At 57.7% G+C, this 69,854-nt stretch overlaps 2 protein-coding genes and 1 non-coding gene across 3 annotated transcripts; 2 read left to right on the forward strand and 1 right to left on the reverse strand.

The window, feature by feature from the left end:
• Nucleotides 1-2,672: 2,672 nt before the first annotated feature.
• Nucleotides 2,673-27,329, forward strand: ZBED3 (zinc finger BED-type containing 3). The gene is made up of 4 exons (XM_062211968.1): nucleotides 2,673-2,734; nucleotides 20,650-20,837; nucleotides 22,439-22,559; nucleotides 26,699-27,329. The coding sequence occupies exons 1-4, from the start codon at nucleotides 2,673-2,675 to the stop codon at nucleotides 27,327-27,329; spliced, it is 1,002 nt and encodes a 333-aa protein (XP_062067952.1).
• Nucleotides 24,812-24,941, forward strand: LOC133774748 (small nucleolar RNA SNORA47). Its single transcript, XR_009868143.1, has one exon. It is a non-coding gene; the product is annotated as a small nucleolar RNA SNORA47 (small nucleolar RNA).
• Nucleotides 27,330-35,313: 7,984 nt separating the features above from the next.
• Nucleotides 35,314-60,569, reverse strand: AGGF1 (angiogenic factor with G-patch and FHA domains 1). The gene is made up of 14 exons (XM_062212544.1): nucleotides 60,369-60,569; nucleotides 59,180-59,282; nucleotides 56,985-57,172; nucleotides 54,673-54,837; nucleotides 51,172-51,360; nucleotides 46,566-46,863; nucleotides 45,447-45,555; nucleotides 45,120-45,171; nucleotides 43,624-43,725; nucleotides 41,946-42,111; nucleotides 40,643-40,725; nucleotides 38,854-38,981; nucleotides 37,209-37,308; nucleotides 35,314-36,241 (listed from the first exon to the last, which is right to left on the reverse strand). Exons 1-14 carry the CDS (start codon nucleotides 60,567-60,569, stop codon nucleotides 36,041-36,043), a joined length of 2,085 nt encoding a protein of 694 aa, XP_062068528.1. The 3' UTR covers nucleotides 35,314-36,040.
• Nucleotides 60,570-69,854: the final 9,285 nt, after the last annotated feature.

The following is a 69,854-nucleotide window of genomic DNA, read 5'->3' on the forward strand; positions in this document are numbered from 1 at the left end:
CCCATCAGGAGGGGTTTTGGAAAACTCCCGACAACCACAGCTCCTCACACCACGAGATGCCGTGGCGGCCGTCCGACCGCTCCCCGTGTGTGTCTCCCTGCACAGGAGCGCGCTGGCCTTTTCCACGACTCACTGGATCACGTAGCAGGTTACAGGCCTAGTGACCGAGCAGGCCGACGGACTGCGCCCCGACCTGGAGACCTGCCCAGAGCTGCGAGCCGAGTGCAGTCACTGTGAGGTCCAGGGCGAGGATGTGGACAAATCGGGAATCCTCAGCTCCTTCAGCCCCTGAGAAGCGACCTGGAGACCACGGTCCTCCGGCTGAGCCAAGCCCAGCACTGAAGCCACACGGATCACGGAGGAGCCAGGTATCACACCGGCAGACTCCGACCTGGTTCTGGTCCATGTGTCTGGGAACCGACCTCCAGTTTCCCTGGGATCAGCTGAGCACCAGGAGGGAGCTGACCGTGCATGTCTCTAACCCCGGCTATAGGCAGAGCCGCCAGGGTACCAGACCCCAGCCACGCTTGCAGGCAACGCATTCCGCGCGGGCATGGGCTGGCTCCCCAGAGGCGAAATCTGACACAGCCTGGATCTCACGCGTTGGCTCCGGGGCCGACAGCCGCGTCTGTGATCCCGTGGAGAGCTGCCGGCGGTGACCCCTGCACAACCCCCAGGTGCCAGGGCGTTACTGGGATGGGACGCTGCAGGTGGACAGAGCGTGTTCCCATGTGACACGTTGAGAGCTGTGCGTACTGGTGAGGTACCGTGTGATGCTTGGGCTTACATACACGTAGTGTTCAAACCAGGGTACTCATCTGTCTCCTGAAATGTTTATTATCTCCTCGTGGTGAGGACATCCCAAACCCTCTCTTCTATCTCTGCTAGGAGAAGTGCAATGATTACTGCCTGTATCTACCCTCTGTGTAAATACACAGACCAGCAGAACGGCCCAACTCAACCAACCTCCCTCCCTCGCTGCCTCTGCCTCCACTTCCCCAGCCTCGGCACCCACCACCCCACTCAGCTTCTATGAGATCATCGTTTGTTTAATGATTTATTTGAAAGACAGAGTTATAGAGGCAAAGGGAGAGAGAGAGACAGACAGAGACAGAGAGAGGTCTTCCATCTGCTGGTTCACTCCCTAAATGGCCACAACGGCCAGAACTAAGCCAATCCAAAGCCAGGAGCCAGGAGCTTCCTCTGGGTCTCCCACATGGGTGCAGGGGCCCAAGGGTACAGGGTCCACACCCAGGGAGGTCCTTGGGACTCCCTCAGCCCCTACATGCACGCCGGGGACCTGTGCATCTCTCGTGCCCACGGTGCCTCCCGAGGGTAGCTCACATCTTGAACGGCTGCGGTGACCTCCTGCTGCCCTTGAACCTCTGACTTTGCCTGTTTGTCTGCAGCCCGTGCTTCGTTCCGCAGCCAGAGGGACTGCTCGTCACCAGGCGACGCGTTTCCCTAGAGTGGTGACATGCAGCGGTGCCGGTGGTGTTTTGTGGGTGCCTCTGTCAGGTAGAGGGGACTCCCCTCCACACCAAGATTGCCGAGAACTTTTCTCACGACTGTCAGACGCCTTCCACATGCTGAGCTACAGGATCGGTGCCTGCCATCTGACGCCCCAGGGGAGCTGGCTGAGCGGGAGGCGGAGCTGCAAGGTCAAGGGTGATGGCACCGTCTGACAGACCCAATGCCTCCCGCTCCGGGGCAGGGGCCCTGGGGCAGCGATCCCGCCTGTGCCTGTGGCTGGCGAGGGGACAGGTCCTGCAGCCTCGGCGCACAGCCGCCCTGGGGTTCCCTGCAAAGCCGAGCTGTGCCGGCTCCTGCAGCCTCGCCCTCCCGTGACAAACAGCGATGCTGTCGCATGTGAACCTGCCCCCACTGCAGCCCCTGTGGTGAGCTGTGAAGCCGCAGGCCCAAACCCCCATGCAAATCTACTCAGGGGACGATTAATTAAACCTGACTTGCTCATGAGGCATCTGCGGCTCCCCTGACCCGTCTCTCAGGCCACGGGGTCCAGGTGATGGATGTCACCTCGTTGTCTGTCACGCCAGTCACACCACTTCCTCGTGCAGCCCCGAGACTACGGATGATGTGTCTCCTGACTCCGCAGGGCGGCAGTGCGGAGGACACAGCCGCGGTCACCAAGCAGCACAGGCCGTCGCACGTGCATGCCAGCGCGTCGGCTCTGAGCTCCGGCCAGAGCCCTGGCCACCCTGCCCCGGGAAGGCTGCCCTGAACCTACGGCAAGCGTGGTCTACCTTGGAACAAAACCTCACCAGTCCCCAGGAGACAGATCACCGCGGACAGACACACCACACTGCGGCGCCTGGCGGGCCCAGGGCTGCCCTGCGTGGCTGGAGCTCCCCGTGCTGGGAGTGGCACCCTCCACCCCTGCCCCTGCCCAGGCTGTCGCCCTGAGCAGCCCCTGCCAGAGGTGCACGGACCACGGGAGCCGTGCCCTGAGCGTGGCGCGTGTGCCTGCCAGTGAGGCAGGAGATGTGAAAGGTGCCACAGTCGTCAGGGATCAGCACAACCCACCGATGCATCACGTACTGGTCTGTCCCAGAAACGGGTCCAGACCACAGGAGCAGCCACGGAAACGAACCAGCTTCAGGCCTGAGGACGTCATCCACGCTGGTAGCATTTCACGGGGGAACAGGAGCACGATGGTGCCGCCCACCGTCTCACTGCTGCACGTCTTCAACACGAGGGCCCCCGACCCTCAGAGGTGAGCTCTGCTTCCACACCTCCGCCCTCTGCCCTGGACTCCGAGGAGCAGGTGCAGGACGAGGCTGCCCGGGGCTGGAGGCACGGCGGAGGCTCTGCCACCTGTCCCGACCCCTCCCGCAGGGAGCGCACAGCCGAGCTGTGGCCGTGGGACAGGACAGCCGTGCAGCGGGAATTCTCCGCTGAACCCCACGTGCGAACTCACCGGAGGGCGACGCCAGCAGAGCGCACACCACCACAGACAGGTGCTTTCAAGTTATCTGAGAGGCAGAGGGAGGGCAGGGGGCAGAGCGAGAACAAGAGCACGAGAACGGGAGAGTTCTGTCACCAGTTCACCCTCAAACGCCAGCAATGGCTGAGCCCCAGTGTGGGGGATTCTCTCAGGAAAGAGGCACCTTCGGCCATGCGGGCACACGGCAGCCGCCCACCCCTGCGGAGGGCGCAGCAACATGGCGCCCGCTGGACACGGAGACCGCAGCCCAGATGCAGGCTCTGGGGGCCTCCTGGTGCCCCAACCTCCTCCAAGTGGAGAGGCTTCCCCAGGGGGAGACAAGATGGGGGGTGCCAGGCGTAGAAGGTGCCGCCGTGCCGCACACTGGGTCAGCGACTTCGTGGCAGCTCACTCGATGCCGGGGGTGACTGCTGTGTGCTGCTCTACCGTGCAGCTGTCCCCGGCTTCCCCGCTGGGACACAGCAGAAGCAAACCCACACAGCACAGGGGCACAGCGCACACCGCAGCACCAGCAGGCCTGCCCTGCTGTCCCCCCGTCCAGGCACGCGGCCCCTGCCCCCTGTGCACATATCAGCCTCGGCTAGGGTTCAGAAGGACGGAGTCCTCCTGGCTCTGCCCCAGCCCCAGCGTCTGACTCCTGCGAAGTCGCGTGCCTGGTGACTGGTGCAGCAGCGCTTCTGGGCGCCACGCGTGCCGCTGCCCGTCCCGTGCTGTACACGCGTGCTTGATCGCACGGCGGGGTCTGCGCCACGCTCAAACTGAGAACAATCCGGAGAAAGAGGAGAAGCACCGTACTGGGTCACCAGGGAAATCCACCACGGTCGATCGGACCAGCAGCGGCGGACGCAGGAGCTGGGTGGATGCGGCCTTGAACTAGCTCACGTGTTTCTCATTCAGCGCTTCCCTCTCCCGTCTTCACGCCTGACACGTGTGTGGTGCTCAACCAAGGCCGAGTAACTGCAGATTCCAACTTGAGGGACCGTGGGCAGGCCCAGCGCGGCCCTTTAGGGAGGAGGCCGGGAGGCGCCTGTTCCCTGCACACAGACACCGTGGTGCACAGGCCACTGCCTGCACAGGACAAGGGCCCCGGGGGTGGGGGGTGCCCGGGACTGCCCTACAGCTCGTGGCCCATAGGGGGCGCCTCCGTGTCCCAGTGCTGACTCCCGGGAGGCGCAGTCCCTTCCCAGGACGCCCGCTGGAGGGCGCACAGGCTGTCGTCAGGCAAGGCTGGTGTCCGGCCTCTCGGGGCGAGAGCCCGCCACACTCCAGGTCCTTCCCCTTCAAGCTGGAACCGAGGGTGGGAGCACAGCTGGGGACAGACGGACCAGGAGCTGCCCTGCTTCTGTGGGGGGAGGCGGGGCCTGGGGCCAGAGCCTGAGCTGGGGGGCTGCACCGGCAGCCACAGGGGGCACCTTCCAGGCAGTCGGTCCTAGGTGGTCCCCGAGGGGGGAGCTGTGGTGTTTCAGGGCCCCCGCTGGGCCACTCGCTGCTGCTCCGCCGCCCCGCTGCCCTGCTGGGCCTCCCACGCAGCGCGTTCTGTTTAATGCTCACAGCAACACCATGGACAGAGGCGTGAGTGCTACGGTCTGTGTCTTACAGGTGAAAAAATTAAACCAAACCAAAGATCTGAGCTGCCAGGCCCGAACAGTGGCTTCTGGGCCCTGCCTAGGTGTTCTCATGCAGACGTGAGCTATAAGCCAAACCCAAACCAAATGCCTGGTGCACGTGTGCTCTCTGCGAAAAAGGGAGCTGGCCGGTGGGAAGCCGATCCCGTCCAGGCTGCAAATCCTCGTGGCGGCGACCACTGCTGCCGTCCATCTCCTGAGCCGTTCCACCTTCCCAAATGGAAACTCAGGGCCCGGAACACTCAGCTCCCCCAGCCTCCGGCAGCAGCACCCGCATGGTCTGAGTCTGCTCACCCAGGGAGCTTGTCCACGTGGGACAGGACACGCTCCGGTAGACGTTCCGTCTTCCCAGGCAGTCGCGGCTGGCTTTGCAGCGAGAACACACCCGACAGAGGCCGAGTCCCACGCCCAGCGGCTTCAGCTGCGCTCCGAAGGCAACGCCAGATGGTAACAAACCACACACTAGGTGCACGACGCCAACATGGCGGCTGACACAGAGTCAGACTGGGGGGGATCCTGTGGCACCAGGCAGTGGAGGAGAAGAAAGGTGGTGACCGGAAGAATGGCCGGGAGGTCTGGCTGGGCAGAGAGGGAGACACAGACCCAGGCAGGCGGCTGGGCGTCCCCTGCAGAGCCACACCACAGGCACAGCACCGTGTGGTTTCTCTGAGCACAGAACCAATGCTCCGAGTGTGAACAGGGCCTCTGCCTACCCCCAGGCCACGCACACACGTGATTCTGAGAAGGAGGGAACCTGAGTTGGGCGAGAGGTGAGGCCCTGCCCCCGGCCACGTTTCACGTCGGTGCTAAGTGAGCCGGGAGAGCCTGCGCTCAGACAACCCCGGCAACGTCCAGAAACGCAGGCAGCCCCAGCAGCTGGTCAGGGAAGACAGAGCAGGGACTGCCAGGCAGACAGTTTCTGACGACCACATATCCATGCCCGGTCCCGGGGGCGTGGGGAGGGGCAATAGCGCTCCGGACAAGCCCAAGACAAGGTCCAGTCTTTCTTCCGTGGAAGACCTGTGGCACACAGGTGAACCTGTGGTGTGGAATCAGAACGCTGAAGACGCGACCTGAGCACCTCCATGCTCCACGTTACCCCGGCCCGCGGCTCCCGGCTCCCGGCTCCTGGATCCCTCAGCCCCGCTTCCTGGGAGCCTCTCTAGGGCCTGCCCCAGTCCCTGGTGCGGGCGCTGCCTACAGAGAAACCCAAACCAGGAGCTCGGGAGGGGCCCTGGACTCACAGGTCCTCCCAGCCCTGCAGCCGGCTCCCCGCGCTCCGCGCCCAGCGCTCCCTCCTGCACGCTCTCCCCTTCTCCCTTCCCTCCCTCTCCTTCCTGACTTCCTTCTTTCAGACCCAAAGCTGCTAACAGCTAAGAAAAAAGCAGCTAATCCTACCTTCCGGGGAACGCGGGCTACAGGGAAACATGGGCAGGAAGGATGTCAGCAAGAGGTGGCTACAAGACGGGCTTGAGGAGGCCGGCCCCCGGCAGCCCCCAGCCCTACTTCTTCCCTGTGCAGCCAAACACCACATGTGGCACACCGGTGCTGGCCCAACACAGCCTGCTGCGGCCCTGTGATGGCCTTCGCTCGTCACAAAGTCATTACAGTGAAAGCGCCGACTCGCTCTCCTACTCCCATCATGCACCTCACACCACGATACCTCGAGATTTCAACAGGAGGGTGAGGATACGGGGAGATCAAACCCACCCAGGCCACAGCCCTGACAGTCAGCTAACACTACCGCTAGGCACACCACGCCCCTGAGAACAGTCAGCTAACACTGCCCCTCCACACACCACGCCCCTGGGAACAGTCAGCTAACACAGCCCCTCCACACACCACGCCCCTGGGAACAGTCAGCTAACACTGCACCTCCACACACACAACACCTCCTGTGAACAGTCAGCTAACACTGCCCCTCCACACACCACGCCCCTGGGAACAGTCAGCTAACACTGCCCCTCCACACACCACACCCATGTGAACAGTCAGCTAACACTGCCCCTTCACACACCACGCCCCTGGGAACAGTCAGCTAACACTGCACCTCCACACACACCACACCTCCTGTGAACAGTCAGCTAACACTGCCCCTCCACACACCACTCCCCTGTGACCAGTCAGCTAACACTGCCCCTCCACACACACCACGCCCTATCCTGTCAACAGTCAGCTAACACTGCCCCTCCACACACAATACCCCCTGTGAACAGTCAGCTAACACTACCCCTCCACACACAACACCCTGTGAACAGTCAGCTAACACTGCCCCTCCACGCACACCACGCCCCTGTGAACAGTCAGCTAACACTGCCCCTCCACACACACCACCCCTGTGACCAGTCAGCTAACACTGCCCCTCCACACACCACGCCCCCTGTGAACAGTCAGCTAACACTGCCCCTCCACACACCACGCCCCTGTGAACAGTCAGCTAACACTACCTCTCCACATACAACGCCTCCTGTGAATAGTCAGCTAACACTGCCCCTCCACACACCACACCTCCTGTGAACAGTCAGCTAACACTGCCCCTCCACACACCACGCCTCCTGTGAACAGTCAGCTAACACTGCACCTCCACACACCACGCCCCTGTGAACAGTCAGCTAACACTGCCCCTCCACACACCACGCCCCTGTGATCAGTCAGCTAACACTGCCCCTCCACACACACCACTCCCCCTGTGAACAGTCAGCTAACACAGCCCCTCCACACACCACGCCTCCTGTGAACAGTCAGCTAACACTGCCCCTCCACACACCACGCCCTATCCTGTGAAAAGTCTGCTAACACTGTCCCTCCACACACCACGCCCCCTGTGAACAGTCAGCTAACACTGCCCCTCCACACACACCACGCCCTATCCTGTGAACAGTCAGCTAACACTACCACTCCAAACACCACGCCCCCTGTGAACAGTCAGCTAACACTGCCCCTCCACACACACCACGCCCCTGGGAACAGTCAGCTAACACTGCACCTCCACACACACCACACCTCCTGTGAACAGTCAGCTAACACTGCCCCTCCACACACCACTCCCACTGTGAACAGTCAGCTAACACTGCCCCTCCACACACCACACCCCTGTGAACAGTCAGCTAACACTGCCCCTCCACACACCACTCCCCTGTGAACAGTCAGCTAACACTGCCCCTCCACACACACCACGCCCTATCCTGTGAACAGTCAGCTAACACTGCCCCTCCACACACCACACCTCCTGTGAAAAGTCAGCTAACACTGCCCCTCCACACACCACACCCCTGTGAACAGTCAGCTAACACTGCCCCTCCACACACACCATGCCCTATCCTGTGAACAGTCAGCTAACACTACCCCTCCACACACCACGCCCCCTGGAAAAGTCAGCTAACACTGCCCCTCCACACACACCACGCCCCTGGGAACAGTCAGCTAACACTACCCCTCCACACACCACGCCCCCTGGAAAAGTCAGCTAACACTGCCCCTCCACACACACCACGCCCCTGGGAACAGTCAGCTAACACTGCCCCTCCACACACCACGCCCCCTGGAAAAGTCAGCTAACACTGCCCCTCCACACACACCACGCCCCTGGGAATAGTCAGCTAACACTACCCCTCCACACACCACGCCCCCTGGAAAAGTCAGCTAACACTGCCCCTCCACACACCACGCCTCCTGTGAACAGTCAGCTAACACTGCCCCTCCACACACACCACACCTCCTGTGAACAGTCAGCTAACACTGCCCCTCCACACACACCACGCCCTATCCTGTGAACAGTCAGCTAACACTGCCCCTCCACACACCACGCCCCTGTTACCAGTCAGCTAACACTGACCCTCCACACACCACTCCCCTGTGAACAGTCAGCTAACACTGCCCCTCCACACACACCACTCCCCCTGTGAACAGTCAGCTAACACAGCCCCTCCACACACCACGCCCCCTGTGAACAGTCAGCTAACACTGCCCCTCCACGCACCACTCCCCTGTGAACAGTCAGCTAACACTGCCCCTCCACAAACCACGCCCCTGTGAACAGTCAGCTAACACTGCCCCTCCACACACCACGCCCCCTGTGAACAGCTAACACTACCCCTCCACACACACCACTCCCCCTGTGAACAGTCAGCTAACACTGCCCCTCCACACACCACGCCTCCTGTGAACAGTCAGCTAACACTGCCCCTCCACACACACCACGCCCCTGTGAACAGTCAGCTAACACTGCCCCTCCACACACCACTCCCACTGTGAACAGTCAGCTAACACTGCCCCTCCACACACACCACTCCCCCTGTGAACAGTCAGCTAACACTGCCCCTCCACACACACCACGCCCCTGTGAACAGTCAGCTAACACTGCCCCTCCACAAACCACGCCCCTGTGAACAGTCAGCTAACACTGCCCCTCCACACACCACGCCCCCTGTGAACAGCTAACACTGCCCCTCCACACACACCACTCCCCCTGTGAACAGTCAGCTAACACTGCCCCTCCACACACCACGCCTCCTGTGAACAGTCAGCTAACACTGCCCCTCCACACACACCACGCCCCTGTGAACAGTCAGCTAACACTGCCCCTCCACACACCACTCCCACTGTGAACAGTCAGCTAACACTGCCCCTCCACACACACCACTCCCCCTGTGAACAGTCAGCTAACACAGACCCTCCACACACCACTCCCCTGTGAACAGTCAGCTAACACTGCCCCTCCACACACACCACGCCCCTGTGAACAGTCAGCTAACACTGCCCCTCCACACCACTCCCCTGTGAACAGTCAGCTAACACTGCCCCTCCACACACCACGCCCCCTGTGAACAGTCAGCTAACACTGCCCCTCCACACACCACGCCTCCTGTGAACAGTCAGCTAACACTGTCCCTCCACACACCACGCCCCTGTGAACAGTCAGCTAACACTGCCCCTCCACACACCACGCCTCCTGTGAACAGTCAGCTAACACTGCCCCTCCACACACCACGCCCCCTCTGAACAGTCAGCTAACACTGCCCCTCCACACACCACGCCCTATCCTGTGAACAGTCAGCTAACACTGCCCCTCCACACACCACACCCCCTCTGAACAGTCAGCTAACACTGCCCCTCCACACACCACGCCCCCTGTGAACAGTCAGCTAACACTACCCCTCCACACACCACGCCCCCTGGGAACAGTCAGCTAACACTGCCCCTCGACACACCACACCCCTGTGAACAGTCAGCTAACACTGCCCCTCCACACACCACACCCCCTGTGAACAGTCAGCTAACACTGCTCCTCCACACACCACACCCCTGTGAACAGTCAGCTAACACTGCCCTCCACACACACCACTCCTCCTGTGAACAGTCAGCTAACACTGCCCCTCCGCACACACCACACCCCTGTGAACAGTCAGCTAACACTGCCCCTCCACACACCACACCCCCTGTGAACAGTCAGCTAACACTGCTCCTCCACACACCACTCCCCCTGTGAACAGTCAGCTAACACTGCCCTCCACACACACCACACCTCCTGTGAACAGTCAGCTAACACTGCCCCTCCGCACACACCACACCCCTGTGAACAGTCAGCTAACACTGTCCCTCCACACACTACGCCCCTGTGAACAGTCAGCTAACACTGCCCCTCCACACACCACGCCCTATCCTGTGAACAGTCAGCTAACACTGCCCCTCCACGCACCACACCCCTGTGAAGTCAGCTAACACTACCCCTCCACACACCACGCCCTATCCTGTGAACAGTCAGCTAACACTGCCCTCCACACACACCACACCTCCTGTGAACAGTCAGCTAACACTGCCCCTCCGCACACACCACACCCCTGTGAACAGTCAGCTAACACTGCCCCTCCACACACCACTCCCCTGTGAACAGTCAGCTAACACTGCCCCTCCACGCACCACGCCCCTGGGAACAGTCAGCTAACACTGCCCCTCCACGCACCACGCCCCTGTGAACAGTCAGCTAACACTGCCCCTCCATGCACACCCTGCCCTCTATGAACAGTCAGCTAACACTACCCCTCCATGCACACCCTGCCCTCTATGAACAGTCAGCTAACACTGCCCTCCCCACACCACGCCCTATGGCTCCCGACTGTAGCACGGATGCACCAGGATCACGCTCAGTCAGCTGTCTCGCGCAAGCACTTTCACTCGGCCCGAGAGTAAGCCCTGTTGTCCTGCTCACGTTCACCTACGGCTCAGCCTCGCACCAGGGACACGACCTGGGCCCAGCAATCTGATGGCTTCCTGACTAGCCACCGTGACAGGAAGACAACAGCTGAGGTGAGCGGGGTCAGATCAGCACCCAGGAAGGCTGGCCACGTGCCACATGCAGGAGACGGTTTGAATTGTGTCTGTAGTCCTAACCCTGGGCATCGTCTTGCTATGTGTAATCGTGCTACAATGAGGTCACTGCAGCTGGCGCTGTGGTGTTAACGGTTCGAGTCCCGGCTGCTCCACTTCCCATTCAGCTCCCTGTTCATGCGCCTGGGAAAGCAGCCAGAGGTGGCCCAAGTGCTTGGTCCACTGCACCGATGTGGGAGACCCAGAAGAAGCCCCTGGCTCCTGGCTTTGGCCTGACCCAGCCCTGGCCATTGTGGCCATCTGGGGAGTGAACCAATGGATGGAAGATCTGTCTCTCTGTCTGCCGGCCCAGGGACACACAGGGCCCAGGGCTGTGGCCCAATGCTGGGCCCTAGAGACTCCTGCTGTGAGCCAGTCCCAGGGCAGCCGTGCTGGGCTGGGGCACGATGGGAGGTGCTCAGGCCTTGAGGGCCATCTCTTCGGGCACAGATCAGTGCCGCTCCTCCCCTGCTCACCTCCTGCAGAGGCCAGGCCCCAACCCTGGGCAGCCTTCAGAACTGCGGCCACCCCTGGCTGCTCAGCTGAGCCTCTTTGTCTCGGGTGCTCTGTTCCAGCAGCACCCGGGTCCAGGGTGCCGGCCGCCACCGTAAGCTAGGATGAGACGGGCAAACCGTCTTGGTTTTGACTTCTCGCGCACCACCCTGGAGCCGGGGGACCTGCTGGTGGCTGCCCCGGGGGCTGGGGACTAAGACAGCAGGTCTGCATACTGACAGCCCTCACAGCAGCCCAGGACGGAGCGAGGGCTACACGACCCGCAGTGGGACTGAGAGACCACACATGCAGGGCTGCCGCGCTTGTCACGACACCAGGACACCAAAGTCTGCTCTGGTCCTACAGAGCCGACGCGGCGGGTGACGCCATCACGCTGCAGGTGACAACGGATTTTGTGCGCATTTCCCACCAGGTGCCACGCTGAAGGCAGACGGCACAACCCAAGAGACAGTTCAGTACAAGCCCAGGTAGGAACCAGAAACGACACAGGGCACATTGTTATCAACCTCATAGGAATAAGAGGATCCTAAGGGACTACTACGGACAACACCGTAGACCGACATATCAGACAGCGCAGAGCAAACAAATTTCTAGAGTGACACAAACCACCAAAGCCGGCTCAAGAAGAAACAGAGCGGCGGATCCAAGATGGCTGAGCAGGAGGGAGACGCGCTGATTCTGGGCGCGGGAAGACAGCAGAGCAAGGGGGAGGAACAGCATTCCCAGGGCAGGGGCGCCTGGCGCGGCCTCTGCAGTGCACCAGGCAGCAGTGGGATGAGCCCGTGGCTGGAGGGGACGTCGTCCCCTGGGAGCCAGGCCGGGCAGCCGGCGGGAGAGAGCGCCGTCTCGGTAAGGCGAGGAGAGGGGCTGTGGCCTGCGCCTCACTGCAGGATTTCACCGGAGAGACAGACCTGCAGCCCCCACTGACGGAGCCTGGCCTGGGGCAGGGCGCCCACCCGGGCCCGTGAAGCCATCCCCTCCCTCCCACTCTGTCAAGGCACTCGGACTCGGCAAGGCAGAGCAGCGAGCATCCTCCGTCCGTTAGGCAGCCGACTCTGGGAATGCCACAGCTCTGTGTGTGTGCTGGGGGGGGGGGGGTACTGAGAGTGGATCCCCTGCGCCCTGCGCTGGGTGGTAGGGCGTGCGGCAGGATGTGGCCGGGTCCCTGGGCATTCATTGTGTCCGGTTTCAGAGGCTCAAGGCTCCACAATCAGACCCCTTGTGGGCGAGGTCCCTGGGTGGCTGGGCCCACCTTGGCAGAGGGGAGCTGACCCTCTGGTCATGCCAGCCCCAGCTGACCAGAGAGGAGACCTACCATACCCAACTGGGGTGCCACACCCTTGCCCCACCCTAAACGCTGGCTGAGCTCGCTGGCCCCGCCCAGCACACACCCCTGGGTATCCACTGAAGGAGCAGACACTGCACTAAGCCACAGAGGCCTGGGTCAAAGGTAAAACCCATCAGAGAAGAAAACCAACGAACGCTTCTCCAAATGCCTAAAACCAAACACAGAAACACAAGAACAGGAACAAGGAGGACAGTATGTCTCCCCAAAGGAACACAACCTTTCAGTATTAGAATGTGAAGGTGAACAGACTTACGAAATACGCGAAAAAGAACTCCAAGGAATGATCTTAGGATTACTCAAAAACACAAAGCAGCAAATACCTGAGCTAAAGAAATCCATACACGACATGGACGAGAAATTCTGCTGGAAGACAGACACTGAAGAGAAATCAAACCGAAATATTAGAAATGAGGAATTCAATCTGTCAAATAACAAAATACAGCGGAAAGCCTCGACAACAGACGTGGTGAGGCAAAGAAAGAATATCCAAGATGGAAGACAGAGCCTTAGAAATAGCTCAGCCAAAAAAATGTAGAAGAAACAATAAGAAAAAACTGCAATAGCATTCAAGATTTACGGGATACCGGCTAACGACCAAACCCACCGGTCTTAGGAGTTCCTGAAAGTGTGGAAGAGAGAATGGACCAGAAGGCCTGTTCAGTGAAATGGCAGCAGAAAAACCCCCTAATGTGGAGAAAGTTACGGACGTCCAAGTACAGGAAGCACACAGAATTCCTTACAGACGTGACCAGAAAAGATCTTCACCACGACACACTGGTCAAACGTTCAAAAGTAAAACATAAAGAAAAGATCCCTAAATGTGTGCAGCAGAAATGCCAGATTACTCTCAGAGGATCTCCAGTTAGACTGACAGCTGACTTCTCATCAGAAACCCTGCAGGCTAGGAGAGAATGGGGACACAGTCCAAGTCCTGAAACAAAAAGCCGCCAACCCAGAATACGGCACCCAGCCAAGCTCCCATTTATAAATGAAGGTGAAATAAAGACCTTGGAAAACAGCCAGAAATTGGAAGAATCTGTCACCACTCATGCAAATGATACATAAGGATGTGCTACACGTGAAACAGAGACACACAGTCCACTTCGTAAAAGGATGCGAAGGCAGAAGATCTCCTAGTAAAAGTACAGAGGAGTGCCATGGGGCTGGCACTGTGGCGTAGCAGGGAAAGCCGCCACCTGCAGTGCCCGCATCCCATATGGGACGTTGGTTCAAGTCCCAGCTGCTCTACTTCCGATCAAGCTCTCTGCTACGGCCTGGGAAAGCAGTGGAAGATGGCCCAAGTCCTTGGGCCCCTGCACCCGTGTGAGAGACCCTGAAGAAGCTCCTGGCTCCTGGCTTCAGATCAGCACAGCTCCAGCCATTTCAGCCAACTAGGGAGTGAACCAGCAGATGGAAGGCCTCTCTCTCTCTCTCTCTCTCTCTCTGCCTCTCTTCTCTCTGTGTAACTCTGACTTTCAAATAAATAAATAAATAATTTTTTTAAAAAGTACAGAGGAATTCCAAAGCAAACGGTAGGAATGTTTATGGAAAAATGACATAACCAAGCCGTTACTTATCAATAATAACCTTGACTGTAAATGGCCTAAAATCTCCAACTAAAAGGTACAGACTGGTTGAGTGGATTAAAAATAAGACCCATCTATTTTCTGCCTACAAGAAAAACTTCACATAAGAATCACATACATGCAGACTGCAAGTGAAAGGATGGAAAAAGGTGATCCATGCTAATGGAAGGCAAAAATGACCAGGCAGAGCCATACTAGTATCAGAGAAAATCATCTTTAGCACAAAAAACTGTTATAAAGAGATAAGGGTCCTAAGGGAGCGACTAAGCAGGGATGTGACTACAGTAAACGTATACGCACCCAATGCCAGGATGCCTCCCCATTTAAAACAAATGTTAACAGACCTAAGGAAGACATGGGCTCTGATACAATAATGATGGGGACTTCAATACCCCACTTTCGTCAATAGATCAACTAGACAAAAAATCAACAAAGAAACAACTCAGTAATCCACACTATGGGCAAATGGACCCAATCGGTATCTACAGAACATTTCTTCCCACAGCTGCAGAACACACACGCTTCTCATCAGTGCGTGGAGCCTTCTCTAGGACAGACCACCTGCTAGGCCATAAAGCAAGTATTAGCAAGTTAAAAAACTGAAATCACGCCATGTATCTTTTCTGACCACAGTGGAATGAAGCTGGATTTTATTTATTTATTTATTTATTGACAGGCAGAGTTAGACAGTGAGACAGACAGAGAGAAAGACCTTCCTTCTGTTGGTTCACCCTCTAAGTAGCTGCCACAGCCGGGGCTGCACTGATCCGAAGCCAGGAGCCAGGCGCTTCTCCTGGTCTCCCATGCGGGTGCAGGGCCCAAGCACTTGGGCCATCCTCCACTGCACTCCCGGGCCACAGCAGAGAGCTGGCCTGGAAGAGGAGCAACCGGGACAGAATCCGGTGCCCCAACCGGGACTAGAACCCGGGATGCCGGCACTGCAGGTGGAGGATTAGCCTATTAGCCTAGTGAGCCGCGGCACCAGCTGAAGCTGGATATTAACAATTTAAGAAATTCAGTAAATAAATAAATCATAAAAAATGAAACTTTGGAAAATATACAAAGAGACTGAACAACACCCTCCTGAATGAACAGTGGGTCACAGAGTAAATCAAAAAGGAAATAACAACTCCTACAAATGAACAAAGATGACAACACAACATATCACACTTACAGGATACACCAAAACTTATAGGTTAGGAAGAAAGTTTGTAGCAATTAGTGCCTAAACAAGAAATTGGAAAGGCATCAAATAAATGATCTAACAATGTATCGCAAGGACCTGGGAAACAAGAACAAGCCAAATCCAAAATTCACAGCAGGAAAGAAATAATTAAAATTAGCAAATAAACAAAATTGCAATTAAAAATGATACAAAAGACCAGTGAAATGAAGAACTGTTTTCTTTTAAATAAACAAATTTGGTCCAACTAACTAAAAAGAGGGAGAACCAAATTAACAAAATCAGAGGAGAAAAAGCTGATGTTAAAGCAGAGACCACAGAAATCAAAGGAATCTTCAGAAAACACTACAGAGAGCTGCATGCCGACAAACTGGAAAACCTAGAAGAAAGAGATTTCTGGACACAAACAATCTAACAAAATTGAGTTGTGAAGACACAGAAAACCTAAACAACAAATAACCAAGTCAGACACTGAATCAGTAACGGAAACTCCCAGCCAAGAGAAGCCCAGGACTGAATGGCCTCACCAAATTCTACCAAACTTTTAAAGAAGAAATAATTCCAATAGTTCACAACTACTCCAAACTCCTTCAAGGAGGCTATCATGACCTTAATCCCAAAACCAGAAAATAAACAACCAAGAAAGAGAGCTATGGACCAATATCACCAGTGAACACACATGCAAAAATCCCCAGCACAATACAAGCTAACTGAATCCAACAGCAAATCAGAAAGCTCATTTTGGCCGGTGCCGTGGCTTAACAGGCTAATCCACGGCCTTGCGGCGCCGGCACACTGGGTTCTAGTCCCGGTCGGGGCACCGGTTCTGTCCCGGTTGCCCCTCTTCCAGTCCAGCTCTCTGCTGTGGCCCGGAAGCCAGTGGAGGATGGGCCAAGTGCTTGGGCCCTGCACCCCATGGGAGACCAGGAGAAGCACCTGGCTCCTGGCTTCGGATCAGCACGGTGCGCAGGCCGCAGCAGCCATTGGAGGGTGAACCAACGGCAAAAAGGAAGACCTTTCTCTCTGTCTCTCTCTCACGGTCCACTCTGCCTGTCAAAAAAAAAAATCAGAAAGCTCACTTACCCAGAACAAGTAGGCTTTAGCCCTGCTATGCAAGGAAGTTTCAACTTACACAAATCTCTAAATGGGATACATCACACTAACAAATTGAAGAATAAAAACCATATGATTATCTGACTATCTCAATAGATGCAGAAAAGGCATTTGATAACATACAACCTCCTTTCATGATAAAAACCTTAAGCAAAGTAGGTATAGAAGGAACATTGTTCAACACGATCGAGGCAGTATGTGACACACCCACAGCCAGCATCATACTGAATGGGGAAAGCTGGATGCATTCCCACTGAGATCCGGAGCCAGACAAGAATGCCCACTTTCACCACTGCTGTTCCTTACATTCCTGGAAGTTCTAGCCAGAGCCATTAGGCAAGAAAAAGAAACCAACGGGATACAAATAGAAAAGGACGAGGTCATATTATAGCTTGTAGAGGACATAGTCCTACACATACAGGAAACCAAAAGACCTCACCAAGAGACCACTGGAACTCACAAGAGTCTGGTAGAGTTGCAGGAAATAAAACCAACACAAAAATCCATAGCCTCTGTATGCACAGACAGTGCTATGGCTGAGAAAGAACTTCTAAGATCAACTGCATTCACAACAGCTACTGAAAAAATTAAATACCTTGGAACACGTTTAACCAAGGATGCAAAGACCTCTACAATGAAAATCACAAAACATTTAACACAGAAAAAAAAATACAAAAAAATGGAAAGATCTTCCACATTCATGGAATGGAAGAATCAAGATTATCATCATGTCCTTACTCCCAAAAGTGATCTAAGATTCCATACAACCTCTATCAAAATACCGCGGACATTCTTCTCAGATCTGAGAAAAAAAATGCCGGGGCTGCTGTCTTGGCCTAGCAGGTTAAGCCTCCGCCTGCAGTGCTGACATCCCACATGGGCGCCAGTTCAGGTCCCAGCTGCTCCTCTTCCCATTCAGCCCCCTGCTAAGGTACCTGGGAAAGCAGTGGAAGGTGGTCCAAGTAGTTGGGCCCCTTCACCCACATGGGAGACCCAGAAGAAGCTCCTGGCTCCTGGCTTCAGGTCAGCGCAGCTCCGGCCGTTGCAGCCAATTGTGGAGTGAACCAGCAGATGGAAGACCTCTCTCTGACTCTCCCTCTCCCTCTCCCTGTAACTCTGCCTTTCAAATAAATAATTAAATCTTCAAAGAAAGAAAGAAAGATGCTGAAATTCATATACAAACACAAGAGATGCTGAACAGCTAAAACAACCCTAAACAAAACAAAGCCAGAGGTATCACAATACCAGATTTCAAGACACACTACAGAGCAGTTATAATCAAAACAGCCCAGTACTGGCACAAATATAGACATGTTGACCAATAAAACAGAATAGAAAGCCCAGAAATTATTCCACACAACCACAACCAACCAATCTGAAAAGCAAGCTAAAATCAATCCCTGGAGAAAGGGCAATCCCTTCAACAAGTGGTGCTGGGAAAACTGGATCTATGTGCATACGTGTGAAGTAAGACCCCTACCTCACACCTTATACAGAAATCAACTCAAAATAGACCAAGGATCTCAGTCTATGACCTGATACCATCAAATTACTAGAGGAGAACATTCAGGAAACTCTGCAAGACATTGGCATAGGCATCAACTTCTTGGCAAATACCCCAGAAGCACAAGTAATCATAGCAAAAATAGACAAAAGGGATCACATCAAACTAGAACTTTCTGTACTGCAAAGAGAACTCCCAACAAAGTGAAGAGGCAACTCACAGAATGGGAGAAAATATTTGCAAACCATGCAAATGATAAAGGATTGCATCCAGGCTCTATGAAGAGCTAAAGAAACTCAACAGCAACAGAACAATCCAGTTAAAATGGGAAAAGGAAATGAAAAGGCATTTTTCAAAGAATGAAATCCAAACGGCCATCAAACACATGAAAAAAAGCGCTCAGGATCGCTAACCGTCAGGGAAACGCAAATATAAACTGCAGTGAGGTTCACCTCACCCTGGTTAGAACGGTTATCATCCAAGAATCAAAAAACAGTAGCTGCAGGCGAGGATGTAGGGAAAAGGGAACCCTAATCCGCTGCTGGTGGAAATGTAAACTCGTACAGCCGTTACGGAAGACGGTAGCAGATTCCTCAGAGACTTGAAAGTAGACCTACCACATGACCAAGCAACACACTCCCAGAAATGTATGCAAATGAATGAAATCAGCGTGACGGAGTTCTCTGTGCCCCCATGTGTACTGCAGCTCAATTCACAACAGCTAAGGTATGGAATCAACCCAGATGTCCATCAACTGGTGACTGGATAAGGAAAATGTGGTAAAAACGCTCTCTGGAGCACTGCTCAGCCATGAAAGATGAAATCTTGCCTTCTGCAACCAAATGGATGCAACTGGAAACCATTATGCTGAATGGAATCAGCCAGTCCCAAGAAAGATAAATTTCTTTATATGTGGTAGTTAGTATATAATACAAAAAAAAAAAATATGGAAATGAAACTGCCATCTTGTCGTTTGATTGTTGTTTTAGCCCTCGTGGAGCTGTGGCCTTTCCTTACACTTGCTGAGTATCATGGTTAGTGCTGCCACCAGCCTATGATTACGGAGCGGACTGAACTATGTTTTTGTAAAAATTAATGAAAAAGGAAGGGAGGGGGTTGATAGAGGGAGAGGGAGAAGCCTGCTGATCTCCTAGGAGCTGAAGCTATGCAATGCTTGGAACAGGCTCTCTTTATATTACTAAAATTTTAAGCAGCAGCAGACCATCTGCATAGACCTACAACAAATGAAACGAGGCGATTAGTAACCAAAACCCTACCCATCAGGAAAGCCCCATTTCTTCAGAAAGTCTCCAAAACAGAGGAGGAACGGCCAACCTCATTGCATGAGGCTGGGATTGTCGTGGTACCAAAACCAGACACCAACAGCCAAAGGGGAGAACCCCAGACAGGGCACACCTGGGACGTGCCCAGGGGGCGGCAGGTGCCCAGCTCCGTCCCCCAGGGCCAGGAGCGCCCCCCACACCGGGTTTTGGGAGGAGTGGACAGCGGATCTGAACGCCCTCATTTCTGCCGAATCTGGAGGAGATACCCTCATGACACGCAGGTCCCCGCGCCCGGCCAGCTCTGAGCCCCGGGACGCGAGGCGTCGTCTGGGCAAAGTCAGGCTCACGGCAGCCTGGGGTTCGGTCCCAGCGGGCGGCTCTCCCGCCGAACCCCCAAGGGTGTGGGCAACAAGAGGAGCTACGGGGGTCTAGGGCTCCTTTAGATTTAACCTTGACGTGAAACCCGCAAGAGGCCTAAGACAGGCGTGCAAAACACGGCCTAAGACAGGCGTGCAAAACACGGCCTAAGACAGGCGTGCAAAACACGTGCAGGACACAGCTTGTTCGGACCACAAGGGCGAACTTGCAGCAGCACTGTCCAGGCCTGGGCGCGCCCTGACCCCGGCCCTGCCCCCGGGCCCCCGCCCCCGGCCCCCCCCCCCCGCCCCCGGCCCCCGGCCCCCGTCCCGACCCCCCCCCCCGCCCCCGCCCCAGGTCCCCGACCCCGGCCCCGCCCCCGGCCCCCCGGCCTGGCCCCCAGTCCCGACCACCCCCCCCCCCCCGCCCCAGGTCCCCGGCCCCGCCCTCCCCGCCCCCGACCCCCGCCCCCTCACCGGCCCAGCCCCGCCCCCAGCCCCGGCCCCCGGCCCCGGGCCCCCCCCCGCCCCCGCCCCCGCCCCAGGTCCCCGCCCCCGGCCCCGCCCCCGGCCCCCCGGCCTGGCCCCCGGTCCCGACCCCCCCCCCCGCCCCAGGTCCCCAGCCCCGCCCTCCCCGCCCCCGACCCCCGCCCCCAGCCCCGGCCCCCGGCCCCCCCCCCGCCCCCGACCCGGCCCCAGGTCCCCGCCCCCGGCCCCGCCCCTCCACCGGCCCGGCCCCCCGCCCCCAGCCCCGGCCCCCCGCCCCAGGTCCCCGGCCCGGACCCCCCCCCCCCGCCCCGTCCCCAGGCCCCCCCGCCCCGGCCCCGCCTGCCAGGCACCACCGAGCAGCAGGGCGCGCGTCCCGCCGACGGGGGTCGCTGTCCCTGGAGCCCCCGCCGCCGCGCGCACCGCCCAGCCCGCCGGCCTCAAGGCCCCAGAGCGCACTCGGCCGGGCGGCGGCCATCGACCGCGGACCCGCGAGGCCTGCGGGGACGGTGAGTGCGGGCGCGGGCGCGGGGAGACGGGGGCGCGGGGAGACGGGGGCGCGCGCCCGGGCGGCGGAGCGGGGAGGCGGCGAGGAAGGCCCCGGGACTCAGCCGCGTCCGCGCGGCCGGCCTGGGTCCCTGCCGGACTCAGCCGCGTCCGCGCGGCCGGCCCGGCTCCCTCTCGGACCCACGAAGTCCCCGCTTTGCGGGGCGCCCCTCCCCCAGACCTCCGGCCTCGGCGCGGCTCGGGGCTCCGTGGGCCGCACCGCACGCCCCCGCGCCGGCCAGGCCCGCGGCCCCGGTGTCGCCACCACAGGGCGAGGTGTTCAGGAGAAACTTGGTAGAGACAGGGCTGAGTGAGCCGCCTGCTCCGGCATTGTTTTCTCCCGTTTATTAACTTGGGGCTACAGTGGCTCCCCCGGAGCGGCCGGAGAAAGCAAACACAATGGAAAAGGGCAAAGGGCCTGGAGCCGGCCTGAAGCCTGGAGCCCGGAGCCCAGGGCCCAGAGCCCGCCTGGAGCCTGGAGCCCGGAGCTTGGAGCCCGGAGCCCGGAGCGCAGAGCCCGGGGCCCAGAGCCCAGAGCCCAGAGCCCGCCTGGAGCCCGGAGCCCAGAACCCGGAGCCCGGAGCGCAGAGCCCGGGGCCCCAGAGCCCAGAGCCCGCCTGGAGCCCGGAGCCCAGAACCCGGAGCCCGGAGCGCAGAGCCCGCCTGGAGCCTGGAGCCTGGAGCCCGGAGCCCGGAGCGCAGAGCCCAGAGCCCGGAGCCCGGAGCCTGGAGCCCGGGGCCCAGAGCCCAGAGCCCAGAGCCCGCCTGGAGCCCAGAGCCCAGAGCCCGGAGCCTGCCTGGAGCCTGGAGCCCAGAGTCCAGAACCCGGAGCCCACCTGGAGCCCGCCTGGAGCCGGGAGCCAGGAGCCCGGAGCCCGGAGCCGGCGGCGCTCAGCCCTCTGATGCACATGAGTCGCGCATTTTTAGAAAGCCGTGGCCCCCTCTCCTCAGAGCTCTGGGAACTAGATGAGGCCACGCAGGCCTGACACGAGGGTCCTGTTCGAGAGTGCGTTACAGCCTTTAAGTGCGGGAAAGCAGCGCCTCCCGCCTCCCGGCTCGCGCTAGCGGCAGGCCATCTAAGAACCTGGCAGCTGGGCAGCGGCACGATTCACCAGTCAGCGGTCGGCCCAGCGCAGCACTGAGGGTCCCAGCACCTTGTTCCAGGCCTTCGCAGCCTGCCTCACCCCCAGGCGCCCAGCTGAGCCCGGCGGCACCCTGCCTTGCCTTCCCCTAAGCCTCCAGCCGGGTAATTCCAGCCGATTTTTTCTAACTGCCGTATATGCTTATAAAAAAGGTAAGTACACGGCACAAACTACGGCTCAGGCGGAGACGGACGGACAGACAGCCGATGCCGGACGGGCTCCTTGACCCCTCAGCTGTCCGTGCTCATCGCGTGTTCCCTTTGCGTGAAGTCTCCGAAGTGAATGTTTTCAGTGTTTCCACCCCACCTCTCGGAATTCCCCCGAAAAGATCCAGGCTGGCCCAACACAAACATGTTTCTGTCTCTGCCTCCCTAACCCGCCTGGCGCTGCCTTCCGTTTGTGAGTCCCTTCTGAGAACACAGGTGTGCGTGTGTGCGGCTCTGCCTGTCTCTCCCCCAGTGCAAGGGTCGCACACGATAAAGTTACCTTTTATGGGAGGTTGCTGGGCCAGTCACAGCCCGGGTACGGACCAGCACCTATGCCATCTCTTCTCCCAGGAGATGGCCCTGGGCAGTGTGGCCTTGATCTGGTGGTCATTAGAGGGGCGGGCTTCCTCAGGCACAGACTCCAAGGCGGAGAGAGCGAGTGTGCATCACGCCGGGGCTTCCTGTCACGCCTCCCAGCTGCCAGACGCCGAAACCAAAGCCGACCATCGGAGGGTCTGGGGGCACGGTGCCGACCGTTAGCCCCCTCCCCTGCCATCAGGGACCTGAACTCTGCATATTTTTCCTTTCCCCATGACAGTTGAACCCAAAACTTCCCGACGCAAAGTTCATTTCATGCTAGCGGTGCCTTTAGCTTTCAGACTTTTTAAGACAGGCGTCCGAAGACGGTCACGCAGGAAACAACCAGAGTTCCCTGAGGGCCCAGCACTGCTGCTGGTGGTGGTGGTGGGTCCCACGGTCCCCTGGGCACCAGGAAGAGGGAGATCAGAGCAGCAGGAAGGCTGTGCGGGCCCCCAAGCCTCAGCGCCAAGAAGCTGCCCCTGGCTGGGCATCGTGTGACGGGGTGAACTCTGATGAGTGAGCACCGGACTGCACTTTGCCGGGGCCTCGAATTACTGTCTGGCACCTCGCTCCCCCACCCTACTTGGTAGGGGGGATTGGCTTCCTGAGGGCAGGAGCTTGTGTTCTCCTCCGGGAGTGCTGGGCCTGGCCCAGAGGGCAGGGACACAGAGAGCACCCAAGTGAAGAGCTGGTGGGGAGTGCTCGCAGGAAGCCCATGGCAGCCGGCCCTCTGCGCTGCCGTGAGAATGATTGAGGGAAATGAAAGGGGGACTTCTCGTCTTTTCTGCTTAGCTCCACACATAATTAATGCAAATGCATCCTGTGGGATACTGTACAGGAGACGTCCGCATCGCAAGGCTACCTGGTCAGGCCACCCCTCCATCTTTCACCTGAGTCCTGAGCAACCTGTTTTGCATGAAGGCTAATTTAGGAAGTAAGAATAAACCGGGGTGCGGATCTTGGATCTGTTATTTAAGAAAGTCTATTTGAAAAGCACAATGACAGGGAGGGAGGGAGGGGGTTACAGGGGAGTAGGCAGATCTTTCGTGCGCTGGCTGATTCCCAAGTGCCCTTAACGAGCAGGGCTGGGGCGCACCAGACCCAGGAGCCAGGAGCTGCATCAGGGCCCCATGTGGGTGGCAGGAAACCACGTCCTTGGGCCAACAGCGCTGCCTCCTGGGTGCAGTAGCGGAAGCTGGGTCAGAAGCAGTGTAGCCTGGACCCAAGGCAGGCGCTCCAACGTGGGATGAGAGGGCCCTGGTGGTTCAAGCTGCTCTGCCAGTGTCCACACTGTGCCCTGGCCCGTTCTCCAAGGGGCCAACTCAGACCACCATTGTACTGAACAAGCTGACGTTAGAGGCAGGAATGCTGACGTGTAGCCACGAAGGTCTCAACGTGGGCGGGCGAGGAAGCAGTACACACCGGTGCCCTCAGTAGGGTGTGGGTTACAGGCTGGGGGAGACACTGCATCTCCACTCGGCTTACTTCCACCCCATGAGGGGTTCAGCGGGAAGTAACCCGCTGTGCAGAGCCCGTATCTGGATCCCCTGCACGGATCCGTGTGTGAGCCAGCCACTGTGGGATCCCACTGGACACTCGTGCCTCTCCCCCGCAGCCCCTCGAGATGCCCAGGACGGCGGCCGCGGGAGCCCCCTAGTGTGAGCCGCGTGAAGCGCTCAGCCGTCCTCCCGCTTGTTCGGGATTTTCCATCCTAAATCAGCCTGTCGCGTGCTCCCCCTGGCACAGGACTTGGTGTGCTGTGCTTCCGGCTCTACAGGACAGGGCCCGGGAGTGGGGTCTGTGACGACGTGCGTTTCTAATGGGCATGGACACGGCTTTCTTAACCCCATCCCACGCGTGGCCGTGCGGTCTCTCCGCCCCCTCTGGCTGTCACAGCTCAGCTTCGTCGCGGCGCCTTGTTGCTGCTTGAACGCGAGCGCTGCTCGTCTCCCAGACTCCCTCGCCGCCGCCGTTGCTCTCAGGACGTCTACCTACCCTGTGTCCCGTCTACCTACCCTGTGTCCCGTCTACCTACCCTGGGTCCCGTCTACCTACCCTGGGTCCCGTCTACCTACCCTGGGTCCCGTCTACCTACCCTGGGTCCCGTTCTTCCAGGCGTCGTCTCAGTTCCTGCGCGCGCCCTGTTGGCTGTGGACTCGCAGGCTTCGCTGCCGCGCAGGTGGGTGGCTCGGGTCCCTCTCCCCCGGGGGGCTCGGGAACCGTGTGACGTGGAGGACTGAGAAGGTGAGCAGCCCTGCCGTGCTGCTCCCGCCGGTGAGGACCTCCAACAGCGAAGGGCTGCCTGGCCGAGGCCGCCCCCCGCCACCCCCGGGGGCAGCGCTGCGCCAGCCCACAGTGCGCCCCGGGCGGCATCCCCAGGCCCGGGGCTCCTCTGGGCACCGTGGCGCCCCCAGACAGCAGTCACACCTGTGGCGCTCCTCCGGGGACCCAGAGACCTCTTGCAGGGTCAGCCCGGGACCGGGAGCTGGCCGTGCAGGCTCTGCGCAGCTGTGAGCCCCTGGCTCAGAGCCCACGGGGACGCAGCGCGGCCACAGGAAGTCTTGGTCTCATGGCTGAGGCGTGCGGGACAGGGATCCATCCCTGCTCTCCCCATTGCGCGTGTCCAGTCATCAAAGGAGCCAGGGCGCCTACACGCAGAGGAGACGGAATTCTAAGAGAAAGGCGGAGGAGCATTCGAGGCGAAGCCGGATACTGAGCAACGCTGCCCAGCAGGCCCGTCACCCAGGGCTCAGGACGCCGGTCCCCCTCGGGGAGCCCCGCTCCTAGCTCCAGCTCCCCCCAAATGCAGCCTGCCAGGCGACAGTGACGGCTCAAGTGCCTGGGCTCGGGCAGCCTTGTGGGGGATCCACGTCAGTTCCCAGCACCAGCCGGTACAGGCGTTGAGAACGAACCAGCAGACAGGTCCGGCTTTCCGGCCCCTTTTCTCTCAAGTTAGAACAACTTACAAAGAAACGGTGCACCTGCTGTCCACGGGCCATGGAAACCCTTTCAGGCGCTCTAACTCCTCCTCCCACTTGTGGGACATCAGCTACTTGGTCTCTGGGGACGCAGCCCTTAGATGCCAGCAGAGCCGTGCGGGGCCGCACGCGGGTGTATAAGCAGCCGCTCTGTGAGAGTCGCTCGGGCTGCCACCTTTCAGAAAACGTCAGTCACACTGACGCGGGCGTGGTGCCCAGCAGGCGGGCTGCTGGGAAGAGGAAGTGGGTTTGGAGAATTACAACACAGCGACCACAAGCGCTGACGACCACGAGCGCTGACGGTGACTCCTGTGCCCTCCCCACGCCCAGCTGTGCAGGACCAAGGGGGCCTGGACTTTCTCTCCCCTCCGCCAGGGCCGGAGCCTGACAGCCCAGGCAGCCCCGGCCGCTCACTGCGCTGGGGCCTCCCCGGTGCGCAGGGCTGCACCGCGTGCTCTGTGCGGAGTCTCCCGCCCGACCTCGGGGAAGCTCCTGAGAACCCTGGTCGGCCCCGCGGGTGCGGGTGCGGGAGCGGCTGGGCTGGGTGCTCCCCCCCCTGACCCGCCGCCTCGCACGGGCCGCTGGAGCACCGATTACACTGGTGGCTGTTTCCTCCAGGTACCAAGCACACAGAGCAGCCCCGAGTCTGAGGTCCCCCGAGCTGGCGTTGGTGCTGGCGCCCGCTCTGGGCCGCACTGTGTTCCCGGCCCTGGCGACCACAGACACCCGAGCCCTGCAGCAGCGCCCACCACCCAGCGTCAGGGCAGGCGCCCCGCGGGCCGCGTGGGTGCTGCTCTCTGCTCGGTGTGAACGGTGTCCGGTACTGCCAACGCCTAACCTGGTTGCTTTAACAGGCGCAGCGCGGGACGCTCCGCGAGGCTGCCCGGCCCCGCACCCCGCCTGTCCGCGCCGAGAGCCCCTTCCACGCCCGGAGCGCCGCTTCTGCTGCTTTCCGACGCCGGCTCTGCCACCCCCGGACAAGAAGCCCCCGGATCTGCCAGCAAAGGCGGCGTAGCCACCAGCGACCGTCAGGCGGCCGGGGACCGGCGCCACACCCGCACCGCAGCCACGCACACGCCTCTCCGCAGGCGATGAGGAGCGAGGAGCTGCCGGCCGTCCCCGAGCAGGGCGGGCCGGGCCCCGGCCGCCTGGGCGCGCCCTACTCCGAAGCCTGGGGCTACTTCCACCTGGCACCCGCGCGCCCAGGGTGCCCGTCGGGCCACGGTGCCACCTGTCGCCTGTGCGGGGAGCAGGTGGGCGGTGGGACCGCGGCACTGTGGCAGCACCTGGAGCGCGCGCACCGGCCCGAGCTGGAGAAGAGCGGAGCCCGCCGGCCTGCACCGGGGCCCGCGGCAGAGCGCGCCGAGGGCGACTGGGCGCGCCTGCTGGAGCAGATGGGCGCGCTTGCCGTGCGCGGCAGCCGGCGCGAGCGCGAGCTGGAGCGGCGCGAGGCGGCCGTGGCCCGGGCGAGCCGGGAGCTGCAGGCAGAGCGCGAGGCGCTGCGGGAGGCGGAGCGAGCTGTGGCCCGGGCGAGCCGGGAGCTGCAGGCCGAGCACGAGGCGCTGCGGGAGGCGGAGCGAGCCGTGGCCCGGGCGAGCCGGGAGCTGCAGGCCGAGCGCGAGGCGCTGCGGGCGCGGCTGCAGGAGCTGAGCGCGGCCGAGCGCGGGACCGCGGCGCCGCCTGGGGAGCCCCAAGCGGGCGACACAGCCCCTGTAGGACGGGGCGCAGCCGTCGGCCCGGCAAAGGGAGTTGCTGGGCAGCGCGAGTGAGGACGGCGCTGTGGACCCACTTCCCAGCGCCGAGCTCGGGGAGGGGCGCCTCATCCCCTCGCCAGGCTGCCGACCGACGCCAGGTGCGCCCTGGCCCGCGCAGGTGCGGCGCATTCCCCTCCCGCCTCGCGCCGGACGTGGCCACCCCGGGCCGGGCTCCCTTCTCGGCGGAGCTCAGGCCCCTCCACGGGACAGGACTTGGGCGCGGGGGCCCGAGGCGGCCGCCAGCCCCGGGCTCCCACAGGCCGAGGACGCTGGCCGCCTCCCCTTCCTCGGGCGGGACGCGCTCCGTCGCGTGCCCAGTGCGCGCTGGCTCCCAGGCAGCTTTCTCCCCAATCCTGGAAACTGGGGAGCTCGGGGTGACCGCGTAGACTGAGCCGCCGCCAGGACGGCCACCCCGCCGACTCCCCGGGGGTCTCCACGCCGACTCCCCGAGACACTTACTCTGCGAAGCGCGCGGGCGAGGCGTCCTGGGTCTGCGGGGCGAGGCCCCCCTGCGCCATCTCCACTGGCTCCGACTTCACGCCCACTCCCCGCCGCCCCGACGTGGGCTGTACCTCGCCTGCGGGCTGAGCGGGACAGCCGGGCCCCGCGTCTGTGGCCGGAATCGAGTGGAGTGAGACACACACGCCCCCAGCGCCCACCTGCACAGCAGCGCCCCCTGCAGGGCAGGCGCTCCGTGCCCTGGTGTAGGGCAGGAGACGGAGCAGGGTGAGCGCTTCCCAGCCCACCCGCTGCGGCACCCGGCATCTGGGGCCCCCTGCCCATGTCCCACGCCAGGGATGCAGGACACCGAGGTCACTCGGCTGACCCGTCCCCGCCTCCCCTCCGGGACGTAAGGTTGGTCCAGGCGGAAGACCTGCCCTCCCCCCCCCCCAAGCTGATCGCCGCATGTTTACCACGGATGGCCAGCACGCGGGCCTGACCAGCTCCCCGCACCCCCTCGGCCTCCCTCCACCGGCTGGGGTCCTCCCACCTCCAAGGCACACTCGCCTCTCCTCCCACAGCCCCTGCACCCGCCAGCTCCTCAGCCAGCACCAGGCGCGGACCCGAACCCGCGGAGCCTCCCGCAGCCTGCTTCTCCGCCATTGTTGACAAATTCATGTGTCAATGATTGAAGAAGCAGCCAGCCCAGAGGGAAATGGCGTCAGGACTCTCCGTGGGGAAAGCGGGCTGTGCGGGCAGCACCGACTACCGGAGCCCAGCCCAGCGTCAACGGCAGGAGCCTGTGCTGCCCCCACCCCAAGGGAGAGGCGCGAGACCCCTACCCACCCCGGGGCAGAGGTGGGTTCTGAGGCCCCACCCCGGGACTGCTCACCTGGTCTGTCCCCTGCCGCCCTCCCGGCCAGCAGGGCAGACACCGGGCAAGGCTGAGGTGGGGCGCCCACGCTGGGTGCGCTGGGAAGGTCGGGCGTGAGTGCAGCTGACCAAGCCTGCGATGGCTTCCAGCCGCCCGCGGCAGGTGTCACAACTGTCCTGTAACGTGGGCCTAACGCAGACCTGAGGGGGTGGTGAGCACAGCCCGCTTAGGCGACTCCAACAGTGAACGGAGCACCTGTGACGTCAGCCTCACACCGCTCTGGGGAAGCCGAGAGCCACGCATGGGGACCTCCGAGGTGGCAGGTGCCCAGCGGGCTCCGGGAGGCATCGTGGGAACTGCCACAGCTGTGCCAAGACCTTGCCGCCGGGGCACGGCTGTCTCCCCAAACTCTGCCCATGGGACCTAGTGAGGGCACCTGCGTGAGCGGGACTGGCTCTCTGAGACCGGGCTACTGCCCACAGCCCGTCTACACCCCGAGCAACAGTGGATTTTCTACTTACCACTTGTGTGGTAAGTAAGGTGAAAGTATGTGACTGTCAAAAATAGGAAGGGAGGGAGGAGGAGGGAGGAGGAGGGAGAGGGCAGGATGGGAAGTATCACCACGCTCCTACATCTGTGTGTTAAACACATGCAATTTGTTCTACATAGAAATAGAAAAACAACACAACGTACACTTCATCCTCGGCTTGTTCAACGAGCCTGCAGGGAAACCGGGATGGCGACAGCGGAGCCCGTGTCGCCGGCCCGCGCCCCAGCAGCTCGGCTTGCTCAATGAGCCTGTAGGGAAACCGGGATGGCGACAGCGGAGCCCGTGTCGCCAGCCCGCGCCCCAGCAGCTCGGCTTGCTCAATGAGCCTGCAGGGAAACCGGGATGGCGACAGCGGAGCCCGTGTCGCCGGCCTGCGCCCCAGCAGGTCTCTCTCCCGGTAGAGCAGCCCCCGGGAGCCCATTCCGAGAACGTCCGACTTCAAACCCCCCCATCCGCTGCAGCCCGCGGCCTCGCTGGGTTTTGTGTTTGCGTTCCTTGGTGCTGCACCAGTCTCCTGCTCCGACCGACAGCTGGACGGCCCAGGCTCTGAGCGGGCAGCTGCGTTCCCGTGCGTGAGGGCCGCAGCCTCCCACGTATAACAGACCCTCAAACGTGGCTGGGAAACTGAGGGCAGACTTCGTGTCTGGCTAAGAGACAGAGCTGAAAATGTGAAACAGCAGCCAGCTCCCACCCCCACCCCAGGAACTCCGACTCTGAGGGACAGAAGCCCCGGGGCCACCCGCGCCTCACAGGCCACAGGCCAGACACAGGCCACACGACCCCTGTGCTCTCACGGCTGCGGACCAGCGCCCACATCAGTGCAGACGGCTGCAACAGAGGTTCTGGTCTCCACACGAGAAAAACGCAGGGGACAGAGAGCAGCAGCGAGCAGGGGCGCGAGGTTTCATGGGCAGGGTGAATCTCAAGTGAGCAGTTACCTGGTTTGATGGGGAAAATGCCCGACAGGCCAGTGGGCGTCTCAGAGCTGAGCGTGCCGTGCCGTGTGCTGCCTACGTTCAGACCGCGGTGTATAAGGGAACGGGGTCCCCCTCTTTCTGCCATTTCTCCTGCCCCCGCCCTCTTCCTGGGGGCAAAGGGTTTGCTGGGTGTCAAGTCAGTAAATTCCCCCACGGTGTTACTGCCCAGTGTCACCAGCCTGGGTAGCCCACTCGGCACTGGGCAGGGGGACTCTCCCGGGGCGCGTTCCCTGGGGGAGGCTGTGGAGGAGTCACTGCCCGGTGTCAGCAGCCTGGGTAGCCCACTGGGCGCTGGGCAGGGGGACTCTCCCGGGGAGCGTTCCCTGGGGGAGGCTGTGGAGGAGTCACTGCCCGGTGTCAGCAGCCTGGGTAACCCACTGGGCGCTGGGCAGGGGGACTCTCCCGGGGAGCGTTCCCTGGGGGAGGCTGTGGAGGAGTCACTGCCCGGTGTCACCAGCCTGGGTAGCCCACTGGGCGCTGGGCAGGGGGACTCTCCCGGGGAGCGTTCCCTGGGGGAGGCAATGGAGGAGTCACTGCCCGGTGTCAGCAGCCTGGGTAACCCACTGGGCGCTGGGCAGGGGGACTCTTCCGGGGAGCGTTCCCTGGGGGAGGCTGTGGAGGAGTCACTGCCCGTTGTCACCAGCCTGGGTAGCCCACTGGGCGCTGGGCAGGGGGACTCTCCCGGGGAGCGTTCCCTGGGGGAGGCTGTGGAGGAGTCACTGCCCAGTGTCACCAGCCTGGGTAGCCCACTTGGCGCTGGGCAGGGGGAGACTCTCCAGGGGAGCGTTCCCTGGGGGAAGGCAGGGCCCACCTGTCAGGTTGCTGGGGTAGGGGTAGGGGCAGGACTCGGGTGTAAAATGCTGGGCTGCTTCCATGGCTGCCCGAGGCTGCTCTGCTGTGCTCTGGCCCCCCACACGCCTGGGCTAACTTCTCTCTTCCTACCCCGACCCAACAAGTTCAAGTGCAACTCTTGTCCACCTCACTGACTCCAACCACCAAACTGATCTTCGAACCCATGAAAGGGCTGGGCTCTACAATTAAATTTCCAACTGCTTCACGAGAGAGAGAGGGAGACAGAGAGAGGGACCCCTATGTTGTATGTGCACACACAAGCAGCATCCTGGGCTGTGACTGAAACTGTATCTCTAACTGTGGATCGCGGCAAACAGTCTGCCAGCTACTGCTTCACATCCTTGCTAGCGCCGGCTCTCACAACTGCACCGAGCCCCGCCCTGCCTTCTCTTCTCTGTCTGGAGAATAGGTAAGCCAGGCACCTACGAGGAAGCGAAGTCCCGCCCCTGGCGGTAGCATCCAGAGAGACGGATCTCAGCACTCAGGGCACTGATTATAATACAATACATATAACTAACGCAGACCTACAAATCACGCTTACATATAACTAACGCAGACCTACAATTATAATACAATACATGTAACTAACGCAGACCTACAATTATAATACAATACATGTAACTAACGCAGACCTACAAATCACGCTCAGTGAAAGAAACATGGTTTTTCAGGAATGTCGCTGAGAGGCAGCTGAGCAGCCTGAGGGACGAGAGGCCCCAGAACTAAGAGCAGACGCCGCGTCGGCACCAAGTATGGAGGACACACGGGGAGAACACAGCGACAGGCCCTGTGGTGAGGGCCAGGCACGGCGGACCAGGGCAGAGGCCAGCAGGCCGCGGCCCAGAGAGCGAGCGGGAGCCGCACAGCCACGGCCCAGAGAGCGAGCGGAAGCCGCACAGCCACGGCCCAGAGAGCGAGCGGGAGCCCGCACGGCCACGGCCCAGAGAGCGAGCGGGAGCCCGCACGGCCACGGCCCAGAGAGCGAGCAGAAGCCGCACAGCCACGGCCCAGACAGTGAGCGGGAGCCGCACAGCCACGGCCCAGAGAGCGAGCGGAAGCCGCACAGCCACGGCCCAGAGAGCGAGCGGGAGCCCACACGGCCACGGCCCAGAGAGCGAGCGGAAGCCGCACAGCCACGGCCCAGAGAGCGAGCGGGAGCCCACACGGCCACGGCCCAGAGAGTGAGCAGGAGCCCACACGGCCACAGCCCAGAGAGTGAGCGGGAGCCCGCACGGCCATGGCCCAGAGAGCAAGCGGGAGCCCACACGGCCACGGCCCAGAGAGCAAGCGGGAGCCCGCACGGCCACGGCCCAGACAACGAGCAGAGAGTGAGCGGGAGCCCACACGGCCACGGCCCAGAGAGCGAGCAGAGAGTGAGCGGGAGCCCGCACGGCCACGGCCCAGAGGGTGAGTGGGAGCCCACATGGCCACGGCCCAGACAACGAGCAGAGAGTGAGCGGGAGCCCGCACGGCCACGGCCCAGAGGGTGAGCGGGAGCCCACACGGCCACGGCCCAGACAACGAGCAGAGAGCGAGCGGGAGCCCACATGGCCATGGCCCAGAGGGTGAGTGGGAGCCCACATGGCCACGGCCCAGAGGGTGAGTGGGAGCCCGGAGTTCTGTGTCTCAGATAAATGGGAGCCGTGAGGACCCCCAGCCGACAGCCAGAGGCTGCAAGGAGACCCCTAGGGGCTACCAGACCCGCAGGTGAGCGGCGGCAGTGAGAGAGCTGACCAGACGCTGCAGCCTGGTGGGGGGCTGCTCCTAGGCTCCTGGCTCGCACAGATGGTATCGCCAGGCTGAGCAGGGAACAGGAGCAGAGCAGGCCTGGAGAAGAACAGCATGGGCTAACCTTGGATAAGCAGCTTTAATTTAAAATGATTGTGAACAGGGCTGGCACTGTGGCTTAGCGGGTAAAGCAGCCGCCTACAGTGCCTGCATCCCATCTGGGTGTCAGTTCAAGTCCCAGCTGCTCCACTTCCGATCCAGCTCCCTGCTAATGGCCTGGGAAAAGCAGTGGATGATGGCCCAAGTGTCTGGGCCCCTGCACCCACGTGGGAGACCCAGATGGAGCTCCTGGCTCCTGGCTTTTGGCTCGGCTCAGCCCTGGCCATTGCAGCCATCTGCTGAGTGAGCCAGTGGATGGAAGTTCTGTCTCTCCCTCTCTAATAAACCTAAAACAAGGCCGGCGCCGCAGCTCAATAGGCTAATCCTCTGCCTTGCGGCGCTGGCATCCCGGGTTCTAGTCCCGGTCGGGACGCTGGTTCTGTCCTGGTCGCCCCTCTTCCAGGCCAGCTCTCTGCTGTGGCCAGGGAGTGCAGTGGAGGATGGCCCAAGTGCTTGGGCCCTGCACCCCATGGGAGACCAGGAGAAGCACCTGGCTCCTGACTTCAGATTGGCGCAGCACCAGCTGTAGCGGCCATTTAGGGAGTGATCCAACAGAAGGAAGACCTTTCTGTCTCTCTCTCTCACTGTCCACTCTGCCTGTCAAAAAAAAACAAACCTGAAACAAGGAGGTGGCTGAGCGCTCGACACGTAGTTTCTGAGCTCAACACCCTGACGCAGCCGCAGTCCCAGCCTTAGGACGGTCCACGTCGGCACAGCAGTGAGAACACGGCCTGAGGCTGGGCCCTGCGGGGCCTCACCTCCGCTGGATCCCACTGTAAACACACACAGGTCACCGTCCATCTGTGACTCCTTGGATAACCAGCAGTACTTGTAAAATACAAACAGGACCATGTTAAATCTTCTTTTGAAAATGGGCAACACAGCGACCAGGCAGGGTCCCCCAGGCAGGGAGAGGGAGCCTGCTCTCGCCCCGCCCTGCCGCCCTGCTCATGGAGCTCAAGGAGACTGTTGCAATAGCAACAACAAGCCCAGCCCCAGGAAGTGGCTCATGACTGGCTGAGGCTGGCTGGGACCCTCCAGGGGTCTCTAGGAGCCTAGAGAGAAGCCGCTGTGAGAACCGCGTAGGCCCGGGCCTTCCTGAAGCAGAACCAACCCTGCGCTCCTGTGCCTGTGACGAGGATGATGGCCAGGGTTCCAGGGATCGAAGTCCACACTGGGACAGCAGGGAGCCTGGCCTGAACCAGACACACACGACTGCACACTTCCACTCCGTTGGAGGATGCGACACAGAGCGGGCGGCTGCGGCCAAGGCGTGTCAGCAGCTCCGAGAGTGAACACGGTGCAGGGCCCAGAAGTGCCCCCAGGCCCCCAGGCCCCCGGGCTGCTCCCTAGGGGCCGTCCTCTGGGCACCCCCACCTCCTGGAGCTCTCTGCCTCCTTGGGCCTGCCCTGGAAATGTGCCGAGTCAACACGCACATTGTACACAGGCCGGGAGATGTCTCACTTGGGCAAGCGCTCACGCTCCGTAAGCCCACAATAAAAATGATCTCAGAAGCAAAACCTGCAGAAGCAGAGAGAAGTTTCCTTTTAAGGACGAGCGCTCCTCGGGCTACTCAACACCAGCAAGTTTGCGGCTTTGCTCAGATGGTGCTGGGCTATTCTCAGCTTGGCCAGCTGCTCATGTTCCCGGCAAAATTATGAAATGCTAGGATTCCTAAAATTCACCAACTTGCAGCTCCACTTAACCTCTTAAACTTTTAAAACACCAGATATTAAGCGATTTCACGCGTAATCCAAACTGTGCACCGTTCACATTTATGGCTCCAAACATACAGCAGCTCACATGTGCTACTCCCGCTGTTTCCAGGGGCTCCACCCCCATCCTCAGACAGACCCTGGGGCAACGGCGCTCACCAGAGCAGAGCCACGCCGCGACGGGCACCCACCACCCACCACCCACCACCCGATGCAGCCTGAGGCTCAGGAGTTCAAATTCCCACACTGCAATTCTTCATCACCATCTGCAGGTCTTCCATTTCCTTAACCAAAGAAAACGGAACAAAGGGCAACGTCACAGCCAGCCACACCAGCCGTCACCGGCCTGACGGTGGGAGCGCCAGGACCAGGCCCTGTCTCGCAGCCACACACCTGCAACAGCAGCAGGACCACTCCACGTCCGGGGCACATGCGGACAGCTCGACGGTGCAACGTGGCGCAGGGCCTGGTTCCCCAGCTGACGCTATGGGATGGACAGCCGGGGTCCAGCTCTCCCGCTCAGCATGTCTCCCTATGTGCCGGCACCACTCACGCAGGGTCCTGTCTCCCCAGTGCAGGGCTGCACACGGCGCAGGTCCCTTTCTTCCCAGCACAGGGACCTGCAGCTCACTCTCACCGCCACAGAGCGGCAATCAGAACCTGCAGACCAGTGAACATGCAAATCACGGCTCCAACAAACCACTCAACATTGTCATTTTTTATTGCATTTGTCAACATTTCCCATCAATATTGTGAGGCTGAGGCTGAGGCTGGGAGACCCTTGCACTACAGACCTGGTATCCCTGGCAAACTCCACTGCCCGCAATGGTACTGAACAGAACTACAAACGCCAGCACGCTACGCGACTCCCACACTGCTCTCAGCTGCTCTCACCTAGAATCTCAGTTGCTACGAAACTAACACATGTGAATGCGCAACACAGAGCACACATCCACAGATTCTTCACAGAAGAAATGAGTGGCCGTGGGATCTCCCACCAGAGTCAGCTGTCCACGAGCTCTGGGCTGCTCCCCCACCTCAGCACCATCGCCCACACCTTCTCAACGTCCTCACCAGCTTCTAAGGGGCGTGGACGGGGATGCATGGAAGTCAAAACTGCTCCAAGGAACACTAGATTTTTTCTCTGCTGCTGTGCGCTCTGGGGACAAGGACAAGATGCAGTTCATGAAGCTCACGCACTGATGTAATGACCAGACCAAGTAACAAGCCTGCCAGCCACTCTGCCCGTGAGCGTTAGGCCACTCAGCACACGCCCTGATCCAGTCACTGTAGCTACACTTTATTACAGCCTACACGTGGCGGCAGCTGTGACACAGGTCCCTGTGCCACTGACCTTCCGAGAAGCAGTTTCACGTAAGCGGAGACTTGCAGACTCTTCCTCCAAGCTCCCGACCACGCTGCGACTGGCTTCACTCTGCAGTCCCTTTCACCCAAGGCGCGCTCCCCGGCGCATCTCTGGGCGGCCTGGTTTCCGGAAAGTTCTCAGCAAACCTCTCTCGCGCTTTGTCCCAGTTCTTTCTGCTCTTGTTCTGGAGGAGGGCACCCTCTTCAATGGAGGACGGCTGGCCGGTCCCCAAGCCCGCGTGAGCCTGCCGAAGCTGCAGCTGGATCTGTTGAGAGGGCTTAGCTTAGGGTCTGAACACAGTGAGTGTGCCGTGGCCACACTCGCACTCTCATCTTCAACTCACCACACACTGATGCAGACAAAAACGCCAAACGCACCACAGGCACCCAGGCACACACGCACCGCCACACACGGACGTCAACTCCAGTGTCTCCGTCCTCCTGCAGCACACACAGCCAAGTCACGGCAAACAGCTGCTCCGGACCCAGCACCTGACGTGCACCTGCAGGGGGTGCCAGGCACGAGCAGGGACGCCCTGAGCCCCCGTCTTGTTTTCACTCGAGTGGGGGAGCACAGGAGTCAGAGCGCCTGATTGTTTCCACGGCGGAGGGAGGACGGGAGGCACCACGAGCGCACGTTCTCGGGGTTCCTGTTTCCATAAGAAAGCTGAGGTCCAATGTTGTCTACACACACAGCTAGCCCACATGCTGAGTGCGCCGGACCATAACAGCTGCACTCTCCACAGTACCGCAGTGGAAAAGGCAAGGCTGCGTGCGACTCAGATCCACCACCTCTCTCTCAGGTGGCACAAGTTCTGCAGGCAGGCAACTTTGTAAGGTGTGTGAAAGATAACCTGAATCGCTCACAATTAAGCCAGACACTATTCTCTGGAACACAATCCCACATCTCACATGCTCTCATTCCTGAACCCAAGGGACTCCCAGCCAACACAGACTCTGCCTGTCTGTAGCAGGACACTGGCTGTATCTGCAGTATGCAAGACCAGGCCCAGAAAGGAAGGCACTGAACAATGGAGCCGGAAGAACGTCTGGCTCAGGACACAGTCCTCACCCCAGCCCTGATGCAGGACAAGACTGGGAGAGGCTTCCTCGAATGCATGAGACAAAGCACAGACACACACATGCACGTGTGGATTGGGTCTCGCTCGGCCCGTGTTGCCCTTGGCACTGCTGGGGACGGCAGGAGTCTGCCGCAAGGGGACACGGCCTTACCGGAGCGCGCATGCCGCCGCCGTCCTTCCCCAAGCCCTCGCCTTTCTTCCAGCCCATCTTCTCCAACATCTTCCGGCCTTTGTTGCTATCTGTAATTTCACTAGAAGGAAGACGAAGGTGGCACAGTGGTAAGTTTGTGAATTAAAAATGATCAGTCCAACTACCGAAAATTGTTTGGCATTACCTAATGAAGCTGCAGACATAAAAATTTCACTCCTACGAATGCTAACTATGTAACAAAACGGCAAAAGTGTCACTCCTGCAAATAGGAACTATGTAAACGAACTATGTTTATAGGTGTAGCAAATCTGCCATCCGTGCCCTGTCCACCTGTAGGTGGACGTAGGTGGACAAGTTGCGTCTATCCACGGTCAGCGTTGGGCAGGAGGAAAACAACCACATCCGACAGGGACGCAAGACAAGCAGGGCACAGACACAACACACAGTGAACTGTTCACTGAAAACCTCGGAGTAAGGGAAACGACTCCACCGCTATCCCGAGGGGCGACGCCTCTGCAGAGAGGCGGGAGTCGGGGGACCCCAGAGGGCGGGCTTCCAGGCGACTGGACATTTCCACTCCTGTCCAAGAAACACACATTCTGCCAACCTTAGGTGTCACTGAGCTAGACACTGACGGCTTGTGTGCTTTTCTGACAACGTTATGCATCAATGAAACAGGCAAAATAAAATGAAACAAAACCTCTTCTTCGCTATTTGTATTTTGTCCTATAATTTGATACTGCACTGAATTAAGGATGTTCCAGTGTTATAGTCTATTGTATTAACCTTTCGGTTCTACAAGATGTGTTGTTAGTTTTTCAGTAAAAATAAACAGGCCAATGCCTTCCACTTTTACTGTGGCCTTCTGATACAGTCCTCATATTCTAGAGCATTTATGTGAGGACAGGAAGTGTGCAACACTGCTGCTGCCGAGGGTAGCTAAGCTGTGGGCGTGTCTGGTGCCTGCCCCGCTGGCTGTCTCTACACTGCCACCTTGGGGAAGGGTACGCCCACCTCAGAACCAACGGCATACAACAGCTCATTAATGCTATCATCACCCCTTCCACACAGAACACTGAAATCTTAATTAAACCCAGAAACTCTAAGAAAACAAAAAACATAGCCAATTGATTAAATGTAGACATATGCAATATTACAGGTTTCAAAAACCATTTTTCATGCTTTATCAAAGCTGTAATCAACAAGAGAGAACCAAATCAAAGAAAAATAGTATCACAGAGTTAACAAGAACAAAAGCATCCGCACGTTAAGGAATTATAAAAAACACCCGGGAGGGTATCTGGCCTTGTGATTAAGACCCCCCACAGCCCACATCGTACATGGGTTTGATTCCCAGCGTGGCTCCTGACCCCAGCTTCTTGCTACAGAGGACCCTGGGAGACTGTGCTGATGGTTCAGGTAATGGCCCCAATCCAAGTGGGGACCTGGATGGAGCTCCTGGCCCCGGCTGTGGCCTGGCCTGGCCAGTCTGCTGCAGGCATCTGAGGCGTGAACTAGCAGATGAGCGCACACGCACACGCACACGCGTGCGTTCTCATCTCTATTTCAGAGGCAACCACCAGAACTCGGGTCCTGAAGTCAGAGTCCCCGCTGCATGGCATCACACAACACACAGGACACTCACGCATGGACAGACGCAGGAGCATCGTCCCTCAGGAAGGGCCCTTCACTCCCAACCTGCTCTCTGCGCTTCCCAGCTCGGTCTTTGTATTTTGGATTCTTCAAGGCCTTTTCATCTTCATAATCTGTATTCTTAACAGAGAAAAAAGAAAAGCTGATAAATAAAAATGTCATTTCTGTACATTTGCCTTAGCTGGCAAAAATGGCTCCACGTGGGGCCAGTGCTATGCTATAGAGGGTAAAGCTACCACCTGCAGTGCCAGCATCCCATATGGGCACCAGTTCAAGTCCCAGCTGCTCCTCTTCCAATCCAGCTCTCTGCTATGGCCTGGGAAAGCAGTAGAAGATGGCCCAAGTCCTTGGGCCCCTGCACCCATGTGGGAGCCCTAGAAGACGCTCCTGGCTCCTGGCTTCAGATCGGCGCAGCTCCTGCTGCTGCAGTCACTTGTGGAGTGAACCAGCAGATGGAAGACCTCTCTCTCTCTCTCTCTCTGCCTCTGTAACTCTGCCTTACAAATAAATAAATCATTCTAAAAAAAAAAAAAAAAAAAAGGCTCCACGTGACCTAACAGAAGAAACCAAGCTGTGACACACTCTCCTTTGCAGTTCTAACACTGCTACAGGTTGTAGCACAACGTGGGCAGTGACAGAGGTGGTGAGAATAGCACACGGCCTTACTGCCGTGTTCTCACGTCCTGTGAGCACCCACATTTAAAGGAAAACATAGAACAAATGGGAGTGGAAAAGCCCACCCCCTGACAAAGTCTCTCTGGAAGGCGAGGCTGCAGCCCCACTCCGCCCGACCCGGCAGTCACCTTTCAGGGCCCTGGAGAGCACAGTTCCGACTCAGCGAGTGCAGGCTACCAGTGTTCGCATGCGCCACACCTGCAGTGTCGGCTGACTCAGCAGGCAGCCTAACCCTCTGTTCCCGGAGCTTTCTAGACGTTTCCAGTTCTAGGTTTTATACTGACACCACGACTCACTCTCAGCTCATCTCTGAATGCGGCGTGAGGCAGGGACCAATGCTTCCTGTCTCTGCACGTGGCCATCTATGTACGTTAGCACCGCCTGTTGAAAGACGCCCTTTCTCTATCCAACTGCCTCCCTCCTCTGCGGAAAACTGCTCGCCCACACATGCACAGGCTCACACATCCAGAGGTGCGTGTACCCCCGGACTGCTTAGGTCCATGCCCATACGACACTGTCTTCAGACCAAACGGAAGCCACACGTGCTCTTAGCGGCACCGCACTCAGCGCAGGTCTCTGTGAGCCGCAGTCGCTGTGGAAGTCCACTTACCCTCAGCGGTCCTTAGTCAGGATCCCCAGACCTCCCAGACCAACTTACACAGTGACAAAGCACAGAAGGACACTAAGCAGCCCTGGACAGCAGTGGACACTCACCACAGCTAAAGGCAGTTTTACTCAAACCAGATATATCGTTTAAAACATTCAACAACACTGTGGCGCAGCGGGTTAATGCCCTGGCCAAAGTGCTGGCATCCCATATGGGCGCCGGTTCTAGTCCCAGCTGCTCCTCTTCCTATCCAGCTCTCTGCTATGGCCTGGGAAAGCAGAAGATGGCCCAAGTCCTTGGGTCCCTGCACCTGCGTGTGAGACCCAGAAGAAGCTCCTGGCTCCTGGCTTCGGATTGGCATAGCTCTGGCCGTTGCGGCCATCTGGGGAGTGAGCCAGCGGATGGACCACTCTCTCTGTCTCTACCTCTCTCTGTAACTTTCTTTCAAATAAATAAAATAAATCTTTCTAAAAAATTCAACAATATTTAAAACCCATACCTGTAAACCATATTTCACTCGTATTTTCTTTAATTCTTTTCTCCTTTCCAACTCTTTTTCTTCTTTACTTAGTGCTGGACCAACTAAAAAAAAAAAGTTTAGTTAAAAAAAGAATCCAACATATCCAATAGATGTTGTAGCAACTACTGTTAATTAATAAAAAGCTAACAGTATTAGTAACCCATTCCTATTAATAAAAGTTTAAGCACTAATATACATGATTTTGGGTTGTGTTAAGATTCTCTGGGCATTTTTGTAACTAAACTTGGAAAGAAAACCAAAAACCAAACCTTACAGGAAGATTATAATATAGATACCATAATGAACAATGGTGACATCAAACGGCATACCAAAGTAGAAATACTCTGTAAATTTTCCAAAGGCACAGACACAATAGACATTGTAATACTCAAGATTCATGTTATCGTGTAATATGACACACTCTATTTCACCCTAAGTATCAGAAAAAAAGCAAACGGGCATGCATATGACCAAGGGGAATCTGACACAGAAACGCTCTCACAGCTGACACATCTGTGTGTGAGCAGCTTTACGTGGCGGCCTGAACACAGCACAACTCAGCCCGCGGGGCACAGAGCCGGCAGACCAACATCAACCAAAAACTCCAACGCCTCTCGACTTCCACGCCAACGCCATGTGACAGGCTTTCACCACGGGTGACTTCTTCTTGCTGGTCAACAGATGTTAAATCTTGTCATACAGTTAAAAGGAAATCAATTTTTACGATATTATGTCACAATTTTTAAATTATACACTCTGACAAAAGCTGCATACAGTGTCCATGTTTTGATATGCATACTCTATGGAATGAGTGGCCCAATGAAGCCAATTAACAAACACATTACCTCACCTTTCCTTCTGCGGTGAGAATACCTAAAATTTGCTCTGTTAACCATTTTTAAACAGTTCTCACAAAGGACATTTAGGTACCACAGCAGTCTATTTCCAAGTGCTGCTAAACTGGACTAGCAAAAAGAGCTGATCAGTCTCTTTCCTGGTCAGAAAGCCACCTAATGGCTCATCATCTCAACCACACGCTAACACAGAAAAGCCAGCACCGTCACAAGCAATACCCCAGGTCTCCAATTTCAAATACGCGGAATCGTACAGCCTTGACTCACTCTCCCGACACCCACACTGAAGCACCGTCACACCCACTGAGACACGGGCTCGCAGTGCCCCGGCCACCCTCACGACCCCATCACGTCCACCAGCCGTGGAGGAGGAGCTGACGACCGTCTTTCCGAACGCCCACGCCCGCGTGTAACAGTGTCTCACGTACCGAAAGCTTCGTGCTTCTTATCAAGGCGCAGGTGCGCTCTCACCTGCCCTGGCTCGCAGCCATCGCACGTCTCGCTGCCAGGGTGGATGTGGAAGGACAGCACCGTCTCCCCGATTCTCACCTCATCCCCGTGCTCCAGCACGTGAGGGTCACACTTGGTTTTTGGCTAGAGGAGGAAATGTTAGAACACAGTCATGCCGGCTACGGTATGTGCACCGTACAGAACACCTGCACTGAAGACACGGCACGGCCCTCACAGCGAAGGACGCCCGTGCTCACCTCCAGGGCCCAGCACAGGACCCGCACCGCGGGGGAGAAGGCAGAGGCCCTGCGCACCTTCTGACGTAACCGAACCCACCAACCTCCCTATCTGCGTGCCCAGCACTATGAGAAACACACACCTTCAGACGTCAACTATCAACACAAGGAACTCTGGGAAGCCTCAGAGGGGCTGAGTGCACACCTCTGTCCTGCAGGCCGTGCAGGTCACGTTTCGTTCTTACAGAACAAGGCCTCTGTCTGCCCACTCTCCTCCCTCTCTGTCTCCACTGCATGCCAAGCACCTCCTCAAGAGCACAGGACGGAAGCACCATGGGTGCGGGGGGCACAGCCCCTGCCCTCCACGGAGTTTGCAATTCATGACATTTCCATGACAACGGAAAGGAAGGAAGGAAGGAGTGCCTGAAGGTGCTGTAAGAACATGCAGTCCACGGAGGTTTACCACACACTCGCGGGAGAGGGCAGAGCCCAGCACCACCACCACCCAGGAGCGCTTCCCGGCAGCCTGTTCCCACACGGCCAGACTGAGCTCCGAGGGGAACCCTGGCTGAGCTCCGAGGGGACCCCGGCAGCCTGTTCCCGCAGGGCCGGGCTGAGCTCCGAGGGGACCCCGGCAGCCTGTTCCCGCAGGGCCGGGCTGAGCTCCGAGGGGACCCCGGCAGCCTGTTCCCGCAGGGCCGGGCTGAGCTCCGAGGGGACCCCGGCAGCCTGTTCCCGCAGGGCCGGGCTGAGCTCCGAGGGGACCCCAGCAGCCTGTTCCCGCAGGGCCGGGCCTGAGCTCCGAGGGGACCCCGGCAGCCTGTTCCCGCACGGCCGGGCTGAGCTCCGAGGGGACCCCGGCAACCTGTTCCCGCAGGGCCGGGCTGAGCTCCGAGGGGACCCCGGCAGCCTGTTCCCGCAGGGCTGGGCTGAGCTCCGAGGGGACCCCGGCAGCCTGTTCCCGCACGGCCGGGCTGAGCTCCGAGGGGACCCCGGCAACCTGTTCCCGCAGGGCCGGGCTGAGCTCCGAGGGGACCCCGGCAGCCTGTTCCCGCAGGGCCGGGCCTGAGCTCCGAGGGGACCCCGGCAGCCTGTTCCCGCACGGCCGGGCTGAGCTCCGAGGGGACCCCGGCAACCTGTTCCCGCAGGGCCGGGCTGAGCTCCGAGGGGACCCCGGCAGCCTGTTCCCGCAGGGCCGGGCTGAGCTCCGAGGGGACCCCGGCAGCCTGTTCCCGCACGGCCGGGCTGAGCTCCGAGGGGACCCCGGCAGCCTGTTCCCGCAGGGCCGGGCTGAGCTCCGAGGGGACCCCGGCAGCCTGTTCCCGCAGGGCCGGGCTGAGCTCCGAGGGGACCCCGAGGCTGTCTCCAACGGCGATGTCTCCGGGGCAAGCCGCATCCAGTGTTGAGCACACACACTCACCTGGAGAATCTGCTTCCCGTTGACAGTCGTGCCGTTCTGACTGCCCTGGTCCACCAGGACGTAGCTTTGTAAGTCGTGGTCAAAATGCACTTCTGCATGAAACTTAGGGACACAAAAACCAAGCCATATTACATTACAGCTTTTTTTTCTAACCATGGGTAACAATTTTTCTGGCACGATGATGTGGACTTTATTTTTTTCAATACAAATTGATATTCTGGTAGAAATTTGGCGGCTAATGAAGAAGCAGTCATCTGTAATTCTCCCTAACACTCACAGTTCAGTATCTACCCATTATCTAACAATTCAGTACATACGAGGTCTTGAACATGCTTATGGATATGTGCATTATGAATGGGTTTCAAATTCTCTGTGCACCAAAACACATCTTCTTTGAATTCCACTCTGCACGCTTGGGCAGCGCCCTGGCACATGTGCCTCTGCTTTCTCAGCGCGTCACGAGGTCAGGAGCTGCTGCACACAGCGCCGGTCAGTCCCTGCCCTGAGTGAACACACCACGTGGACACACCACAACCATCCACTCCAACGACGCAGGCAATGCTTTCCCCGGTCTTACGATTTTTAAAAATATTCCTGCTAACCTTCTTATAGTACATGATAGTACATGTACATTCTGTGTGCACTGCAATGGAATAGCTAAAATATCACATATCCCACTTTTTAAAAATTTTTTAAAGATTTATTTACTTATTTGAAAGGCAGAGCTAGAGAGAGAGGTAGAGGGAGGAAGGGAGAGAGGGAGGTAGGAGAGGGGAAGGGAGGGAGATGGTGGTGGGGGTGCAAATGGAGTATCTTCCATCTACTCGCTGGCTCACTCCCCAAATCGCCACAGTGGCCAGGGCTGGGCCAGGCACTTCATAAGGGACTCCCACAGGGTGCAGGGGCCCAAGCTTGGGCCATCTTTTGCTGCTTTCCCAGGTGCATTAGCAGGGAGCTGGACTGGAAGCAGAGTAGCTGGGACTTGAACCAGTGCACATATGAGATGCCAGTGCTTCAGGTAGAAGCTTAACCTGCCGCACCACAGCGGGGCCCACACATCCCGCTGCAATCCTGCTCTGCTCTGACCTGACAGACAGAGACTCCGAAGGGCAAAGCTGTGAACAAGAGCCGTGAGAGAGGACAGACTGCTCTCGGCTGTGAGACAAGTCCAGGGCCAAAGAGCCACTTCAGTGTCCTGAATCCTGATGTGATTTGTTTTGGAGTTGACAAAACATGTAACGTGCCACATGGCATGTCACTCAAAAAACATGTCAAATGGGTACTACTTTAACACTTAGTGCGCTCCCCTGCTCCAGGTGTTCAAAGCAAACACAACGTGTTCAGACTGTGGAAGGATTCTTCTCCCAAGCACTGGAATGCCGAATCCATACCCCCGGCACCACGGTCACTGCACCCAGCGTAAACCCTCGCTCTCCAGGAGTGAGAACGCCGCACGTCCTACCTGGGAGGCCCTCTGGCAGAATCGCCGCCCTTACCTTACTGACACCGACTTCAGGGATGCGCAAGGTGTGCTCCATGTCCTTCTCTCTGCAAACGGAAGCGACAGTCACTTCCACAGCACAAGCACGGGACACACCAGCGGCGTGGAAAGACTCAGGAAGAAGCCCCCTAAGGGACCACCCGTCTCCTCCCTGGCTGTTCCCACGGCTGCTCTTCTCTGAAAACTGTGCTCTCCGTGGGGAGATGCTGCCTTAGTCCTCTCTGTAGCCACAGTGCACAGCATGTCTGACACGCAGCACACGTTCAACCCTGCCTCTGTGGAAGCCCTGGCGGAAGGAGACGATGACGTGAGCTATTTTTACCTTCCAATCGTAGCCGGGTTCACAGCGGTAATGATAAACAGCGACCCAGTCTGCAGCACCGGGGACCTGATGACAATCACTCTGATACATGGGGGCCAGATCTTCTCCTCTGCAAGGCAAGGAGACGGACACGTCCACTCAGCCGCAACAGAGAGCACACTCCAGGGGGCGTGCCCGAGGCACCCTCACGTAAACACCCGGATCACACACCGCAGCTCTGACTAAGGAATTTCTCAGGCTCTGCAATTTGACCTCTACACATTGCAGCAGCCTACGAGGCCCCGCACAGCCGCAGGGGTCAAGGAGGGGCGCAGCACACCCACACCTGGCAAGGTGTTTAAAGATCTGGGACTTGAAAATATCCCAAATACATACTTCTAAGTTAGGAAATTCAAATGTACTTTACTAAAAACTGTAGAACCTTCACTGAGAACAAAAGAACAAAAGTTCCTGTCACACAGTGTGAAATAATGTGCTTTAAAACCACGTACTTCTACCTTCAGGACAGAAACAGATTTGCCACAGTATGCAAGTGACTGGATGCGGAAGCACACTTTTTGAGAGGAGCTTGCTCCTCCCTTCAACCTAGAAAGTAGACAGCAGGGACCAGCACTGCGGTGTAGTGGGTCAAGCCGCTGCCTGCAAGGCCAGCGTCCTATATGGGCGCTGGTTTGAGTCCCGGCTGCTCTACTTCCAATCCAGCACCTGGGAAAGGAAGTGGAAGCTGGCCCAAGTGTCTGGGCTCCTGCCACCCAAGTGAGATCTGGATGAAGCTCCTGGCTCCTGGCTTCAGCCTGGCTCGGCCCTGCCTGTTGTAGCCATCTGGGGAGTGAAGCAACAGATAAAGGACTTTCTCTCTCTGCTTCTTACTCTCTTTCAAAATAAAGCCTGCAAATCTCTAACCCCAAAAACACCTGCACATGTCCTCTTGGATCCACTGCAGGCCGTCTGTACTTCAGAAAGCACAAAACTTTCTTAGGGCCAAAGTATGAAGCAGTGCTTCACATCACAGTCTCTGGGGACCGTCAGATTCAGTACACAAGTCCCCGACATCGCCCGGGGCTGGGTTCCTGTACACCCACCGCCTGGCTTCCCTGTGCAAATGAGAACGAGACTCACCCTCCTCCTCGGTGTCCACACTGCCGCCGTCCTCCTCCTCCTCACCAGTGCCCTCGGTGTGAGAGTCTGTAATTTCACCTTCCTCCGGCTCACTGTCGGTCTCTGTGCCTTTCCCGGCGTCACCTGCAGCGGCATTCGCGGCGCTGTCACAGGGAGGGGACTCTGCCCCACATTGGGGAGGACTGTGTCTGTGATCCACGTCCGTTTTGGCCTTCTTCCTCCCATTTGCAAAACTCTCTGCCTCACCGCAGCTTGCGTATTCCACACTGGCAGCCTTCTGGTCTGCTGAACTCACGTCCTGAAAGGCGGTGGGTAGGCAGGTGGGGCAGGAGAATGGACCTTGACCATCACCACCGCGAACAGCCCGTGGCGTCACAGGGACGGGGGACACACAGGCAAGCACAGCAGCTGCGCTCTGCACCCGCTGCCTCTGCTCCCTCCCCGGTGGACGACGCCGTCACCAAAGCAAGGACTTCACAGCTCTGTAACCACCACGCGGAATCTAACCCCGTCTACGTCACCCCAGATCTGTCGCCCAAGCGATCCCGCCCTCCACACGCACTGCCCAGCCCACGTGACAGGGCCTGTGATGGACCTGTCAGGAGAGTCACTCTCGGACTCTCAGATTTCACAGTATTCGTGTTCCACCATCCATGAGACAGTTTACCTTCATCTTTGTGTACTAAGTCCTCAAAAGCCTGTGTATTTCACACTTCCAGCCATCTCAGTATAGACGAGCCACACAGCGCTCACCCACAGGCACACACAGCTCCACGCTGCCTGCCTGGACGGTGGGCCTGGAGAACACACCTATGCCTGATACGCTTTCTGAACGTTTAACCGGCCAGCAAGTCAATACAGAACCGATCCAAACAGAGCCAATGTTCACAAACTGCAGTTTGCCAAAACTTGGTATTCTGAGCACAGACAAGGTAGCTGTATCTCTGTCATCCCAAAATTTCAATTTGTTTGCGTTTTATTATTAATTTATTGTACACGTGGAGTTGACATGCTTTATGACAAATGAACTTTTTCTAACTGATAAAAATTGCATACTTTTACCATGTTCAACAACAGTGTACAAGTACCCTGTGGAACTGCCGAATTGAGCTAGTTAACACGTTCATTACACCTCACATTTCTGTGCTGACAATATCTAAGACTTATTCTCAGTGATTCTCAACAATACACAGTATTAACTATAGGCACCACATTACACAATGGATAAATCTGTAAGTTTAATCTTGGAAGAATCCAAGAGTTATTCCCCTGTTTTTCCTTTAGTTTGTAACACATTCTCATTTTTCTTTGTACCTTAGAGCAACAGAAAGAAGCAAACTCATACGTTCTTGTGTTACTTATAAGAGCGCATAGGGATCGGCATAGTAGCACAGCAGGTGAAGCCACGGCCTACGGTGCCCAGCATCCCATATGGGCGCCCCTTCCAGTCCTGGCTGCTGCACTTCTGATCCAGCTCCTTGCTAACATGTCTGAGAAAGCAGAAGAAGATGGTCGAAGCGCTTGGGCCCCTGCACCACTGTGGGAGACCCAGAAGAAGCTCCTAACTCTTGGTATTGGCCTGGCACAGCCATTTGGGGAGTGAGCCAGCAAATGAAGCATCTCTCCATCTCTCTCTATAACTCTGCCTTTCAAATAAGTAAATAAATCTTAAAAAAAAAAAAAACACACACATATTTACAGTACCATGAATTCTGTTTGTAGATGGCTACCTAGTCACAGTGTGGTAAATAAACCACTTACAATTCCAGCAACGCACTCATCAAGAACAAGAACAACCACAAGGACAATCCCCAGTCCATATAGATTTTCACAAAAGCAGATTCTCATCTTGTGTATTTTATCGTCATCATTATTCTTGGGCAACATGGGCAGCGGGAAGTGTGACCGTCAGCGGTGCTTCTCGCCGTAAGCTACTTGCAGCACGGAATGTTAGAGTGTTAGGTAAGAAGGCTGCTCGCAGACAGGCACTGAGGCCTGGGGAGGGGACCTACCAAAGGCTCATGGCAAACACACGTTTCCTGTCAATTAAATTTTTCCACGCACTTTTTGAGGCACTCATATATATACTTCACATTATTTCAAAAATATTCTTACTTATTATTTATTTTCATTTTCTTTAAAAGGCAGAGAGTTAGAGTTAGACAAAGATCTTCCACGCACTGGTTCACCCCCCAGCTGCCTGCTACAGCCAGGGCCGGGCAAGGCCAAGGCCAGCCGCCAGGAACTCCCTTCTGGCTCCCATGTGGCTATCAGGGCCCTGCTGCCTCCCAGGGGCGCAGGAAGCAGGAAGCTGGAATACGAAGCGGGGCAGGACTCGATTCAGGCACCTCGATGTGGGACGCAGGCATCCCAGGCAGCATTTCGGCTCCTGTGCCGACACACCCTGTGTTCAAGTCATCCACTCATGTCCGCAGCCTCCTGCCCTCCTTCACACAGTCGTCACCTCTAAACGCAAGCCTCACGCGCCCTGACAACGAGGAGGAAGCTTCAACAGCCTCTCCCGGCTGGCAGCCAGGAGATTGCTGTCAGAAGCTCAGGAACTCTCGCAATGCACTCAGGGTAAAGTCTCGGAGCTAGAGCTCGCGTCTTCTCGTGGCTGTGGAGCCACAGTGGACCCCACTGGCACAGAACGCATTTCAACTGCTTCCTAGGGAACAGCCGTGAGCCCCCGCAGCCCCCACCGCAGGGGAGAGGCACTTCCACGGCCTCGCCTGTCAAACAGTTCGCCCACTAAGAAGGCACGAGCCACTGAAAGAGGTCCTCAAACAACAGAAACCACTCCTCCTACCTTAGCTGTATACTCTTGATACATACGACCAACGAAGAGTGGAAATAAGCAAATCTAACAGAGAACAGCAAATGGATATGACCGGATCCTAACTTTGTATGCGAACTTTAGAATTCATACTTAATCATTAAAAAGTGAGTAACATGAGACAGAATTTCAAAGGCAAAGCATCCAGCAGGAGCCGGTTTACAAAACGCCAACGCCAAGCAAGCCCCTTTACGCCAGCAAACCACCAGCTGCTCTGTTAGGAGCAGAAGCCAGAGCACACGCACACCAGTTTCTAAATTGTCCTTAACATGACGTCTTAGGAGGTTTTCCAATCCCCTCAGTCTCTGTAACAACCATCTGAAGCCCTCACAGTACCTTCTCAACTCCGTGCACCACCGCTTCCTTGCTCAGTACCTTGCAGGCCATCTTAAATGCTTATCTTTTTTTCTGTTCTTATAAATATAAAGCTACTTCAAAAAGTTAGTGGGGGCCAAAGCTGTGAGATAGTGGGTAATACCACCGCCTGCAGTGCCAGATCCCATATGGGCGCAGGTTCACGTCCCAGCCGCTCCACGTCCGATCCAGCTCCCTGCTGTGGCCTGGGAAGGCAGTGGAATGGCTCAAGTCCTTGGGCCCCTGCACCCGCGTGGCAGACCCGGAAGAGGTTCCTGGCTCCTGATCGGCTCAGCTCCGACCATTGTAGTCAATTGACAAGTGAACCAATGGATGGAGGACCTCTCTCTCTCTGCCTCTCCTTCTCTCTCTGTGTAACTCTGACTTTCAAGCAAATAAATCTCGAAAAAAAAAAAAAAAGTTTGTGGAAAAATGGAATTAAGCATCGTTTATTTTGATGTAAATTAATTTTGAAGTTCAATGGATGCATAGCTTTTTCATAATGTGCATTTTCCACGCACTTCTTGAGGACTCTTCATATTGCTATAGAATTATGCAGAGAGATTTTTCTTTCACTTAAATTTTTAAAATAAACTACTAGAAACAAGATTTTCCAATAAAGAATTTGAACATTTTTATGGCTTCTATACACAAACACAGGTTTTCAATCTCAGCATGTACCTCCCTCCGCCTGCCAGCCTGGATTTCCAATGTTTGCTAATGAAAGCCCTACAGGCGACTCAGAACGCTGAACCTGACCTCTGACAAACACAGGCAGAGTTACGGACAGTGAGAGAGAGAAAGAGAGAGAGAGAGAGGTCTTCCTTCCATTGGTTTACCCCAGAAATGGCCGCCATGGCCAGCACACTACGCCAATCCGAAGCCAGGAGCCAGGCGCTTCTTCCTGGTCTCCCATGCGGGTGCAGGGCCCAAGCACTTGGGCCATCCTCCACTGCACTCCTGGACCACAGCAGAGAGCTGGCCTGGAAGAGGAGCAACCGGGACAGAATCCAGCACCCCGACCGGGACTAGATCCTGCGCCCATATGGGATGCCGGCACCACAGGCAGAGGACTAACCTCATGAGCCACGGTGCCAGCCCCCAAACTGTTTTTGAGGACAACATTCGCATCAAGTTACCAACCAGGGTCTGAAAGCCCCCCTCCCAAGTATGCAGCATCCTTAGCTGCCCTCCATCTATCCTCCAAATCTGAGAAATGTTCTCCACTCCTAGTCATGGAGAATTTGTGCAAAGCCCACATCTGTTCCACCCCAACTCTCCCCAGCTGTTGGACTGAGGCATCTGAATGTTTATGCTCGACATGCAGAGGAAAGGAATTATTTTCAGGGTCATGAAAATACTGGCTTATGCATGTCATCACCACTATGGAAACGTCCAAAACTATGAAGACATTACCTTTTCTTCAGCTGCCGTAGAGCACTCTGGGTCCTTTCTTCTCTTCTTTGATTTTTTATCCTTACTTTGTCTTGTGGCAGGAGTCTGGTAAGGCTGCAGATCCACCCGCGAATGAAACTGGTAGCGACCGCTGTCCACGTCGCAGTAGTAATAGATGCCAGTGGAAGGGTCGTAGTACAGCTGAGTTTCCTTTCAAAGTCAAAATGCAACAGAAAAATGTCAGATACATTTACTTATTTGAATCACTATAATATTTTTGGAAGATAATGAATTAAAGGTAACAGAATGGAAAATGTTTGCAACCTTCCAAAAGACAGTGCCATTTAATATCTAATTTTCCTAGAGTGAAAAGAAATCATATAAATATTAAATTTAACCACATGAAAGTGCCAATATTTGACCTTTTTTTTTTTTTACTGTTAAGGGACAGTGTTTCATATGGCTCACTTTAATACATTCACAGAAAATTCTAACAAGAAAACCCTCTGAAGGCATGCATCAGAAAAAGCTGATCGTATGAAAGCAATTCTGGACTTGGTACCCTCAATGACCACACAGTAATGGCCTGGTACTATAAAGCCCCAAGCCCCACTCTCAGTCATAAAACATGATTTCCCTTTTAATGTTCATTACTTAGAGTCACTGACAAAAAATCTGAAGATAAATTTAAGCTCATAAATACCATGACACAACATACTGTAAGCAGAAATAGATAATTTGCTTCACTAAAGTAAGTAAATAACACAGAGTAGCTATACCAAAATGAATTCTGGCAAATTACGGATAAAAAACTAAAAGGGACCAGTGCTGTGGTGCAGTAGGTTGGGCCTCCGCCTGGGGAGCTGGCACCTTCACATGGGCACCGGTTCTGGTCCCAGCTGCTCCTCCTCTGACCCAGCTCTGCTGTGGCCTGGGAAAGCAGTGGAAGACGGTCCAAGTGCTTGGGCCCCTGCAACTGTGTGGGAGACCCAGAAGGAGGCTCCTGGATTCGGACTGGCCCATCTCCAGCCATTGTGGCCACCTGGGGAGTGAACCAGTGGATGGAAGACCTGTCTGTCTGTTAACTCTACCTCTTAACCTTGTTAACTTTACCTCTACTTCAAAAATAAATAAATAAATAAACAAACCTAGAAAGCAAAAGTTGTGCAATTATTTGCATTTAGAAAATGCTGGGCCGGGTGCGCCGGCCGCAGCGCGCCGGCCGCGGCGGCCATTGGAGGGTGAACCAACGGCAAAGGAAGACCTTTCTCTCTGTCTCTCTCTCTCTCACTGTCCACTCTGCCTGTCAAAAATAAAATTAAAAAAAAAAGTAAAAAAAAAAAAAAGAAAATGCTGGGCCGGCGCCGTGGCTCAATAGGCTAATCCTCCGCCTTGCGGCACCGGCACACTGGGTTCTAGTCCTGGTCGGGGCACCGGATTCTGTCCCGGTTGCTCCTCTTCCAGGCCAGCTCTCTGCTATGGCCCGGGAGTGCAGTGGAGGATGGCCCAAGTCCTTGGGCCCTGCACCCCATGGGAGACCAGGAGAAGCACCTGGCTCCTGGCTTCGGATCAGCGCGGTGCGCTGGCCGCAGTGCACCAGCCGTGGTGGCCATTGGAGGGTGAACCAACGGCAAAGGAAGACCTTTCTCTCTGTCTCTCTCTGTCTCTGTCCACTCTGCCTGTCAAAAAAAAAAAAAAAAAAAAAAAAGAAAAGAAAATGCTGGATGGCATTCTCTACTGGAGATTTAACCGAACATCTCTAATCTAGTGACATCACAAATCCACGCACCCCACACCTGGGAACATTTTGGTGTACACAGACGGAGCAGCTTCTCCAGCTGTGGACGTCGCTGCAATCTGTCATCTTTAACCCATGCATTCTGCAGAATTCTCATCTTCTTTCCTCCAAGACTTAATCAGAGTTTTGGTCTTTTTTAAAATTATCTATTATTTACTTGAGAGGCAGAGGACCATAAAGAGCTCCTACCCGCTGCTGGCTGGGCTATGCTGGGGTTGAAGCCAGGAGCAGGGGCGGGAACCCGACTGCCTGAGCTCACTGCTGCTTCCCGGGGACTCACACCCAGGCTCTGTGATGTGGGACACAGTTATCTTAACCCCCAGACTACAAGCCTGCTCCTCTAAATCAAAGGTTTTTATCTTTACTACTAGTGATAATGGAATTTTTATAGCTTAAACTTTTAAAATCTCTTATTGGGACAAAATACAAACATTTTCAAAATATGAGGAATTCTACTTACTTAACATGTAAGAAAACAAGCACAATAAAAATGGCGAAATAATTCAGTCTGCAACGGACTTAGAATGTAACCTGACATTTACGTCAGGAGAAACAGAGAGAGGCAGAAGAATGACGAACACCCACGTCTACTGGGCAATGGTGTTCTCCTAGCAGCCTAGCAGCAGCCACTCCTTTGGGCAAGCTCGTGATCACCCTCTGCTCAACAAGACACCTGGCCCTGTCCCTGCAGTAGCGACAGCCAGCTGCGGTGCCATGACCAGAAGGCCGACCACCCGTTCCCTTCTCAGCACTGCGTTCTGTAACTCCTCAGAGACCAGGGATACGCCTGGGTCCCCGACACAGGCAAGGAAGTTCCATCGCCACTGCCAGCGAGTCCTGACTCCCATGGCCGCAACACCGTACTGTCAATCAACGACTTTACTTTCTGGTTCTAGCCAGCGTCCACTATCAATCAAATCTTCAGAAGTAAAATGTTTAAGAAGCCACAGACGATAAAACACTGACAAATAAACACACTACTAAGAACTCAAAAAAAGCCTCCGCCGTGGCCTGAATTCATAAAGTATTTCAAACAGTTTTTAAAAATCTCACCCAGGCCGGCGCCGTGGCTCAACAGGCTAATCCTCCGCCTTGCGGCGCCGGCACACCGGGTTCTAGTCCCGGTCAGGGCGCCAGTTCGGTCCCGGCTGCCCCTCTTCCAGGCCAGCTCTCTGCTGTGGCCAGGGAGTGCAGTGGAGGATGGCCCAATGCTTGGGCCCTGCACCCACATGGGAGACCAGGAGAAGCACCTGGCTCCTGCCATCGGATCAGCACAGTGTGCTGGCCGCAGCGCGCCAGCCTTGGCGGCCACTGGAGGGTGAACCAACGGCAAAGGAAGACCTTTCTCTCTGTCTCTCTCACTGTCCACTCTGCCTGTCAAAAAAATTAAAAAAAAAAAAAAAAAAACTCACCCAAGCCTAGAATAAACAATCTTACATCCTTATGAATTCCATATTCAAGTGCGTTCCTTAAACATTTTACAACGACGTAGGTAATTATCTGCTTCCGTGAGTGAAGCCTCAGTGTCTCAGCGCATTTCTCTGCATGTGAATGTTCACCTACAACGATCACCAGCGGCAGCCTGATTTACAAGCCCGGAGGTGCAGGACCGTACGCCACTTTCTCCCTTCTGCCGACAGCTGGGACTCAAACGCCGGAACACAGCTGCTCATCTTCCCGCAGCCAGGTACGCGCCCACACAGCACTCAGTCTGACACACTTACCGAGTCGTAATAGAAACCAGTGCTGTGGTCGAAGTAGAGCCCAGTGCTCTCGTCGTAGCTGAAGCCCGTCTGCGACACGGCAGCCTCCGCTGCAGCTCTCAAGCTCTCGGCCAACGACGCCCCTTCCAAGGGCGCACCTTCAGCTGCCGATGCAGACGCTGGCCCCTAGGAGAGACACTGTCAGGTCAAATGAGACGAGCTTCTGTGCATCCACGCAAAGTCAGCAGACCCAGGACGACAAACACACCTAGAACTACGCGGACACGACTCCAGCTTCGCCAGCGGAAACACTTCAGGAAGCTACTCTGAGGCACTTTCGAAAACATTTACTAGTGTGTCCGTTAATCAGACTCTGACCCAGCTTTGCAGACTAAAAGTGAGGACAATTACTCAAGAATAAATATAGTAAGCAACACACACACACACACACACAGACTGGACATTTCCTGTAAGACAAATGCTCTAGTTTCTTCAGCAGTTGTATCTTGGTAGAAAAGAGAATTCAAAGCAAGGCAATGGGGCAGGCACTGTGATGCAGCGGGTTAAGCCGCTACTTGGGATGCCGGCATCCCCGACCAGAGTGCCAGTCTGAGTCCCCAGCTACAATGCTTCCGACCCAGCTCCCTGCTAACACACCTGGGACGACAGCGGATGCTATCTGAGGCCCCTGAGGCCCTGCCACCCACACGGGAGCCCCAGGCAGTTCCTGACTCAGGGCTTTGGCCTGGCCCAGCCCTGGCTATTGTGGGCACTGGAGGAGTGAACCAGCAGATGGAAGATCTGTCTTTCTCCCTCTTGATCTGTCACTCTGCCTTTCAAATAAACCTTGAAAAATCAAGACAGATGGAAGAGAAAGCTACAGAGTAAACGAGATGAAGAAATTACAAAAAGTTTATGGAGAATCAAATTAAATGACATTTTTTGTGCAAAAATACATGCATAGGGGTTGGTACTGCGGCGTAGTAGGCTAAGTGTCTAAGTACTTGGGCCCCTGTACCCACATGGAAGACCCAGAAGCTTCTGGCTTTGGATCAGCAAAACTCCAGCTGTTGTGGCCATTTGGGGAGTGAACCAGGCGAAGGAAATGTCTCTTCCTCTCTCCTTCTATGTATTTCTGCCTTTCATTTACATGAGTACATGCACAGTTTTTTCATAATACACATTTTTAATGAAGTTTTTTTTTGAAAAATCTATTTATTTGAAAGGCAGAGTTACAGAGAGAGAGAGAAAGAGGGAGTCATCTTCCATCTGCTGGTTCATTCCCCAAATGACCACAACAGTTGGGGCTGGACCACACTGAAGCCAGGAGCTGCTTCTGGGTCTCCCACATGGATGCAGGGGCCCAAGCACTTGGGCCATCGTCCACTGCTTCTCCCAGGTGCATGAGCAGGGAGCTGGATCAGAAGTGAAGCAGCTGGGAATGCCAGATTTGCAGGCAGCAGCTTGACCTGCTACACCACAGTGTGGGCCCCGTTAATGAATTCTTTTAAGATCCCTCAGGTGCATGGATTTCAAAATTTTTTACACCAAAATAAAATTCTTTTAGTTTCACTTTCCACAAACTTTTTGAAGTACCTTCATATATTACACCCAGTGGGGATTCTAATTCACATGAATTATAAAAGTAAGTTTATAAGACATTCAGGGAAAGAAATTAGAATAGTAACAAGATACCTGATGTAAAAAAATTCTGAAATATTTATTTATTTGAAAGGCAGAGTTACAGCAGACAGAGAGAAAGAGGGAGAGAGAGCTTCCATCTGCTGGTTCACTTCCCAAATGTTCACAATGATTGGGGCTAGACCAGGCCAAAGCCAAGAGCTTGGGACTTCCTCCAGGTCTCCCATGTGGGTGGCAGGGGCCAAATACTTGGGCCATCTTTTGATGCTTTCCCAGGCACATTTAGCTGGAAGCTGGGTCCGAGGTGGAGCAGACTGGACTGGAACCAGCACCCACATGGGCTGCCAGTGGTGGTCTAGCCTGCTGTGCCCAACACCAGCCCCACATTAAAATTCCTCAGGTGTGACACTGATGTAGTTGTGAGCCAAGGTTATCGAGTGGAGTCCAAGACACACGGTCAGATTTTGTTTCACTTTATGTAGACCCTAAAAATTGAGAACATGATGTGACAGGAAGCAATTACACATAAACAGGTTTTACTTTTCCAGCAACTGCAGTGGCTCTGCTTAACTACACAGAACATTCACCACTCCTCGCGTGCCGCGCTAAGCAGAGACGTGTTCTTCTCACCCTCACAGTAAGAGGAGGCCAAGCTCTCGAGCGCGGCCGTCCCCGGCTGCGCACTGCATTACCTCAGTGTCCGGGGCGAGGTGGTGCCCAGGGGCACACCCAGCAGGGTCAGCGTAAGCAGCACGCTCTGGCTGTGACTGGTCTTCGCACGTCAAAGCTGGAGCTTCAGCACGCTGGCGCTGCTGAGCTGCGAGTTCAGCGACCTGATTTGCCAGACTGTCATCACTATAACAGGTCTGGTAATAATAATCTGTAGCAAAACAAACCAAGCGGCAGGTTAGGACGGTGAAGGTAAAAACGTCTCAATTCCAAAACACTGGCACTGACGACACACACGGTCCACGATTTCTACAGTACACACACTTAGAAGGGAAGAACTGGCGGTGCAGACTAACCCAGGGACGTATGCACCCAAGTCTAACGTCCCCATTCACACCCACCTGTCACCGAAGAGAGAAAAAATGCAGCACCCTGGGTTCTCCACACCAACAGGAAGCAAATCGGCCACAGCAACGCTTAGCTTCTAACCTCACACCTGGCACTGCTGCTTACCAGTGACAGCAAAGCCGAGGTGTTAGTGGCTGATTTCCTGTCATCTCTCCGCATGAGGCTGACTCCTAAAAACGTCTACCACACAGAACGTAAGACAGCACTACTGCTGTCTGTGGCAGCTCAGCTGAACTCGTAAGTGATGTGCCTCTGAATACAACAAGACAACACTTAGTGGGAAGGCTACGACTTCTTGTAATCTGTTCATTAAAACCCAGCAGCTCCCTGGTCTTCCTCACAGTGTAAGGCCACTCTGAGGCCACGGTGGTGAGCTCACTGTTCACCAAGGGCCCAGGAGACTGTCACTGGACACGCTCCTCAGCGGACACCCCAACAGGGTAACAGGCCTCTGGTCACAAGGAAGGATGCGTAAGGAAGTAGGTGACTCACAGCGAGGCAAGAATCCCGCAGCAAGCGTGCCAATGACAACAAATCGGCCACGCCACAGTGAGTGTGGCACTAAGGGCACATGAACCATGACACACATCAGGGAGTGTGCCAGTGAGAACACGTGAGAACACGTGACACACATCAGGGAGTGTGCCAGTGAGAACACGTGACACGCATCAGGGAGTATGCAGTGAGAACACGTGACACACATCAGGGAGTGTGCAGTGAGAACACGTGAGACGCATCAGGGAGTGTGCAGTGAGAACACGTGAGACGCATCAGGGAGTGTGCAGTGAAAACACGTGACACGCATCAGGGAGTGTGCAGTGAGAACACGTGACACGCATCAGGGAGTGTGCAGTGAGAACACGTGACACGCATCAGGGAGTGTGCCAGTGAGAACACGTGACACGCATCAGGGAGTGTGCAGTGAGAACACGTGACACGCATCAGGGAGTGTGCAGTGAGAACACGTGACACACATCAGGGAGTGTGCAGTGAGAACACGTGAGACGCATCAGGGAGTGTGCCAGTGAGAACACGTGACACACATCAGGGAGTGTGCAGTGAGAACACGTGACACACATCAGGGAGTGTGCAGTGAGAACACGTGAGACGCATCAGGGAGTGTGCCAGTGAGAACACGTGACACGCATCAGGGAGTGTGCAGTGAGAACACGTGACACACATCAGGGAGTGTGCCAGTGAGAACACGTGAGCCATGCCAGTAGTGTCCCAGTGAGAACACGTGACACACATCAGGGAATGTGCAGTGAGAACACGTGACACACATCAGGGAGTGTGCAGCGAGAACACGTGAGCCATGCCAGTGAGTGTACAATGAGAACACGTGACACACATCAGGGAGTGTGGAGCGAGAACACGTGACACACATCAGGGAGTGTGCAGTGAGAACACGTGAGACGCATCAGGGAGTGTGCAGCGAGAACACGTGAGCCACACCACAGTGAGTGTGCCTGTGAGAACACGTGACACACATCAGGGAGTGTGCAGTGAGAACACGTGACACACATCAGGGAGTGTGCAGTGAGAACACGTGACACACATCAGGGAGTGTGCAGTGAGAACACGTGACACACATCAGGGAGTGTGCAGTGAGAACACGTGAGCCACACCACAGTGAGTGTGGCCCTGAGAACAAGGGAGCCACGGCACAGAAACTGCCGGAACAAGAATACAATTGTACTTTTTCCACGAGAACCAGCTGACGGGAGACACCACATCACAGGAGAGGAGTCGGCGTTCCATGAGCTCCCACCGCACCGAAGCGGCAGTGGAGAGCAGCAGGAGGGGGTACCTGAGGCCGCCCAGGCAGCGCCGTCCTCTGTCTGCACCTCCACATCGGACTTCTCCCTGTCTCTGCTCCTCCCGCAGTGCAGGACCTTACTGAGCTCCTCCACCTGAGAGAGAACAAGGCGTCAGGAACATCACAGCCACCCCGGGACACGCCAGTTCTCTGATACTGCAAGAAATAACGTTTTTTTTAGAGAAGTGCCAGGAACAGCTGGTTTCCTATTCAGAAAAAACTAAAAACGGCATAACTTACTTCCTTTGACATCTACATTTAATTTGCACCGATCTTCTTCAGCTCTCTTGCTAAATGTCCAAAACGATGACAGTATTTTAAAAGGTCACTATTCTCCTTAAATAGGAATTTCTGGTTCTGAGTGTCGTGACTATCCGTACCGGAAGCAGCTCGAGGCGCTTCCCTGGGGCTCACGCAGGCCGCTCCCAGACCGAGCCGGAGCCGAAGCCCGGCACTCAGCGAGCTAGAGAGCACGCCGGCTCCTGCGGGGCGGCTTAACAGACTCGGCCGGGACCAGAAAATAAAAGTTCCACCGCCCCCGCCGCGCCCACCGTCACCAGGACGCAGGGAGAAGCGAGCAGGGGAGCAGGGCGGCGAAGCGGGCGCTCACCGCCCCAGGACGCCCCCGCCCCCAGCACGCCGCCCCGCCCCCAGGACGCCCCCGCCCCCAGCACGCCGCCCCCGCCCCCAGCACGCCGCCCCCGCCCCCAGCACGCCGCCCCGCCCCCAGCACACCGCCCCCGCCCCCAGCACACCGCCCCCGCCCGCAGCACGCCGCCCCCGCCCCCAGCACGCCGCCCCGCCCCCAGCACACCGCCCCCGCCCCCAGGACGACGCCCCCGCCCCCAGCACGCCGCCCCGCCCCCAGCACGACGCCCCCGCCCCCAGCACGACGCCCCCGCCCCCAGCACGACGCCCCCGCCCCCAGCACACTGTCCCCGCCCCCAGCACACCGCCCCCGACCCCAGCACGCCGCCCCCGCCCCCAGCACGCCGCCCCCGCCCCCAGCACGCCACCCCCGCCCCCAGCACGCCCCCGCCCCCAGCACGACGCCCCCGCCCCCAGCACACCGCCCCCGACCCCAAGACGCCCCCGCCCCCAGCACGCCGCCCCCGCACCCAGGACGCCCCCGCCCCCAGGACACCGCCCCCCAGCACGCCCCCGCCCCCGCCCCGCGCACCTGCGTGCGGAGCTCCTGGTTGCTGCTCTCGGCGCGCTGGTACAGCCGCTCCGTGTGGTGCAGCAGCCGCTCCACCTCCCGCACCTGCCGCCGGCAGCTCCGCAGCTCGCGCTCCAGCTTCTCCACCTTCCGCCGCAGCTGCGCCAGCTCGGGCTCGGGCGAGGCGGGCGGCGACGGGGGCGACGGCGCCTCCGCCGCCATGGGCGCGACGGGCGGCGCTCAGGCCCGGGCCGGGGCCGGCGGGCCCAGGGGCCACGGGAGCGCGCGGGCGGCGGGGGGCGGCCTCGGCCCCGGCCGCACGCGCCGGGCCCCGGCCATGACGCGCGGACGCTCGCGGCCTGCGGCCGAACGGGGCGGCGGACGGCCCCCGCGCGATCTAGGCGGACCGGGACCCTGTACCGGAGACTCCGCGCCCCGGTCAGGGAGACGCGGGAGCAACGCGGGCGACGGAGGCGGCCGGGGAGCCCGAGGCCAGGGGCGCCGCGGCCGTCAGGCTCCGAGCCGGAAACGAAGCTCCGGGGGTGGGCGGGCCCCGGGCCGAACCGGAAGCTACGGCGAGCGGGAAGGGCCTGGCGGCGGGCGAGCTCGCGCGTGCGCGGTGCGGCGCGCGGCCCGGGGCGGGGCGTTCGGTCCGCGGGGCGGGGCTCTCGGCCGAGGGGCGGAGCTGCGGTCCCTCGCCGCTCCATTTCCAGGCCACCGCCGCGCGACCCCGCAATCGCCGAGGCCGGAATCGCAGCGCCCATGACGCCAGCGTCCTCGGGGGTCCTGCGGGGCCTGCGCCAGCGGCGCCTGGGCTGGGCGCTGTGGGGGTTGCAGGGTCCCCGGCCGGCGCGGCCCCTGGGGTCCAGCGCGCGCCGCGGCGGCCGGCCCGGCCCGCTCCCGGGCTCCTGAGCTCAGACCTGTAGGCCTGGGGCGAGCATCTCGCCTCCGCTTACCGTGTGATGACCCCGGCCGGCGTTAGCGCCTCTCTGGTCCAGCCCGGCGGTCAGCGCCGCGGGACCCGCCTGCCCCGCCTCCGGCTCTGCGCACGCTGCGCCCCCACCGCTCCCCGCAGCCCCGGGTCCTGCGCCGGCCTCTCCGGGACGCCGCCTCGCGTGTCCCTGAAGCGGTGTGAGGCCACACCTGGCCAGGCACCACACTGGGCAGTCTCCGGAGGGCCCCAGCCTGTCCCGTGTCCACGGCCCCTCCCGTCCACTTCCCCGTCCCAGGTCCACCGCCCCTCCGGCCAAGTTCCCTGTTCTGGGTCCGTGTCCACGGCCCCTCCCGTCAAGCTCCCTCTTCTGGGTCCGTGCCCACGGCCCCCTCCCGCCGAGTCCCTCGTCCCGGGTCCGTGTACACGGCCCCTCCCACCAAGTTCCCCGTCCCAGGTCCGTGTCCATGGCCCCTCCCATCGAGTTCCCTCTTCTGGGTCCGTGCCCACGGCCCCTCCCACCAAGTTCCCCGTCCCGGGTCCGTGCCCACGGCCTCTCCTGTTATGTACCCCGTCCCGGGTCCGTGCCCACGGCCTCTCCTGTTAAGTACCCAGTCCCGGGTCCGTGCCCACGGCCCCTCCCGTCGAGCTCCCTCTTCTGGGGCCGTATCCACGGCCCCTCCCGTCGAGTTCCCGGAGGGGAGACGGCCCTCCGGTCTGCGTGGCGCTGCTTGCCGTCTGCATTTCTGCCCTGGCACTGAGAAGATACCAGGCCGGTCTGCTGGCCTAGGACGGGGACGGACACAGGGTGCCCAGCCGAGCCCGGGCGCCAGGACCCCTCACTCCCCACCCCACCTCACTCAGCTTCCAGGGCAGCCAGTCTGGCCCTACAATGACTTCCAGGTAGAGACGGGTTGCCTGCGCCTCACTCCGCTGCACATGCACCGTGCGACGGGCAGGGTACGGCTTTCTCATCCGTCACACGTGTCACGGGTTCTGGGAAGAGGCGAGCCCATACTGCGGGCACAGCGCTCCCCGAGGGCCTGGCGCAGGCACGCTGGCGGCCAGCGCTCTGCTGACCGTGGGTGTGAGGTGCTCGCTCCGGGCTGCACAGTTCCGAGTACTTTTTTTTTTAACTTATTTGATAGACAGACAGTGAGAGAGAGAGACAGAGAGAAAGGTCTTCCTTCCGTTGGCTCACACCCAAATGGCCGCTACCGCCAGTGCGTTGCGCCGATCCGACCCCAGGAGCCAGGTGCTTCTGGAGACACACACATGCCCTCACAGAGAACAGTGTTCATGTGTGTAGGAGACACACGCGTGCCCTCACCGAGACCAGTGTTTGTGTGTGGAGACACACGCGTGCCCTCACAGAGACCAGTGTTTGTGTGTGTAGGAGACACATGCGTGCCCTCACAGAGACCAGTGTTTGTGTGTGGAGACACACGCGTGCCCTCACAGAGACCAGTGTTTGTGTGTGGAGACACACGCGTGCCCTCACAGAGACCAGTGTTTGTGTGTGGAGACACACGCGTGCCCTCACAGAGACCAGTGTTTGGTGTGGAGACACATGCGTGCCCTCACAGAGACCAGTGTTTGTGTGTGTAGGAGACACATGCGTGCCCTCACAGAGACCAGTGTTTGTGTGTGTGTGGAGACACACGCGTGCCCTCAGACCAGTGTTTGTGTGTGTGTGTGTAGAGACACACGCGTGCCCTCACAGAGACCAGTGTTTGTGTGTGTGGAGACACACGCGTGCCCTCACAGAGACCAGTGTTTGTGTGTAGAGACACACGTGGCCTCACAGAGACCAGTGTTTGTGTGTAGAGACACGCGTGCCTTCACAGAGACCAGTGTTCATGTGTGTAGGAGACACGCGTGCCCTCACAGAGTGAGAAGGTGGTTTTTTGTGCCAGCTTTACTGCACCTGAGAATGAGAGAGACCACGGTGGGCTTCCGGCTGGACAGGCCGCCAGGATGACCACCGCAGACAGCCCAGGTGCTGGGACACCAAGGGGGAGGCCTGGGGGCCCGGTGCGATGTCCAGAGTGATCAAGGCTCCCTGGCGAGGTGGCTTCTCCCTGAACGACCGCGCCGGATTCCCGCAGCACCGAGCGATGCCGGTCCAGGCCCAGAGATGCCTGACGAAGGTGCGGCTGAGAAGCCTGCATCCTATGAGTGCCGGGGCCCTTCCCGCGCTGTGCCGGCCGCCGGCCATGCAGTCCCAGGCCTGTGAGCCTTCACCGGAGCTGCAGCTCCTCAGTGGTTCCCAGCAGGGTGCCGCACGGACCCAGGGCCACCCAGACCCTCCTTGTCTCGTCACACACCGAGTGTCCGCTTTAGGTTCTAGCAGGTTTGTGTTGGCGCGCAGCCGATGTGAGCCGAGTGCGGGTGGCGGCTCAGTCAGCCCGCGCCCCTGCCCTGCCCGGGCCGTGCTGGCTACGGCTTCACCTCTGGGACAGAAACACGACAACACGCCCGCCTGCGCTGAGCCCGTGTCCTGAGACCAGGTAACTGGTCTCAGAGCAGGTAACCGGCCAAGCGCCTACCTTGCCCATGGCAAGCACTTCACAGGTGACCAAAAAAAAAAAAAAAAAAAAAAAGAGGAAATTTCCTCGTAGAACGATTTCAGGTGACCAACAAGGACGGAAACACAGGCCTAGGATACCAGCACTGCTAATGTACCTAGCAAAGCCCCGGAAGGTGGCCCATGTGCTTGAGCCCCCGCACTCATGTGGGAGACCCAGAGGAGGCTCCTTCTTCCCGCCCGTTCCCTTGGGAGGCTCCTGACATGACTACAGCTCACCCACTCTCCCACTGGGATGGGAAGGAGGCAGCAAAGGCGGAGCAGGAGCTGTGCGTCACCAGCGCCCCCTAGGACCCCACCCACTCTTCCCAAAGCCGCCTGCTTTGTGCCCTGGCGGAGGTAACCCAAAATTGCTTCTGCAACAAGACCGCCACCCAGCACCAGCGCCAGGTGAAAATGCCAGCACGGTTGATGGCCGCGCCCTGATTATTACAGCGTTACAAAAAACCGCCACACTGACCTCCTACTCAATCACGCTCCCGACGCCATGACAGTCCTGAGACTGTCCAGAAAGGCAAGAACACGGAGGTTCTCCAACTCCCGGAGCTTCCCACCTCCCCCTGGATCCCACCCCACACACCACCTCCTGTGAACATCCCAGAACCCAGAATTCCCTGGTGCAGCTGGGTCTCCGCTGTGCGCACTCACCCTCAGTAATCGGATCCCCAAACCCTTACGTGCATCTCATCCTGCGACTCGTTCTTCTGTCACACAGGACCTGGATGCAACCATCCTACAAACCGTCTCTGGCCAAGAAAAAAAGACGGCTCAGGTCAGCATGGTGGGTTCTGGGAGACTTCCTGTGAGCCTCTGACCCTGACGCCTCTTCCTGCACAGACTATGAGGGACCCAGGTCAGCACAGGTGGGTTCTGGGAGACTTCCTGCGAGCCTCTGACCCTGACTCCTGTTCCTGCACAGACTATGAGGGACCCAGGTCAGCACAGGTGGGTTCTGGGAGACTTCCTGTGAGCCTCTGACCCTGACTCCTGTGTAGACTATGAGGGACCCAGGTCAGCACAGGTGGGTTCTGGGAGACTTCCTGTGAGCCTCTGACCCTGACTCCTGTGTAGACTATGAGGGACCCAGGTCAGCACAGGTGGGTTCTGGGAGACTTCCTGCGAGCCTCTGACCCTGACTCCTCTTCTTGCACAGACTATGAGGGACCCAGGTCAGCACAGGTAGGTTCTGGGAGACTTCCTGCGAGCCTCTGACCCTGACTCCTGTACCTGCACAGACTATGAGGGACTCAGGTCAGCACAGGTGGGTTCTGGGAGACTTCCTGTGAGCCTCTGACCCTGACGCCTCTTCCTGCACAGACTATGAGGGACCCAGGTCAGCACAGGTGGGTTCTGGGAGACTTCCTGTGAGCCTCTGACCCTGACTCCTGCGTAGACTATGAGGGACTCAGGTCAGCACAGGTGGGTTCTGGGAGACTTCCTGTGAGCCTCTGACCCTAACTCCTGTTCCTGCACAGACTATGAGGGACCCAGGTCAGCACAGGTGGGTTCTGGGAGACTTCCTGTGACCCTCTGACCCTGACTCCTGTTCCTGCACAGACTATGAGGGACCCAGGTCAGCACAGGTGGGTTCTGGGAGACTTCCTGTGACCCTCTGACCCTGACGCCTGTTCCTGCACAGACTATGAGGGACTCAGGTCAGCACAGGTGGGTTCTGGGAGACTTCCTGTGAGCCTCTGACCCTGACTCCTGCGTAGACTATGAGGGACTCAGGTCAGCACAGGTGGGTTCTGGGAGACTTCCTGTGAGCCTCTGACCCTGACTCCTGTACCTGCACAGACTATGAGGGACCCAGGTCAGCACAGGTGGGTTCTGGGAGACTTCCTGTGAGCCTCTGACCCTGACTCCTGTTCCTGCACAGACTATGAGGGACCCAGGTCAGCACAGGTGGGTTCTGGGAGACTTCCTATGACCCTCTGACCCTGACTCCTGTACCTGCACAGACTATGAGGGACCCAGGTCAGCACAGGTGGGTTCTGGGAGACTTCCTGCGAGCCTCTGACCCTGACTCCTGTACCTGCACAGACTATGAGGGACCCAGGTCAGCACAGGTGGGTTCTGGGAGACTTCCTGTGAGCCTCTGACCCTGACGCCTCTTCCTGCACAGACTATGAGGGACCCAGGTCAGCACAGGTAGGTTCTGGGAGACTTCCTGTGAGCCTCTGACCCTGACTCCTCTTCTTGCACAGACTATGAGGGACCCAGGTCAGCACAGGTGGGTTCTGGGAGACTTCCTGCGAGCCTCTGACCCTGACTCCTCTTCTTGCACAGACTATGAGGGACCCAGGTCAGCACAGGTGGGTTCTGGGAGACTTCCTGCGAGCCTCTGACCCTGACTCCTCTTCTTGCAAAGACTATGAGGGACCCAGGTCAGCACAGGTGGGTTCTGGGAGACTTCCTGCGAGCCTCTGACCCTGACTCCTGTACCTGCACAGACTATGAGGGACCCAGGTCAGCACAGGTGGGTTCTGGGAGACTTCCTGTGAGCCTCTGACCCTGACTCCTGTACCTGCACAGACTATGAGGGACTCAGGTCAGCACAGGTGGGTTCTGGGAGACTTCCTGTGACCCTCTGACCCTGACTCCTGTACCTGCACAGACTATGAGGGACCCAGGTCAGCACAGGTGGGTTCTGGGAGACTTCCTGTGAGCCTCTGACCCTGACTCCTGTGTAGACTATGAGGGACTCAGGTCAGCACAGGTGGGTTCTGGGAGACTTCCTGTGAGCCTCTGACCCTGACTCCTATTCCTGCACAGACTATGAGGGACCCAGGTCAGCACAGGTGGGTTCTGGGAGACTTCCTGTGAGCCTCTGACCCTGACTCCTGCACAGACTCTGAGGGACCCAGGTCAGCACAGGTGGGTTCTGGGAGACTTCCTGTGAGCCTCTGACCCTGACTCCTGCGTAGACTATGAGGGACCCAGGTCAGCACAGGTGGGTTCTGGGAGACTTCCTGTGAGCCTCTGACCCTGACTCCTGTTCCTGCACAGACTATGAGGGACCCAGGTCAGCACAGGTGGGTTCTGGGAGACTTCCTGTGAGCCTCTGACCCTGACTCCTGTGTAGACTATGAGGGACTCAGGTCAGCACAGGTGGGTTCTGGGAGACTTCCTGTGAGCCTCTGACCCTGACTCCTGTTCCTGCACAGACTATGAGGGACTCAGGTCAGCACAGGTAGGTTCTGGGAGACTTCCTGTGAGCCTCTGACCCTGACTCCTGTTCCTGCACAGACTATGAGGGACTCAGGTCAGCACAGGTGGATTCTGGGAGACTTCCTGTGAGCCTCTGACCCTGACTCCTGTTCCTGCACAGACTATGAGGGACTCAGGTCAGCACAGGTGGGTTCTGGGAGACTTCCTGTGAGCCTCTGACCCTGACGCCTCTTCCTGCACAGACTATGAGGGACCCAGGTCAGCACAGGTGGGTTCTGGGAGACTTCCTGTGAGCCTCTGACCCTGACTCCTGCATAGACTATGAGGGACCCAGGTCAGCACAGGTGGGTTCTGGGAGACTTCCTGTGAGCCTCTGACCCTGACTCCTGCGTAGACTATGAGGGACCCAGGTCAGCACAGGTGGGTTCTGGGAGACTTCCTGTGAGCCTCTGATCCTGACGCCTCTTCCTGCACAGACTATGAGGGACCCAGGTCAGCACAGGTGGGTTCTGGGAGACTTCCTGCGAGCCTCTGACCCTGACTCCTGTTCCTGCACAGACTATGAGGGACCCAGGTCAGCACAGGTGGGTTCTGGGAGACTTCCTGTGAGCCTCTGACCCTGACTCCTGTGTAGACTCTGAGGGACTCAGGTCAGCACAGGTGGATTCTGGGAGACTTCCTGTGACCCTCTGACCCTGACTCCTGTACCTGCACAGACTATGAGGGACCCAGGTCAGCACAGGTGGGTTCTGGGAGACTTCCTGTGAGCCTCTGACCCTGACTCCTGCGTAGACTCTGAGGGACCCAGGTCAGCACAGGTGGGTTCTGGGAGACTTCCTGTGAGCTTCTGACCCTGACTCCTGTTCCTGCACAGACTATGAGGGACCCAGGTCAGCACAGGTGGGTTCTGGGAGACTTCCTGTGAGCCTCTGACCCTGACTCCTGTTCCTGCACAGACTATGAGGGACCCAGGTCAGCACAGGTGGGTTCTGGGAGACTTCCTGTGAGCCTCTGACCCTGACTCCTGTGTAGACTATGAGGGGCTCAGGGCAGCACAGGTGGGTTCTGGGAGACTTCCTGTGAGCATCTGATCCTGACTCCTGCTCCCTGCTCGAGTTGTCCTGTCTCTCTTGACGAACACTGTGCTGGCCAGCTTGTCCTGCCAGGAACAGGAGTCTCTCTTGCATATCCAGGCTCTGGCTGCTCACTGCCCTTTAGACCTCCCTCCCTCAGTGGGGACAGAGTGTAACTCTGCCTCGTCCATCCACACGTTCTGCAAACGGACCTTGGGGAACACACAGCCCTTGCTTGGCTGAGCTTGGACTTGATGTCCAAACAGCCACAGAGAGAGGTGCCAGGAGGACGCGGGATAAATGGAGGCGTCACGCACCTGCCCACAGTGCTGCTCCTTCCAGCTCCCAGGACACCACCCTGGGGCTTCTGACACGTACACCACGAGATATATTTGACCTGAGTCCGGCCCAAAATCTTCCAAAACGTCTGCAAACGCAGAAGGCGCCCTTGTAGGAAAGTGTGAACTTAACCCAGCAACTCCCAAGAGGGAGGCAGAAGAGGCAAAGCAGGTTTACCTCTCACTGTGGCGAAGCAGGACAACAGGTCCTTTCAGAAAATGGTGATCAAGGACAAGTGCTGCACACATCAAAGTGAAAAGGTCAGCCCGGGAAGGACAAGCGAACACCAACAACACACCTCTGGGGACTGGGAACTGGAATGCAGAGAGAGAGGGAGGAGGAGAGAGAGAGGGAGAGGGGAGATGGCGGGAGGGGGAAGTGGAGAGGGGGAGGGGAGAGGGATGGAGAGGGAGAGAGGGAGGAAGAGGGGAGAGGGAGAGAGAGATGGGGGGAGAGGGAGAGGGGAGATGGTGGGAGAGGGGGAGGGGAGAGGGAGAGAGAGATGGGGGGAAGAGGGGAGAGGGAGAGAGATGGGGAGAGGGGGAGGGGAGATGGTGGGAGAGGGGAAGGGGAGAGGGGGAGGGGAGAGAGATGGAGAGGGAGAGGGAAGGAGGAAAAGGGGGAGAGGGAGGAAGAGGGGCAGAGGAGAGGGGAGCATGGAGGGAGAGGGAGAGGGAGAGGAGGGAGAGAGAGGAGAGAGAGGGGCACTCAAGTTTCCAGCTCACCATTCCTATGTATATTTTGAATTCAAAATATCACCTGGAGAGAACACGGTGGCTGGTATTGTTAATACTGGGTCTCAACACAAAGCAGGAATGCCCATCAATAAGGAAATGTGTACATAACATAAAATGTGCACAGGGCCGGTGCTGTGGAGCAGCAGGTTAAGCCTCTGCCTGCAGCATCCCACGTGGGTGCGTTTGTGTCCCGACTGCTCCTTGCTGGCCTGAGAAAAGCTGCAGAAGACGGCCAAGTGTTTGGGCCCCTGCACTCACACGAGACCTGGATGAAGCTCCTGACTTTGGCCTGGCCCAGTGCGGGCTGTTGTAGCCATCTAGAGAGTGAACCAGCAGATCAAAGCTCTCTCTATATATGCATCTCTCCTTGCCTCCCTCTGTAACTCCTTTTTTTTTAAAAAAAAAAAATTATTTAATTGAAAGTCAGAGTTAAAGGGGGTAGGGGGAGGGAGGTCTTCCATCTGCTGGTTCACACCCCAACTGGCCACAACAGCGGCAGCTGAGCCAATCCGAAGCCAGAAACAAGGAGCTTCCTCCGGGTCTCCCACGCAGGTGCAGGGCCCAAGCACTTGGTCCATCTTTCACTGCTTTCCCAAGCCATAGCAGAGAGCTGGACTGGAAGTGGAGCAGCCGGGTCTTTACTCACTACGCCACAGTGCTGGCCCCTGC

Source organism: Lepus europaeus, chromosome 15 (genome assembly GCF_033115175.1).
Source record: "Lepus europaeus isolate LE1 chromosome 15, mLepTim1.pri, whole genome shotgun sequence".
NCBI classification, from domain to species: domain Eukaryota; kingdom Metazoa; phylum Chordata; class Mammalia; order Lagomorpha; family Leporidae; genus Lepus; species Lepus europaeus.

What these genes read in the sequence shown, in the direction of transcription:
- ZBED3 (XM_062211968.1), top strand. Translation starts at nt 2,673, where the DNA reads ATGGTGCCGCCCACCGTCTCACTGCTGCACGTCTTCAACACGAGGGCC. An exon ending in AGGGCCCCCGACCCTCAGAG is followed by an intron (nt 2,735 to 20,649) that starts GTGAGCTCTGCT and finishes CCCCGTCCCCAG; the next exon opens with GCCCCCCCGCCCCGGCCCCG. An exon ending in TACGGACCAGCACCTATGCC is followed by an intron (nt 22,560 to 26,698) that starts ATCTCTTCTCCC and finishes GGGCGGGCCGGG; the next exon opens with CCCCGGCCGCCTGGGCGCGC.
- AGGF1 (XM_062212544.1), bottom strand. Translation starts at nt 60,569, where the DNA reads ATGGCGGCGGAGGCGCCGTCGCCCCCGTCGCCGCCCGCCTCGCCCGAG. An exon ending in CGCTGCCTGGGCGGCCTCAG is followed by an intron (nt 57,173 to 59,179) that starts GTACCCCCTCCT and finishes GTTTTGCTACAG; the next exon opens with ATTATTATTACCAGACCTGT. An exon ending in ACCTCGCCCCGGACACTGAG is followed by an intron (nt 54,838 to 56,984) that starts GTAATGCAGTGC and finishes TGTCTCTCCTAG; the next exon opens with GGGCCAGCGTCTGCATCGGC.